The following is a 53,048-nucleotide window of genomic DNA, read 5'->3' as shown; positions in this document are numbered from 1 at the left end:
GCATAAGAAAGCATCTTTTTAAATAACAATTGTTTATGGTAATTGTATTCGTCTTCAACAACTTTCTTAAGATTAAAGTTAAGTTTACAATTTTAAGAAAGCCCTTAATTTTTTTTTTTTTTTTTTTGGTAAACAGACTTTCAATTAGCAGAAAGGCAAGAAAAGCCTAAGACATCTTGAGTACAAGCTTCAAGAAGCCAAGGAATGGAAACAAACCAGACAGTCCTACTTGCCAAGGACCGGGCCTTCCTAGCTAGGGAATCGGCTACAGAATTAGCCCACCTAGAAACAAACTGAACCGACCAAGAAGGTTCAGAAGAGAGCAATCTTCTCACATCCTCCACCACATGACAGGCATCCAACTCAATAGGAAGAAAAGGATCACCAACGCCTTTACACAAGGCAAAGGAATCACACTCAAATACAATGTTCTTCAAGTCTTCCTACGCAGACCAAATGAGAGCTTCACGAAGAGCAAGAGCTTCTCATGTGAAAATCGAAGAGATTGGACATGGGATGGAAACTGCAAAGAGGCAAGTACCGCCATCGTCTCTTGCAATGAAGCCCTGACCTGCAAAATTTTCAGCTGCGGATAAAAAGAAATTTGAATTGATTTTAATAGAAGCAGCCGGAGGAGGAGACCATCTCCTAGCCACAACCGGAGCATCCAAGTTTACAGGCAGCCGAGAGTTCCAAAATTCAGTAATAGCTTTCTTGGATTTCTTCACAATTAGCTCCGGAGACCAAGACTTCCCATTAAACACCAGATCATTTCTTGCTAACCAGGTGAACCAACTAGTGAAGAGGAAGATGTTGAGAGTCTCTTTGTTCACCAAATAATCAGGGAATTGCCAATTGCCCCAATTATTGATGATATATACTAGTGATTTATGTGGAAGCAACTCGATCATGCCCAACAGCCCCATACCAAACCAGATAGCACGAGAGAAATCACATTCAAAAAGAAGATGGTCGATGGACTCCAATTCAAAACCGCATCTTCTACATGTAAGGTCACCTCTGATCTGTCTGATTTGGAATTTATCCCCTGTAGCCAAAGCTTGATTCAGAGCTTTCCACACAAAAGACTAGATTTTAGGATAACATTGAGCTTTCCAAATTCTCTTCCATGACGCAATAGAAATTTCTTCCCATCTATGCCGGCGAGAGGATGAAGGGGCAAGCAAAGCTTGAGCATCTCTTTAGTTGCACTGCACATGATAAGCGGATTTTACAGAGAAAATACCATTAGAAGCACCACCACAGGCTAGAGAATCTTCAGATGGTAAAAGTCCAAGCTGAATTTTTTGAATAGCCTTCACTTCCTGATCTGTAAATAGTTGTTGTAAAATACCTCTGTTCCATGATCTTGTTGTGAGCTCAATAAGATCCGACACCCATTGAAGTGAACAACCTCTAGGCTTTACAGAGACCACCCTGAAATTTGGTACTCCTGGAATCCAATTTGAGTCCCAAATTTGTGTTTTTTCACCATTACCAATTAGATTTATGAGGCCCAGTTGGAGAATTTCTCTCCCTTTGATGATACTTTGCCATGTCCATGAACAACAAGATCCTTTCCGCGCCTCCAAAAAATCGCATTGGGGATAGTATACAACTTTGATAAACTTCGCCCAAGTGGAATTTGGATGAGCCCATAAGCACCAAGCTACTTTCGAAAGTAGGGCCCTTAACTTTTTTCAATGCTATCAAAAAGGAGTAAGTCATCTGATTACATGATTTGGCTCCCTTGACCCATCAATATGTGCTTACTTGCCAAGGGCTGAGGATTGCATTCAGAACCGTTTTATTTGGTTGCAAGGGGAATTAGAAAGAAGAGAAGTGAGATTTTTTTAGATAAAAAAAAGAAAGAAAACATTTATAATCATTTGCATAAACTACATAAATTTCATATCATATTTAGAAATCATATATTTTACTTTTTCTTAGTAACAAAAATTATATATTTCACTTGTAATCATTATTTATTTGTTAAAAAAAGAGGAAAATGGATGCAATATAAAGTGATTTTTGATGACCAAATATGAAATAATTTGAAGTTGATCATATAATCATATATAAAGTAATAATACACATAATTACGAACATTTCCATCCCTTCCCTTCCCTCCTTTCCTCTAAATTCTCCTTGCAACTAAATAAAGCACCAGAGCCCAGATGATCAGACATTTCTATAGCATAGCATAGCATAAACCAGATCCAAAGAAGAAGAAGCAGTTAGAGCTATAGCATCGGTCCCCCTTTCTGCCAAGGGAAGTCATAAAAATCCAGTAGCTCACTGAGGCATATTATCAAGCACATGCAACTTTTGGTTCAATGGTTAAGTTCTGACTCTTTTAGTCCAACCACTGACTTTGGACCTGAAGGGTGAAAAAAGAGCGGAGAAATTCTGTACAAAGAAAAGTTTAATTTATTTATTTATTATAATTTTTTTTTTCAGAACTAAAGTTCGTTCGAGTCAGTTCATGCACTCCTTTGTTACATCTTCAAGGGTATCTTTGTACAAAATTAAATATATAACCTTGCACCTGGGAGATTAGAACTATAAAGAAATGTTATTTCAATGGTGAGAAAAGACTAAAATTAGGGAAGTTATAAAAGGAAGTAGAACCTGAAGGACGGGAATGGCAGTTAAAATAGGAAGAATCATCAAACTAGGTTAAACTTCTTATGTGTGGTTGTAGGAAGTACTTGTCTTAGCCCCCAATTGCTCCATTCGTAGAGGTAGTGGGTTTTTGTAAGGATACCAGACAATTTCTCACCAGAGTGCTTATGTAAGATATCAGTACCTTTTCCATCAGCTCCTTTCTGCAAAAACAAAAAACAATTCCTCATTAGGTGTTCATGTAGCGGCTCAGCACCCATGTCCTCAGCTTGTGGTGATTATTGATCTGATAGCATTGAAGTGCATAACAACCAATGCTGAGTGATAATTTTTTTTTTTTTTTTTTTTTTTTTTTTGCAAAATTCAGGAGAGAAATGATGGTTTCTACCGGGACCATCACTCTAATTCAAGTTTGATACTATAGAGATTTCAGGGTCGAGTCAATCCTGAAACAGGAAAGCAGTTTCCAGGACCGCATCTATTTGCAGGCTAATCAGGTAATTACCAAATTAACACCTTCTTCACCATCCAAAATGTGTATCATTACCACTTCTTCTCCCACATAGGAGCTTCTGAGTCCCCCAACCTGGATGGTCCAAAATATGCATAACATTGCATACTTCCTGCCTCAGAGTCAAGGCTCAGATCCCCAACCTAACCCCAGCAACCCTAAATTGAAAAAACCCCATTGTCATTTGGAAAGCCAGGAACAAGCAACTGTTTTACATTACGGAGCTCAATGTCTCCTAGTGTCTTCCCCCCCCCCCCCTCTTCTTTTACCCTCCAGTTTCCATATGCAATACAACTCAATTGGTTGGGCTGGGGAGGCTTACATGCAGAATTCTCATGTACAGCTGCAGCCATGCTTGATCCTCCAATCTGGAAGGCAAGTGAGACAGCAAGAGATCTCCCATATTACCTTTAATCATTTGAATGTTCTTCTCTTCAACTGGGAGATTCCAACTTGAATTGATATTGTTTTCAATTTTCAAGGTTGCAAAATGGACTTTCAATACTACAGAACAAGTGAGCTCATTTGCAAAGTCATCTGTTTCTGTGTCTCTGATTTAGAAATTTATATTTATGTTATTTTTGTAATCCCACCCAAGCTCATAATACTACATGCCAAGTTGCAGTTAAGATATTTTCCAGGGAAAGTGGACATCTGTATTGAGAAACATGAGTGTAAATTTACTATGAACTTATTTTAACATGCTATAATGCACTTCATGATTAATTTGCTTGGTTTTCACCATGTATATAATAAAAGAACTTATGGAATGGAATGTTTGTTAAGGAAGCTTTTCTGTTCCTCTTCCATCCATGCATAGTCTCATTTATTCAAGGCTGTTTACTATGATAAAATCTCAGCACAAATGTGAAGAATCCATGAAAGAGGTTGTTTCTTTGGTCGAAAGAAGCTTGCCATCGAGTCCATCAACAAAAGATAAGATGCTACGACCTGCAAGTTTTTGCCTTGTTCCCTATTTCCAAACATGTCTTATCATACTGATTCAGATCAGTTAAGAGGCCATAATACTAGAACTATACCCATTCATGGTTATTTATCTGCTCTTTGCAATTGTTAATTATAGCAAACCGAAATCCCAAAACTAAGAACAGTAAAGGGAAACCTTTCTTCTTAAATTTCCAGTCTATTAAATACAAGTTGACATCTACTATCAATTCATGAAAGAAATAGAAAGGTGAATCAGCCATAACTATGAACAACACAACAAATTCCCACATGAACAAAAGTTTCCAAATTTATAAGGCCAAGATAGAAAGAGGACCTGAAATATTACAATTTCCTGTGAATGGCATTTTGACAGGAGATGCATCACCAAATAAATTAGGAGCGGCAGAAGATCAAGGGCCAGTTGAGGGTTTCGAGTTTCAATCTAGAAAACCTGTGTTCTGAAAAACGGCATTCCGGACACGGCGCAGATCCCTCCCTTTGAGTGTTCGCCCCACACCTTCGAACATAGAAGAAGTGGTGGCATGGGACCTTGCCACAATCTCGTGCGGTGGTAGCATCTCCTCCTTCGTGTCATCCTCGTCCTCATTGAAACTCTCCAAATTGGAGGATCCATTGACAAGCTTACTAGGCCAGACTGGCACCTTAACCGGAGCAGACTGGTGAAACTTGCTTCTGGCTGAAGATGCGTTTGAAAAGTCTTCAACGGTCGATCCACCGAAGCGTGGGAAGGGCACCGGTGGAATAGTTCTTGCTGCACTAGTGGCGGACAGAGAAGGATTCAAGGATGGTTTTCTTTGCACGAGCGGGCGGCGGTCGTCCGACAAAGCCGCTGAAAGACCAAATCTCTGCGGTCGATATTGGTGGTGAGGGTGATCGGAAGGGGAAATCGGAAATATGGTTGAAGAAGAGGAAGCGTAAATTGAACCGAGGGAATCTGATTCAGGGGAACCTGAAAGCTCAGATGACCAAACTACCTCGCTCTCGTCCAATTCGAAGGGCGCTGAATCGGAATCTGGCTGTTTTAGAAGACCTAGGAACCGTACCGTCGAAGACGATGAGCTGCCGCTGTGTTGGGCAGCCATTGGCATCTCCATCTCCATCTCCTTTTCCATATATAAATATAAATATACAAAAAGAAGAAGAAGATGAGATTTGGATTTCTTCTGACGATGTTACAATTTGTGATTCATTCACTGGACTTCGCTGCACAACTTCGAAAAGCACAGAAATGATGAGATTGGGAAGGAGAAGAGCGAGCTAGCCAGATGTCTCGTGTGAGGGATCGAGAGCGGAAGAGGTGTTTTTCGCTTGGTGGGTGTAGGTGTAGCCCGGGCCATGCGGATGACTCACACACACTCTCTCTCTCTCTCTCCATTTATTTGAGGAGTTTTGTTTATGCTGTGGGAAAAATATTAAAAAAAAATATGAGTATCCGCAGCACGAGCGGTGGTGGTTCGTCAGCTGGCAGATGACGCACAACAAAGTAAATCTGAAATATAGACTGTCAGTTACAAATATTTTCATACGTGGCATCCTTAATGACATCTGACGTATTCTTAAGAGAGATGACGTGTTTGCTTCGTTGTCTTTAGAGAAATCTAACCTGTCCTACGCTCCGGAGTAACGGACACCTGGCAGGTTTTTGGAAATCCGGCAAGTAGATGACTCAAGGGTGATGACGTGACGTAGCGAGTTCAGAATCTCCAGATCATCTCCCTGTAGGCAGGTCGATGGCTCAAAGAATTTTACCACGTCCGTTTCTCGTTGAGTTCAGAATCTCTAGATAATTTTCCATCAATCACGTCCAAAGGTTGAGATAAAATTTAATAAATAAATATTTTTTTATTTAGATTTAATCTAAATTTTTGGGTGTGACTGATGGACATGTGTCTTTCGTTTAGATAGAAATTAATGGTCAAATTCTTTAGTAGAAATGAACCTGATAAAAATTTAATTGTTCAAGGATATGTTTGGTGGGTGTTGAGATTGTCCAACATATTTTCACCTCGTTGAGATATCATTATTGCCTCTCCTAACTCATTAGGAATTTTATCAAGTTAATTTCTAACAAGGAAATAGATCATCAATTTTTCTCTGGATCAGTGACACATGTCTATGAACCACATCAAAATGTTAAAATTAAATTAAAACAAAAATTAAAGTTATAACTTTTAAATTTAATCTCAACTTTTTTATGTGAGTGATGAACATTTATCGTTTATCCAAAAAAATATGGACTTGATAAAACTCTTTGCACCTTAGTTACTTGATGGATTTGTTATCTGTGACAGAATTTTATCATGTCTATTTCTTTGTATTTTCTTCTAAATGAAGAACACATGTCTATTAGTCACATTCAAAGGTTTATATTAAATTAAAATAAAAAATATTTTTATCTTCTAAATCTTACTTTATCCTTTTAATGTGATTAATAAATTTGTGTGTTTCATTTAAAAGTAAATGAATGATCTATTTCTTTACCAGAAATTGATCTGGTAAAAATCCATCCGTGATGTGTTCGTTTTTTATTGAGAATCTGAGGCCAACATAGATCCACGTGGTGAGGTGATAGATTCTATTGGAAATGGCGCCGACTGATGCCTAAGATTCTCATGCCAGCTTCTTTTTACAAAAGAGAAACGGTGATAATTATACTTTGTTAAAATTAAACGAGGGTTATGATTAAAAACTTTTTTTTTTGGTAAAAGGATATTTAATTAAAAGAAGGGCAAGAATAACCCAAGACATCCTGATTAAAAGCTTCAAGAAGTCAAGGAGTGGAATTAGACCAGACAGTCCTACTTGCCACGGACTGGGCCTTCCTAGCTAGATTGTCAGCCACAGAATTGGCCCATCTAGAAATATAAGAAACCGACCAAGACGGTTCCGAGGAGAGCAAATAACAAATGTCCTCCACCACTCGAATTGCCTCAGTCTCACAAGGGATAGTGTGGTTTTGAGTACGAAGGACAAGAGATTCCGAATCGCATTCAAAAATCACATTAATCAAGCCTTCCTCTTTCACCCACCGAATCGCCTCTCTGAGCGCAAGAGCTTCCCCTGTGAAAATTCCAACTCCAACAGATGGAACAGATGACGCCCATAAGCATCTCCCATTAGAGTTTCTCATAATAAGACCAATACCTGCACATTTTCCGGCTTCTGAACAAGAAAAGTCTGAGTTCATCTTCAGAAATTGACCGCATGGAGCTTTCCAAACCCTAGAGACAGAGGTAGGAGGGAGCACTGATCTCTGCGACAGATCCCAAAACTCTCGGTATGTTCTCCATATTTTTTCCACAATAGAATCAGGGCTCCATTTCGTCCCTTTAAAACATATATCATTTCTTGCCAGCCACAGATTCCAGCAAGAGAAACCAAAAAGACTTAGAAATTTCTTTTTTGTCTCTTTATCAGGGAAGAACATATTATCCCAACTATTAAGGACGCCCATTAGAGATTTTTGCCTCAGAGAATCAATGCAACTGTTTAGCCCTAAACCGAACCAGATAGCTCTTGAATGATCACAATCGAATAAAATATGGTCCAAGGTTTCTACCTCATTGCCACATCTTCTACACATCGGGTCGATGTTAATTTTTCTGGTTAGAAGATTCTCCCCCGTAGCAATCGCTTGATTCAAAGCTTTCCATAAAAAAATTCTGATTTTTGGGTAACCTTGCATTTTCCACACCAGCTTCCAGACCTTTGGGGGCACTTCATACCAACTATGTCGCCGAGAGGAGGATGGATCCAAGCAAGCTCGAGAGTCCCTGCGATTACAGAGAAGATGGTATGCACTTTTAACAGAGAAGAGACCATTTGCTGAACCGCCCCAAACTGTTGAATCACAAGCTGGTATCTGCCTGATCTGTATTTTGAGAATTGCATTCACTTCCTCCTGTGTAAATAATTGTTGTAAAAGCTGCATGTTCCAAGAGTTGGAATTGGGCTCAAGAAGATCGGAGACCCACCGAATAGACACCGAACTGGGCTTAGGGGATAAGATCCTGAAGAAAGGTAAGCTTGGGATCCAATTATCATCCCAAATAGAGGTGCTTGCCCCATTTCCAATCACTGAGATAATGCCCATCTGAAGAACCTCCCTTCCTTTTAATATGCTCTGCCATGCCTAGGACGAGCTAGATCCCTTACGGGCCTCAAGAAAGCTACAATTTGGGTAGTAGATAGATTTGATAAATTTGGCCCATAAAGAATTTGGTTGGGCCCATAGACGCCAAGCCACCTTTGCCAATAGAGTCCAATTGTGAAGAGTAGGATCACGAAATCCCAACCCACCTTCTCTTTAGACCTACACAGTTTGGACCAAGACATCCAGTGAAGCTTATGTTCCTCTCCCGTCTGTCCCCAGTAGAAATTAGAGACCGCTTTCCTAGTCTCATTATGGACTGCACCAGGAAGAAGGAAGTGAGATCCCGAATAAGAGGATATAGCTGATGCAATTGATTTAATGAGGATCTCGCGCCCTACTTGAGAGAGCAACTTAACCTTCCAACCTTGGGTCATTTTCTTAATTTTTCCCCAATGTCTTTGAAGATATCTGATTTTTTAACTCCAAAATCCGAGGGTAAAGCAAGATACTTGGAAGGCCCTTCACCATATTTAATTTTGAGCACTCTAGAAAACCATCTTCGAAAACGACTTGGAGTATTGGGGCTAAAGGTGAAGGAGGATTTACCTTTATTTATAATCTGACCACTTGCTTGACAATAAGTATCCATGCATGCCTTCAAATGACAGATCTGTTGGAGGTTAACTTCGAAAACATTAAGCCAGTCATCAGCAAAGAGAAGATGCGAGATGCGGGGAGCTCTATTTTTCACACTGATTCCTTTGACTAGGCCTTGATCTTCAGCATAGCCTACCAAAGAACTAAGAACCTGAGCTCCCAAAATAAACAAAAATGGTGAAAGTGGGTCGCCTTGGCGAATACCAAGAGAGGGATTGAAAGATCCTTTCTCCACCCCATTGATCAACAATGTGTATGAGACTGAGGTAATGCACTCCATAACCATATCCACCCAGTTCTGACAGAAGCCCAGTCTGAGGAGAGTGGCCCTAATAAATGGCCATTCTAGACGGTCATATGCTTTTTGCATATCTAATTTCATAACTAAGAATTTTTTTCCCCCTTTTTTTTGATGTTTCACATAATGAAAAACTTCATGGGCCATGAACACATTGCCTGAAATCAGCCTGTCAGGAATAAAAGCGGACTGAGACGGAGAAATAATACCTGATAAGGAGACCTTAAGCCTGTCCGCAAAAATCTTTGAGATAATCTTGACCACCACTCCGCATAAGCTTATAGGTCTAAACTGGCCAGGACTATCCAGATTTTCACACTTAGGAAAAAGGCAAACAAAAGTTTTGTTCAATTCCTTAGGCATGATTCCCGATGTGAAGAAGTTCTTAACACAACTGCAAATCTCCTCTTTAGTGATGTGCCAAAATTTCTGATAGAAGAGGGGGGGGGGAAGCCGTCAGGCCCAGGGGCTTTGAGGGGACCCATAGATTTCAAACAAGAAAGAATCTCTTCATCGTTTGGAATTCTGCACAGCTGCCCATTTAATTCATTATTGACTACCTGCTGAGTCTTCTCTAGAGCATGGTCAAGAGCCGATTGATCATAACCTTCTGATGTCACAGCACCACAAAATTGGTCAAGAAGGAGGTCATCCAATTGCCCTTCACTAGAAATCCAGGTTCCATCCACCTTTTTTAGCTTCAAAATTCTATTTTCCCTTCTTCTTTGAACAGTAGATGCATGGAAAAAGGCTGAATTTTTATCACCATGATTGATCCATTCAATTCTAGACTTTTGATGCCACAATACCTCTTCCCTAGAAAGCTCCTCATCAAGAAGTTCCTGCAGCTTCTCTTCCTCATTGATAAAATTTTTATAATCTGATCGCCTCTGTAGAACCTCAATTTGCTGCTTGAGTTCTCTGATTTTTTCTTGGACTGCACCAAATTCCACCTTTTTAAAGACTTTTTTGCAATTCTCAGTTTTTTGAAAGATCGGGTGTTGATCGTTCCTATTTTCGGGGAGCCTCCATCCTTGATTAGCAATCTCTTCACATCTGGGATGCCTTAGCCACATTGCTTCAAAACGGAAAGGCCGGATGCCTGTTGCTTTTCCTCCAGCTGAATCCAACACCACCGGATTATGATCGGAACAAAAGGCTGATCTGATAAACACCGCCACATCTTCAAATAGCAGATTCCAGCTCGAGTTAGCTAGTGCACGATCCAGCTTGATCCAGATGTTAGCCATACCTCTTCGCCTATTATTCCAGGTAAAGCAGGGACCATTAGAGCCCAAATCCATTAAGTTGCAATGAGAAATCATGTCTTGGAAACGTTTAATATCTCTGCCACCTCTCCTGTTCCCACCTGATTTTTCTTGCCAACTTAAATAGCTATTGAAGTCCCCAGTACAAACCCAAGCTCCCACTTTATGATTGCTGATATTCATCAAATGATCCCATACCTTCTGCCTCTGATTTTTAACAGAATCTCCATAAACACATGATAGAAAAAATATTTTTCCTTCAGTCATTACTTCCATATCTAATACATGTTTATCAGCAGAAATAATTTTTATCTTCACCCCATTCCTCCATAATATTGCAAGCACACCTGAAGAGCCCAAAGCATTAACAGAAAAAACACCCTTCAAATTTTAGTTTCCTTTTGATCTCCATCAATCTACTATTCTGGCTTTTAGTCTCCATCAAAAACATTATATCCAGACATTCCGAATAGGAGAGGTTTTTAAGCGCTCGAACTGCCCTGGAACTCCCCAACCCTTGGCAATTCCAGCTTAGGAGCCTCATAATTTCCCGTGGGATTGAAAAACCCCAGTCACCACGGGTCCAGATTCTAAAAAATGATCAGCATTCTAAAGGAGTTGGGTATTCATCTCAGAGGGATTCAGGTTCTTCTTCCTGGGACGACCACGTCTGCCTTTAGAAACTGCTCGTGAAGGTTGAGCAATGTTAAGTGAATTTCTTTTCCTTGAGATGGGTTGGGCCACAAGATTTCTAATAATCTGGGGAATAAGGGAGTTAAGGCTTCCAGAATTGTTTTGAAAGGAATTTTGGATTTGTAAGCACGGTTGCCTACCCAACACATTAGAATCCATAGAATGTAAGCTTGGGCCAGATTGGGCTTGGACATCAAGAAGTCCATTCAAAACCTGAGACGACGACAACAAATGAGGGTTGATTTGGGAAGAGGTTAAGGCAAGCTGGGCAAGCAGAGGATTGATTTGATTGTCCAATCGGTGAAGGGGGGATGACTTTGAATTCTCCAGGTTTCCAGGTTGGGTTATGTTGATATTCGTCATATGGTTTAACAAGGAAAAAATGGCAGAAGAATGGTCTGGACATTTTCGAAGACAATCTTGAATAGGGAAAGGCAGCAGAAGAATGGTCTGGACATTTTCGAAGGAAGGGTTATGATTAATTGAGTGAGTCCTCTTTCTAGTCCTTTAATTTCCTAACGTCCAAACAAATGAGTAATTCTGTGCTATATAGTTGCAGTTGATACGATCAAGATGGATGTGGGACCCTAGGTTTTCACTAAGTGCTTAATATGAAAATTTCTTCACGATTAGCCAACTACATTGTTAGATCAAACGCTTCCATAGTTCCATTTTCTTTTGATGATAGAAATGGTAAACTCCAAAAAATGGATTTGACACATTGATTTGATCTCATAGGATACACCATATATATATATATCAACCTCAAAAAAGCACATTTGTGTGAGAACGAGAGGGGCTCCACAAAATTTGCAGAGGTTAGATGTGATGTTTAAGAAAATTATACATTTAACAAAGATAAACGTCCACCACCGTAATAAGCTAAGAGATTGGATAAACATCAACCCTCAATTCTCTTGAATTAGTACCACATAATTTCATTTCCTTGGAGGCGAATTGATGGATTAGGAGAAAAAAGGAGCCTTGTCTTGGGAACATAATCCCATTCTTTCCAAAAGTGAAAAATCCTTTCCGCTGATGTCGCTGTCTTTGCATTCATCAGCTCCATCATGGTTTAGTCCAAAAATAGAAATTTCAAGACACTTCTAAGTATTGCTACTAATATTGATGTCTCCATCATTTTTCGTTGGTATATATGTATATATATATTTTTTGGAGAAGTACCTTATTATTTATTATGGGGTGAGAATTATATATATATATATATATATATATATATATATATATATATATATATATATATATATATATATATATATGCCACCAAGTGGGTGTAAAACCGGGACCTCCCTGGGAGGACAGGTCTTTAACCGCCTGACTAACTCATCATTGGTATATATTGGTATTGACAAGATTAAGGGATTGATTTAGTTAATAATCATTTATATCTCATAATATGAAGTCAAATTGTTTTCGACATAAACTAATATCAAAAGACAATTTTTTTTTTCTAAAGTGTGTTCTATGTGTTTCAAGTATATATATATATATATATATATATATATATATTTTCTATCCACCATTAAAACCATTTAATACAACCAAATGTGTTTGAAGATAGACAGGAAGAATCTAAATATTCCACAAGAAAATGTTGAAAAAAGAAGATTGTTAGGTGTCTGTGAACAAACCGACATTTAAATGAGATAAATAAAACATGTATATTTAATGAGCCGTACTATTAATTGGAAGGAAAACAGGAAAGTAGCTTTTCGTGGATGCTAAGAGCCCATCAAAGATTTTCAAATAAATAGATAAATAAAATAAAATAAAATAAATTAAAGGAAGAATCATCAAAGATTTGTGCAAGTGAGCAAAAGTGGGTCTGTGGGTAGGGTTCTTCTAATGACTTATAGGATTTCATTATATAAAATATTCTAATCAAAGGTTCAAGGGTAAACCTAATGAAAGCAATTCGACTATATTATTATAGGTGTTGAGTCCTAAGGCACTCGTTGGGAGACCCTAAGAAGAATCAAATGCATGCCGAGTTGTCCTGGTCGTTTTCTAAGGAAGAATGTAACATCCAACTCTAAATATCCTATCATTAGTACTAATTAATCATGTTTTTATTAGCATCAGCAATGATTGATACAACCACTAATACCAATAATTATAGCCTCACTTAGTGCTTGGTACCTACTACAAATTAGAGTGGAGCCTACCTCTGTGATCCGGAGCACATATATATAAAGGTGGCTCCACTTCTGAGGCATACCCTCCCCCTCATGTATCAATTTTGGTGCAACAGATTTCTATTTATTTTTGAGAGAAACTAACACAATACTGAGTAGTCTATTACCGTGGCCCTGCCTGCCACCTAATTGACTGATGGGTTACATTGAAAATTGATTTGTCGGATATTGTTAGACTAGTTTGCCTGATGTGGTGGTGCTGCTCGGCCTTAGATAAACGTCACTTGAAATCCATTAAATCTCAGTTACACGATGAAGCTAGCATATCCAAATTATGGAACTTGCATTCTAAGAAGTAAACTATAGAAAGTTTACTGTGAATTTCTAGTCCCCAATTTATTAGCAAGATTATTCTTGTCTCTCCATCATTGGATTTGCTAAAGAAAACTGGAAGAATTGGATTTCGTCAAAGTAACAGACGACAATCTTATTTGAGAGGAACTTGCAAAAGACTTTCAGAAACAAGTTTCCATGGCAGGAGATAAATACATTATCTTGTCTTGTGCATAATTGAATCAAGAACATGATTAGTTAGGTTCTTGAGTTTCAATATTAGTTAAAGCTTGATTACTATGTAGAACTTACATTAAACCGATATTTTCTTGATCCGAATATTGCACCCATGCTAGCTACTCCAATAGTCTGATGCTTATTATGGTGGGGGCCGGGTGAAGTTCTGTTCTGCACATGTTATACCCTTAAGGCAGGAGATTCCCAGAGCAAGCAAGGGCCAACGGGATATATCATTTTAGTGTAACTGGCATTGTTGTCTATTCTAGTCTATGGATAAGGTCCAAAAGTATTGCATGTGCCATGAGACAATTAAGTACGAACTTTGAAGACTAAATAAACTGGGCTTCAATGGCTCTCTCTCTCTCTATCTCTTGCTTACAAACGTGGTTGTGATTTGCTGTGAATGCCATTTGCTTTTGGCCAACCCACTCTCATGCATATTACCAATTGTCGCTGTCGACCTTCAGAAAAGTGATTCAAGACTGAAACGATATTGAAGCAAGACGAGTAGGGTTCAGCTACCTCTAGCTTATAGTATCCGGACCACAAAGAACAGATCGAACAGAGACTTCATTATATCTCTTAATTTCTCCCACTTTGTAATGTTTCTTATCTGTTAGCTAGTTGGAGCAATCGTTTTCAGTTTGCATACTTTTGGGAGAATCGAAGTGTTCTGGGTATTACTGATAGCTTTTAAAACAACAACAGGTACAGCGAACCCAACACTCCATGCTCTTTGCTTTGTTGGTTTATGCCTTCAGCTACAACCCGACAGGAACTAATGGTCATTATCGATAACTGATGAACAGAGATACATTCACCACGGACGTACGTACATATATGATGGAAGAATTTTCACTATCTTTTTTTCTTTCCTGCAAGAGAATTTCACTATCTCATCAAGAAGGAAGAAATTAATTAACCACGCATGCCTCACCTTCGTCACTCTCATCGATCTTGATTCAAATATGAACCTGGGTAAAACCAGGTTGGATAAGGGGGACTTGATGTGATAGGACAATGCTCATTTGCAAATCCCTGTTAGCCATGAATTCATTCATAGGGTTCACTTACTTTCTTCTTAAAATCTCCAGTCTCTCTTCATCTTTTCTTGTTGGAATTTGGGAAAATTACTCCCTACTCCAGAATTTGAAGGATTGACGCACACATCATTACCATTACTTCGACAAAGAGATTGTTCCAATATTTGAATTCATGACAACTTTTTAAACATTATTGCACCATGCAAGAGGTAGAGTTCATTTTCAGAGGGACATCCCGCATGGTTATACACATCTTCATGTCTAGCCATGGAATAATGTACCCCTTAGACGCTCTAGGTTTTAAAAACGAGTTTATAAGTGCTTCCAACGTGACATGCTTACACTCTTTCAATAATTTTTTTAAAACCCTTAAGCATAGTATAGTATCTCTCATGGAGAATGATTCTTGAAAATAGCTGTCTATCCATCCTTAGTTCTGACCTGCAATTACCGCCTAGAATCGATTATCTTAAATCCAGCCCAAGCCTCGAACCCTAGCCTCTTCAAGTACCTTAACTGATACAATGTAAAATCAAATATTTGAATCAACGTAATTGCTCACCTAACAAATCAAGAAATGGAGAATTAAAAGAGAAGAGAACCATGGAGGGGGTCCCAAATTTTATCATTAACTTCTTTGAAAGTTGGGCAGAGGCAACGACATCATGTTTGTGCCACCACTACAGCGGCTGGACGATGTTGAATATGGAGGTGAAATAACCTTTCTAACTAAAGTCGGCAGAACGGAAAACAAAGAAAATCAATCGAATGGGTAATCTAACCCAATCTCCAAATTGATTCAAAGAGAATTTCTACTATGTTAGTGTTTTCATTGTGGAACTTATGAGAAAATAACAGGGGAACAGAGTGTAACAACCCCCATATTTCTAACCCGGAATCCATATTGTAGGTTCGACAACCCAAAGGTCAAGTCGGATTAAGTTGTGGAGTATCCGAATTGAAGTCCATGATTTATACCCTGAATCTATGGATCTGGATTTTTTTGTTGATAAACCTGTCTTGCTAGGAAAGTGGAGTTCCAGTCAGGGTCAAGAGGTGTTTGAAGGCGTTTGGATTGAAGGCAAGACCTCCCTCATATGTTGTTTAGGATTAGGTTGGAGTTGGGGATCAACCCCTTGAGCAAAGCACCTATGTACTGCAAAGTACTAGGGGTGGTTGCTTAAGGCGGTTGATTGGGCCAATCAACCGCCCCAAGCGACTGCCATGGTCTACTTGCGGGATTTTGCCCTAATTTGCCCCCTGTCTTCTATAAATAGCAAACCCCGTCCTTTTAACTCATTATTATATTCAGGATTGCTGTTGTGGACGGTTAGGAGGCAGAAGACACGTGTTGAAAACTGAGAGAAGCGTGGATTGTGATATGGATCCATTCCCCTGTTTGTTTTGCGAATCTGGTTGAGGCAAGTGAATCATCTTCACTCCACTCTCTTCCCTCAGCTTTGGAATGGTGTAGATCCATCTCCTTTATGCTGGGGGTGACCTAATTGTGATTGGTTTTATTCCCTAATCAATGATTTTGAGGGGATCCTATCCGAGAACGAATCCCTGCATTCAAATAAAGGATGGATCTAATCAAGGGAGATGAATTTGGGTATGAATCTTTATAATTTTGGGTTACTGATTTGCACCTTTGTTATAGACTATTAAGAATGAAATTCAAACTTGAATCATCCCAAAATTGGATTGGAATTGGATGATCAAAAGTCAGAATTTCGGACTTTGAAAACTGTCTGTAATAGGGGTAGTCGCTTGACCCAACCGACCAGCCCAAGAGACTAGCTGGGTCACAGTGACTATGTGAGTTTGGTTTTTTGCTTTGATTTGACTTATGTCCTTAATATATTCTTGTAACCCTATGTTTAGGTGTTCTCTGAGTTTGCTGGAAGTCTTGTAATTGTTGTGTGATTACATTCTAGTAAGCTTTTACATAATTACAGGTAAATACACACTTTCTTGTTTATATGCAATGATATGCTATATGATGAATTAGTTGTTTCTTACATTATTCATTAATCATGTAACTTGCTGTAGTTGTATAAGTCATTGTTATACTGTTGAATACCTGCTGCATGTGTTGTTTCAATATACTTTATCACTTTATGATATTGAACAAATGATTATGTTATGATGGTGAATGATGTGATGTAGTTGTGATGGAAGGGTATCCATTGCTTGGGATATCAGAGGGTTGTGGTACGGGACACATGCTCATTGATGCCCCAAATACTATTATGATTGCTGGATGACATACCTAGGGAGTCTAGATTGTATGGCTAGGTACCCTACATGTTATTACCCTTTCGGTAAAGGAATTGAAGCCGAATGACCCGTGACAATGGTGATGTGACTCTGTTTCATCCTACAATGGTAACTAATCTGTGCAGAGACTCAGTGGTCCACTGTTGATCATGCAATGGTAGATTAGTAGGGTTGCATATGTTAGAGTTGGGCTCATGGACATCCAAGGAGCGGTCAGGGAGTCGTGAGGGGTCATGAGATCATTCTGCCCTAATAATATGTGGATGACCCCTGGGTGAACGAGTGGAGTTCAACAGCGGTAGCCAATCCATGAGGGTTCTCATTCCTAGGTTGTGAAGGATACAGAACTGAGTTGGTTGGTGCCATAGGGGAAGTATCTGGACTTCATAAAGTGTGTTATCAATATGACCTTGCATTGGATTAGAAACCCTGACATGCGTCAGTACTCATGCCAATGGTCGTGGTAAGAGAGTGTTAACTTAAACCCCAACCATTGATGCCTGATGAGGACTTAACCCCTTTACCTGGGATCCCAAAAGAGGTAACCAGTCCGTGAGAGATCAGAGTGACTAGACCTACACAAAGGAGGGCTGGTGTTATATCTTAAAGCATGTCAACTATCTAGAGACTTGCATAGTTAGATCTCAATAGTCAATAGCATTCATATTATTGCATATCATTCATTTCCTATATGCATTACAATGAGTCTCTGATCGTGGCAAGAAAAAGAGGAAAGAGCAGTTGGAGTTGCAAAAGGAAAATGAAATAATCTTCAGTTGAAAAGACGAGGATAAGGGACAATGAGGATGGTCTCCGACCGGTGGTGGTCTCCGATCATCGGTGATGCAAGAGGATTAACAAGACAGATCATTGCCTGATGGGAGTGGAGGGTTAGTATTAGGGGTAGCATTGTTCAAAAGGAGGAAATGATACTCTTTTGGTTATTTTGTAAACCTAAACTTGATTTTATTCATTGAAACGTGGGTGGCTAGTATTGTAAGCGAGAACCTAAAAATGGCTAATCATGGAATTTTTCAAGAATATATTGATGTGTATTTATCTTCCAAGTTGAAGATATAAGAATTCGGGTCACAACATAACCATGTAGTTAGGCGTTGGTAAATCGTTTGCTAGCCTTACTCTCAAGCTAAAATCTCAAAATTTTATGATCTAATGGAACCGAGTGTTATGAATTGGTTTTTCCTTGATCTGATTCGAACTATTCTTTTGTGTGGATGAAATTTAATGGAGTTCACCTAATGTCCATTTTTTAAGCGTCGACAACATATGTGCCACAGAGAAGAACCGCCTCTCTGAAACAAATCGAAAACCCTAGTTTTCTCCCGCTTTGAGAACTACTACCACCGCCGTGCCTTGAGGTGGAGAGCCTCTGTCTCTCCACTTCCACTTCCACTTCTTCCTCACCTTCTCTTCTCTTCTTATTTTTTCTTTCGTTTCTCTCTTTCTCCGCCTCTATTCTCTTGGTTTCTTTCCCCTCTTCGTTTCCTCTCCACTTTACACATTTCTCTCCGTTCATCTGTTTCTCAGGCTCTTTTTCTCTCTACTTCTCTCTATTTTCTATTCTTCCTTAACTGGTGAAAGCTTCCGGTTATCAGAAAGGAAAAAAAATAGGTAGATGCGGGATCCAGTCGTGCATCCCGCAGATCTGAAGGTTTTACGTCGGAGCTGGAAGTGCCTCCCGTGGATCTAGAAGATTTGCTGTTGCGAATGTCTCCTGTTGCTGGTCTTTTCGCCTTTGTTGCGTGTTATCTTTCCGCCCTTGTGGCGTGTCCGTTTCCGCCTTTGTGGCTTGTTGCCTAAAGAGGCGTTTGTGATGGAGGATACGAATGTCGTATCCCAGTGCGTAATTGTGGTTGTGACTGATTCTGACCTTTATTCTAAGGGTTTATTGGGTTTGACCCATTCCTTAGGTTGGATGACATTGTCTATTGCATGTACGATATTTAGTCAATTTTCACTCTTTGGTTCGGATCGAACCTTGTGTTTTCATGCATCTATGTTTTGTATTTTTTTTTATGTATCTGTATTTCCTTTGGAGTTTATAAATAAAGTTTTTCCACTTCTTACCAAAACATTAAAAAAAAAAAAAAAAAAAAAACCAACATAGGCCGCGCCACCACATTAGAGGCACTGTAGCAAGATTATATAGAGAATTTTTGGCAAAGATACACATGGTTCCCAAAGGAAGGATAGTGGCGTCATTTACAAGATTTTGGCAAACATCGATGGTGCCGGTGCCAGCGGGACCTTACATCGTGGCTCGTCGAAGAACTGCTCGCCAATAGGAACCTGGCATTATTTGTAGGGCCCTCTGGGATTGACAAGTGTCCATCATATAGAGTTGCCACCAAGTTGGCGGTTAGTTAAGTCCCATCATCTCACTTCGCAGTCAGTTATTGCTTCATTCCTTTTTCTTCCCACTCTCCTGAGACGGTTTCTTATCCCTTTGATCCGTAAGCATAGTTGCAGATAGCAGCAGAAATGAAGGTAAGTAGAACTACATTTCATTCCTCCGTACTATATATCTTTTCATTTTCATTCCCCTTTCTATCTTCTAATTCGATCTTGCTTCTTTGTTTTCCTGATCTGTAGCAGATCTTCGAGTGGGTTCAGCGGAAATTTCATTTCAACACGGACATACATTCAACATTTTCTTACATTGAAGGTGTCTTTTTTTTAATCTTCTCTAACGATTAGGAACGTCATTCGCAATCTTCTGATCTTTGTTTCGAAATTCCTTCTTCTAATTTTATTTACAGAGGGAGCAGAACATAATATGAAGAAGTTCAAAACCATTACAAGCGAGACGGATACTGACGTGTTACTCGATCACATCGCCCTTACGGACGTGCAACAGGACTGGAAAGACAGGCTACTGTCGATAGGCACGTTGGGGTTGGATCCCTTAGAACTCTACAACCATTTTGACGGACATTTCGTCGAGCACATTGAAGAAGACGCCAACGACGACATAGTAGTAGATGAAGATGTAGGAGGAGGAGGAGTAAAAGAAGAGGTGAACCCTTTGGTGGTTGAAGTATTCAGGAAGGAATTGGGCAACGCATTATTGTGCTTGAGCTCCGCTCCAGTACTCTTGAAAAGTGATCTGCCATCGACAGTTGATGACGAGATAGACCGTCCTCTCCTTTGGTTTCTGGAGTCAGCAGAGCTTCAAATCGACCCTCGAAACTCAACTCGGGAAGAGAAGAAGAAGAACAAAGGAGAGCGAACAACACTCGCGGATCTGTTCTCGGCAGAAACAGATGCTACTGCTGCTGCAGCTACCGGGAAATCGGATTCGACGATTACTCATCGGCCAGGTCGCCTGGAGAAAACTAGCTGCAGAAAGAAACATGGGCTATCATTCGCCAAGAAGTTCCTGTCTCGAAAAGAAGACGATGATCCTCTTCCAATCACAAAAGTACATCGCGTAAGACACAAATTACCCTCTCTCTCTCTCTCTGATATTGGTCCCTCTCACTCTCTCTCTCTCTAAAACTCACACACTGACACATTGTCACACTGTCACACACAAACGGAAGGATTCAACCTTCACAACTCGTTCGCAAGATGCCGATCCAGTGGTCATCAAACTCACCATTGGATCAGCATATTCCTTCGGTGGGTGTGTACACAATCGTACGGTGTACAAAATCAGGAACAGAGGATATATCATAGGTTTTGCATGGTTTTTTTTTTTTGGTACGAAGGTTTTGCATGGTTTGAGTTTTGGTGATAAAGATAGTGGAACGAAACTCTATTAAAAATAAATAAAAATTGTAGAATGAAATTAAGAAGTTTTCTTCCATCTCACCATGGTTGGTGTAGATAGAGAAAATAATCAAAATAAAATAAAATTTTGTATTAAGGGGAAAAGATTATCACTATCTGTACATGAAATCAAATTGCATGCTCCAGCTGAAATCTTTTTATTATTTTTACTTTTATATATATATATATATATATATATATATATATATATATATATATATATATATATATAAAAAAAATATATATATATAATATTGATAGTTTTATATTAAGTGTAGAAACTATTACATATACCAAAGTGTTTCAGATTAAGTGTAGAAACTATTACATATACCAGAGTGTTTCGATGGTCCTCCACTTAAAACTCTTTTTTGTGATTTCGAAATACTCAATTCTTTTCATCAAGTTTTCTATTCTTCCCTTCTTCCAAAACTTCATATGGTATATCATATTTATGTTCATCCTTCCTTTGATTTTTTTTGTTTTAATTAAAGAAAGTTCCTTGATTTCTCCATGACCTGCAATTTGTGGGGGATAAATGTGAAAATTATTAAACAAAGGATAAATGTGAAAATTATTTTTTACCCTTTGCAAAAAGGAATGAATAGGCTTAACTTATCCAACCATGATTGTGGATGATAAAATTTACAAAAAAGCTTTCTTGAACCATGAGTTCTATAAATCTTGTACATGGTGTCAAAGTGATGTATTTCCTGTTGTCATGGGTAGTTGATAAAGAAGCTGTTGAAGAAGAAAATCCATCCAGAACTCCATGGAAAAGTTCATGGAACGAATGGCCCAAGCCCAATCAGTGCCCCTAAGTAAGTCTGAGAAAGATGAAGAAGCCCAATCATTGTCCTTGCTTCCAGGTAATTCTGCTTCTATTATAAAGTAACACCGATTTTAAAAGTCACGAAGGGTCCCATCCAAGAGATGACCACCCAACTAATACTTCTAATTTCTTCAGGTTGTGAGATGGAAACTTGATGTTTGGAACAGGGATTGAATAATAATTTGATTCAATGGAGTGTTTGGTCCGGTATGTTATGTTTCAGTTTATTAGTTGTTTGATCAAGTAAAATAGAAAGACTGTTAAGTGATTAATCAGTTGGCATTATCGAACAAGGACATAAAATCCATGTATCTTTCTTCTACTTGTTTTGTTGTTGCTCTTATCATTGATAATAAGTTACTGCCTCCCTTTGGTTGTATGCTTCTTTTATTCTTTTTCCTTTATCGACTCGCCAATTTGGGACCAAAAGAAGGTACATGGCTCATGTCACTTTCTGATCCCTGCTGTGTTCTTCCCACCAGCTAGAATTGACTACAGCATATCAATAACTGCCCATTAAGCTCTGGTCATCTTCTCTTAATCGAGCTTTGTTTACGCAGTTCTGTGGAAAACGAATGAGGAAAAACTAACATGATCTAGCAAGACCATGAATTAAAGATTTAGGGTTTACCAAACAAAAAAAAATCAAAGATTTAGGGATTTTATTGTAAGAAACAGCCCGCAGGAAGCATGAGAAAAAAATGAAGTATCAAACTTTAAGTTTGTCGCCAATGGAGGGTTGGTGGAATGATTAGAAATCTTACTTTTCAGTAGAGAGGTCATGGGTTCAACCTTTACCAGCGGCATATTAACCCTTGCTGCACGCTGCCGTAGTGGGCCTTCCCCTTAAAAAAATATCATGCGGATCGATTATGATCCACGTATCTGATATTAAACTAATAAGACAGATACTACACTTGATCTTTAGCTAAAAGATTGAGAAAGGTATGACTTGATAGGTATTTTAGTTTTCATTTTATTAGCTCTTTGTGGGGTCACTTGTTCCTTGCCCGATGTGGGATTTAGTTAGAATTCTCTTATATGAAGTAAGGGTGTCAATTGTGTATTGAAATCGTTCAACCGTACCGAACCGTGTAGTCTAAAATCGCATCATTCAAAATTCAGCATGGTACGTACCGAAACAGAATTATAAAATTTTGTTCGCTACAGTACTGGTTTTGATGGAACCACACTACATTATGTCTCAAAACTATATCGAATTTGCATAAAATGGTATGGTACTGTATAAAACCAAAGTATTTAATTGTTATTACAATCATCTTTAATTTATAATCAAAGTTAAAGTCAGAGTATAAGAGAACGAATGTATTCTACGGTGGAAATCTAAATGCTATTGAGGAAGAGTTAAAATGGCAACTAAGGCGACTACACTTCCTCCCATTATATCTCCAAGTGTCTCGAAAGGTTGGACTCCATAGACACAGTTCGAGCAAGGGCACGAATCTTTATGTGTCTTCGTGTCCTCTCCCGCCGGTTCTTCATAGGACTCTGCCAGCGGCGAATCCTCCATGTAAAAGAAGTCCTCATAACCTGCAGTAGAATCTAAAAGAAAATACATATAAAGATATAAGTTTTACAGAACTCAATGAGGTCAACATAATCACACATTGTACAACAATCACACGCATTTATATATAATAGAATTATATTGAAATAATGAATGATGATGGTGCAAATATGATTATAGACTTTAACAAATATAGTCTCTATGGTAGACAAGCTTTAAGTTACAACATCAACCTCCTCTGAGCAGTCTTATCACTCTCTCTCATGACACTCAAGCAGTCTTTTGGGTTCTCCGCGGCTCATACCATGACTGTGGATTAGGTCACCTTTTTCTCACCAACATCATTAGTCTAAGAACTAATGTGTGTCAAGGATAAGTCTAGCCCAAATACAAAGTCAACTATGTCTTGTGCTCCATGTGATCCAGATATCTTCTTTCATGCCTAGTGCCCTTTTAGTCCGCATATCCTTTTCACCTAAGAATATTATTCATCACGCCACTCAAACCATCTTTTAGACTATCATTCTTTAACTCTGTAGTCATTCACATATGTTGAGGCGAATGTTTCTCATGTCTCCTCTTGACACTCAAGTCGTCTTTTGGACACCCATGAGTCCAACCCTAATATATGCAACTTGACCACTACATAATAACAGTAAGCCTGCTTGATGCTTACAGGACCCAACCACTGTCGTTATGGGTCACTTGACTTCAATACCCTGCCAAAAAGATAATAGCATTCAATCGGGTTTACTAGCCAAACATATCTAGACACATACCAACAACGCATTTGATGAGTTTATGTGAATGCATAGGCACCAAAGGTAACAGGTGAACCACAACTTCAAGTTGGTATATATATAGTATTCTATCACCATCTTCCAGCACATAACCGTCATTTGATTGTAATGAATGGTAACATAAACATAAACATTAATGAATAGTAACATAAACGTAAAAGCCAATTTACCCTTGAACCGTGCAAAGTTTCATGCAATTTATAAAAGAACATTTGACATTTGTAATAACAAGACATAGAATCAAATTAAATACACAATATGTGAAAATGCATTCTTCACCTATCAATGACAAAAACAATCTCAAAATGCCCAAGACAATTAAAGAATGCAAATAACCCACACTTAACCTAGAAGACATAAGAGTTAAAATTATGTTTTAGTCGAGAATTAATTGGGCATTAAACGAGTCAATTTACACATCCAGACAAGGGGGGCTGGATAAGTTTGCTAGGGCCAGTCGACTGCCCCCTAGGGCTACGACCAAGATTCCAAAATTCGAGCTCTTTTGGAAACCAACAAAAAAGGGGTCTTTGGGACTTCAATGAGACAATAATATTGTCCAAAAAATATCTTTCAATCATCCCAAATTGGGTCTCAGAGAGTCATCCACAACCATCTTAAAGAGGATCAATAAGTCTCAAATGAGTGAAATGAAACCAACCAAATAAGACTAGGGGACATAAAAGAAAGCTTCAACTAACACCCAACATCAATCATTTACTCTCCTACCAATATTCTTGAACATAAATGGTAACCACCAACCTAAATAACTCATAGTAAATAAAGAGAAATGTTTCCTTACCTTCTTGCAAGATAAACTTCACAATCCGCGCTTCAGCACCGTCAAACAAGCAAAGATTCTTCAAAACTCCAAGTTCTTTTTCTCTTCCACGTTCTCCGCCTTCCTCTATCATAAATAATTCATTTATGAGGTGAGAAAATCAGAAAATAAGGCAAGAAGCTTGTAAGTTGGTCCAAGCAAACTCCAGTTCAAAAACTAAAAAAATACATATTTTTCGGATTTCTAACTTTTCAACATTTGAAAAATGAGCAATTAGATATATGCCTCTTAGATTTGCAAAGTATTACGTTACACCTCTTGGTATTTATTCAATTACTAATGTCCACTTTGCCAAACAAGACATAATAGTCCTTATGGAATATAAAATTAACCCACCCATGTTGGGATTCTCTACTCCTCTGAGTAGAGGAATGTGAAGGGAGCACAATCCTTCTATCACATGGATAGAGGATCTAGGGTCACAATGTCACATGATGATTAATCTGAGTGCAACTTTCCTTATTACAAGTGCCTAAGGTTAGGTTCATGTGTGAACTTTTTTGCCTTAAAATGTTAACATCGAAAAAAAAAAAAATGAAGCATTCCACATCATTAAAAAAAAAAAAAGAAAAAAAAAGAGAGAAGAAATAATAGTCTTTTTTTTTTTAGCGAGAATTAATAGCTTTATAGTAAGGAACAATTATATAAATCACAAGAAGCATCGCCATGACCTCTTTAATAAGAGCTTTAAGAGGTATTAATTATTGCCAACTGAACAACTTTTAACAATCGAAACTTGATTTGTTACCTGAAAAACATTTTCAATCAGGATTTAGGATGAACGATTCATGCAAAGTTAACTTCTAAGTTTGTAACCATTTTATTTATTAGAAGCAAAGAGGATGTGCCCAATTAATATTTTCTATGTAACATTTGATACTTTTCTCCTCTAAAATCATAGACGACCTAACCAAATTTGTTGGTGAAGGTCAATGTCAAGTTAGCTTGTAAATCCTATCATATATTTTTCTACCCTATCTTTTTCTTTTCTTTAGAAAACCCTAGGCACATTCATCATAAACTATCTTTATCTTGTTCTTTTTTCATAAAAAATTCTAATAACTTACTTAACCCTCCATCTAATTATATTATTGCCATCTTCTAATTGGTGGGGGATCTTCTTGATGTCTATGTCGAATTAGCTTCTAAAATTTATTATGAACTACAAAAGGAAACGAAAAAAAAGAGAAAGCAAGAAAAAGAAAACTAAAGACAAAACACACAATGGAGTCAAACCGAGCCGGTCAGTCACGGACGTCAACAACGGACCTTGCTTCAGTCCTTAACGTGCAAGACGGGTAAGCCAGACATTTCTGGCTGCCAGATCAAAATCTCGACTGAAATCCAAAATTTCGCATGATAGTAAATGTGCAGGACTGAAGCAATTTTCGTCACCAAGCCTAGGCTTGTCTACGACATGACGTAGATGCACCGTTTCACCCGTCGCCCATTGATTATGGATTGAACCAACCGGCGCCACAACTGACTTTTTTGGTCTCTCTATCCATCCATCCATCCAAGACCAAAAAGGAAGGTGGACAGACTTATTGGTGCTAGCTTTTTGTTGACTTTTGGACCGAGACTCGCTTTGGTTTTGACAGCGAAATTTAGTGGAAGGGTTGGTGAAATCGATAGGCAATTTCTGATTCACTTTGTGCATTATATTTTATACTGGGTGCGGGAGAGGAGGTATAGGTCGAGCGAGGAACTGAGTGGCGAGTGCCTGATTTCTTCTCTCTACTTGGTAATCTCTTTTAAATTCTTCTTTTTATCTTTGTTTTTGGAATTCGTTATTCAAGCGAAATTTGTTCTGGTCGTCTCCGTTGCTAACATCTGTCGACGATCCTTCTGTGATCGGATTATTTTCAGGCTTCTTTGTGTGAATCGACAGTAGGCATGGCTTCAGCTGGCAAAGTTTATTTGTTCGAGGATGTAGCGAAGCACAGCGAACACAAGGATTGCTGGCTTATTATCTCTGGGAAGGTCTGTATCAATTCGCTCGGATTTCTTTACTATTGCTTCTCTCTCGATATTTCATCCCAAAAACTTTATGGACAGTTCAATTTACATGTTATAGAAGCTGTAGACAGCTTCTCTTTTCATCATCAACAGTGTTGAACTCCTGTCAGCGAGTATTGATCTGAAACGTGGAATATTGCTTTTCTCCTTCCTGCTTACTTTGAACCTCTTAAGTAATAGTTTGCTCTTCCCTTTTTTTAATGAATTGGATGAGGATTTTTACCTCCAGCAGAGGAAAAAAGAAAGAAACTAAGAAATTGTGAGAGATAGTTGAAAGTATGAGGAATTAGATTACAGTAGGTTGTCGCTAATTCTGAACAAATATGCTTATTTGAAATAGACCTCTCTCTCATATACGCGCTCGAATGTAAGCAACTCTGTATTTCTATTCTCCCCCCCCCCCCCCCCCCTTCTTTGGACATGCTAGCTATCTGGTAGGTTGTTATAATTTTTTTGAAACCTAGGGATGTTTTGATTTCCGACGGATTGCTAATTAATGTCCTCGAGATTCCTGTACTGAAAATAACTTCTTCCCCTTTATCTGAAGCATGCTTTCTAACTACTTGATCGTTTGGAAATTACTAGTTTGTATTTGTATTCGTTAATTAATTGACATCTGTATCAACTTGAATGTTTTCAGCTCTTCAAAAGTTTCTCCATCTTATAGATGTTCTGCTACCTGGTGGGGATACTGAAGTACATCTTGATGAAGAATTAGGAAACTATTAAATACTATCATTAGGAAACTATTAAATACTATCATTTCTATTTTAGTGAAAAAGATAATTTATTTTTCATTTGCAAACCCCTATGGTCCTGTGGTATCATGCTTAATGGCTGGCTTGCAAATTTTTTCAGTGATTTCGCTGCTTCGGTTGTTGTCAGTAGCAAAGATCCAGGTGCAGAGATAATCAATTCAAGGATGATAAACTTGACTTGCTTGGTTTTAGCTTCATTTGTGTCTTTAACATGTAGACTTTTCTTTGCTTTTTGACATTTATCTCATAATAGCAACTTTTGAATACTAACTAGTTAGCTTATCAAGCATGACACCATTTCCCTACCTTTTCTCTTCCTGGTTCTGCAGAAAGTTTAGCAAAACTTCTTTATTGCTAAAGGAGTTGTGTACTGTTGGAGACATGTATACTGTGGAGTAATACTCTCAAAGCTCTTACTTTTTATAAACCATCATAGGAGAGTTAGAATGTTTCTTTCTTCTTTAACAGTTGTTTTATCCTAAAATGCCATTGTGCATGGCTGGACACCCTTGACATATTAAACATATATGATATACTGGTGGTATCTGTTTCTTTATAAGTATCAATCACTAGGTAAGGTTTCTGAAGACGAATTTAAATCCAACAGTATTTCTTTTCTTTCCGACATGATAGGTACATACCAAGGATAAAGATTTCAGTCCTGACCTTGGTTTCAACGACTCAGAAACTGAAGTTTGGTGGGAACTGATAGAAACCTGGTATTTTGGGGGTAAAGCTTGACATGTGATGAGCTGGTCAAAACTACTGAAACTGGCTTAGTTGAAGTTGGTTAAAATTGGTTGAAACTTGATATTTTCTGGTCAAAACTATTGATATTTTTGAAATATTGTCAACTGGTTGAAACTTGGTATTTTTTTTAACTGGCCAAAGCTTTCATCTCAATTACCTGTGAAAAGTTTTGTTTCCATGAGACAAATGGCTGGTTGAGTTGACCATATGGGTGATGTCGTATTGAACCCTAAGAGGCTGGCCTTGTGTAGGGCCAATAGATTCAGTCGTTTAGGCTGAGGATGAGCTGGTAGACCAGATATTGAATAATTTTCTTTTTATATTGATGATATAAGTACTTAAAGATGGTGTGGACCACATTTTAGTCAAAACTGGACCTGTGCCACTGCCTCATTCAAGACATCATCATCCATGGGGCTTGTCTATTTTACTAGGCAATCTGGGAGGTGTCCCTTGGTTTTTAGAACTTGTACTGGCTCCATATCTGCTTGTGGCCATTCCCCTTGCTACTTTAGTAAGTTTGACCAAGATATGAATCGCCATAAAATGGAATGATGGAAGAATGTTTCTGTACTCCCCATTGCAAGTGCTTTAGCATCACAATTAAGCAATAACACAACTAAGAAATATATGGACTAACTAAACAATGGAAGGGTAAAAGAAGGCTACCTGGTAGCATGGCTTCTCTCCCATTCACCGGAGCACGCAAAAGTACCTCCCTGACCTGAAATGATAAACCACATCTATTTTAATGCTCCTGCTTTGGTTTCTCATTGGTCCCTGCATTGGCACAGGTGCTTCAAAACCAAAGAGTTAACTAGTTTATTAGGTGTTATATTTTGATTCTAATTGTCAGTAAGTGTTTTAGTTAAACTGTATTAGGATTCTATAAGTCAATACCTCTTTTCAGTCAGTCTCCTACTCACCCTATGTTAGCTAACTGGGTAAGGATTGGGCTAGCCCTTCCTTTGGTATGTTTCAGTCCGTTTTGAATCTTCTATATAAGTTTGTAAGGGTGTCCAGCATTATACATGTATTTTGATTAATGAGAAGCCTAGTCTTTGTTGCTTGTCATCGTTTGCTCTTTCTTTTGTGAACCAAGGTGTGAATCCTTTCAACCTGCAGCAGGAAGCCTGGGCGCCATTCTTCTTTATCTATCGTCATATGCAATTTTGTCCATTAAAACTCCGTGCTACATCCCATCCTGTCTTCACCAGGACAACTGATTTTGAGGCAAAGCAGCACTTGTGATTACATATTTATTACTCTATTTTTAATTTTCTTGTCTGCTGGCTCTTTCATTTAGTCCAATTAAAGTACGATTATCCTGAAATCAACATAGGATTTTATCAGTTTGTTGGTTTTGAATCTAACTTTGAATATTTATTATTTTTGAAGGTCTATAATATTGCATAACCTGAAATCAATCTGAGTTCTAGTTTGGCAGTTTTCCTTTCTTTTGGATGAATAACTTATCATTACCAAAACCCCCAAGGGGAACAAGAGAATATACACATGGGGAAGAGAAAGAAAGAGGGGGGGGGGGGGGTTTGGAGCAGCCTTTATCTACCTTTAGTCATCAACCATGCCTGTGCAGCCTGAGCTTCAGCATGGGCCGGCTTGGTCCCGGGTTACATTTTTAAAAGCTGATGCTGTATTTGTGTAAGGTCTATACAGGCATAATCCAGTTATCTTAGTACATTGAGGCCTAGATAAGTTGCTGGATGTTGGCCTGTCTTGGAAATATGTGGCTTCTAGGTTAAGACAGTCATTACAGGTAGGTGAGTGTGTTGTGAATATAGAATTTCATTATGTGATATTACATATTATTATGTGGTGCATGTATCGCATTTTGTAGTGCATTATTTATGTAAAACTAATAACAAGATGTACATGTGAAGTTCAGGAACCTAAATGAGAGATTGGGGTTGCTTGTGTTTTGAATTTAAATTATAGAGAAGAAAACCAAATGACCAAGAGTTCAAACAAAGAATTTATGGATCATATTATGGGAACCCACTAGAATGAAGTCGTGAATTTGCTTTACTGAGCTTACTTATAAGACAATAATTGATTCAAGAACTCATTTTGTTTTTGTAAATGACGATTGCTCAAGGATCAGTAGCTCTTTTAATATTTCTTTAAGATTCTAACAGTTTTTTTCTGAATTAACTTGGATACACTCAGAAAAAACTCATTTCTGTAGTCATACAACTCTTCTTTTTCAAAGCTCCATTTCTCCTTGAGGTAACCAAAATTCACCATCAAATATTTATGGAGAAAAATGATAAATGATTCCCATTAATATATTAGGGTTGGTTTCAGGGGCATACCTTGCGCAATAGGCGGTGGAACTGTACCCCCGCAGTCAAGGCAACAAGACAGCCTCTCAGCAAAAATTGCTTCTTTTTTTTTTTTTTTTTTTTTTTTTTTTTTGGGGGGGGGGGGGGGAGCTCTGCTTGTGCAGAAGCCTTTGGCCCAGATTCGTCCTTTATATTAGGATTGGTTTAGGGTTAGTCAGCTACAAGAGTTTATTTATTATTTGTTGTTCTTCAGTTCCCTTTGTGTGGGCCTTCATTTTCCCTACTTTGTTGTTTATTATTTTACTTTGTTTTTCTTGGTATGTAGGACAGCTAGGGTACTGACAGTATAGAAATCATCATATTATAAATATGAGTGCCCACAATCTAGTATTCAGTTTTCCTAGATCGCAGTCCAGATTTCTAGATTTGGCTTGTATTTCTTGTGCTATTCCTTCTCCTCGTTGAAGCTGGTTTCAGGATTCTGGCTTTCTAGCAATTCTTTTTCCAGTCATGAGTAACCATAAAATAGCAATGCCTTTACTCCTTGAAGCTTTAAACATAAGAAGTAACGATGATGACTTTTAATCAAAACAAGAATTCACATATCATTTCAAGAGAGTTTCTATTTCTGAAATCGTGAAAGTAACCAAGAATGTGTTCAGATTTTCTTCCTGTGATCAGTTGTTCCCTTTGATTGCCTTTTATGCATTTCCCCACTTGCGTTGTTTCTATCATGCATGTGGTTGCGCTGTGGGATACTGGCTTTCTGCTTCACTTCTTTGCGCGATCTCAAGGAACCTTTTGAGCAATAAATTTGGTGATGGATTACATATTGCTTATTAGGCTGTTGGGTTGCTCCATCTTGAGCCAGTGACATGGGTTTGATATAGGAAATAGCCTCTCTGTGAGACCAGGATTAAGGCCGGATACATTTTTAAGCTACCCAAACCCCACAGTGGTGGAAGTCTTGTGCAGTGGGTAAAACGTCCTTTCTTATTGCATATTGCTGACACAAAATGCTGCATTTCATGTAATATGTGTGAGTTGTTGGAATCGCTATTTTTATTCTTTGTCCCCCTCCCCCTCCCTCCTCTTTTTTTGATATATGTCTTTTATCTTAAGGATGAAGTCTTATTTCCAGTGTTTAATATGCTGTAAGTTTTGTCTGGTTTATACCAAGCATGCTTTTCGCTGGCCCACTTTTATAGATGAATTCTGTAGGCTGCATTCCTATCGTTATAGGATCTTCAATCCAACCCTTGTTTGGATTCTGATGTCTGAATTCACTGCCTTGCACTTTATAATGTTTGTGAGACAACCTAATAGAATTCATAGAATTCAAAAGTATAATAATTTAATACCTCCTTTATGTATATTTATATTTATGGCTTCAAAGGGGGCATGTGCGAATAGGAAGCCACTTCTTGCCACCTGGCTGTAACTCTCCAGCGTCTTCGCCTGCCTCTGTTGTTTTTCCCCTGCAATCTGACTGTACAGTTCATTAATTTGGTATCAAACTACCACTGCAGGTGTATGATGTGACTTCATTTATGGATGATCATCCTGGAGGCAGTGAGGTCTTGTTATCATCCACTGGTAAAGATCAAAATATAAGCCTACCTCTGAATTAATTCTTAATTTATAAGAAAATCTGTCATCGAGCATGTGTTGAGATCCTTCTAATATTACAGGGAAAGATGCAACCAATGACTTTGAGGATACTGGCCACAGTGATGATGCCAGAGAACAAATGAAAAAATACTGCATTGGTGACATCGACTCTTCGACTATTCCCAGCAAACGTGCTTATGTTCCTCCTAAACAAGCAGCATACAATCCTGATAAAACACCAGAGTTTATGATCAAGATATTACAGTTCGTGGTACCTCTACTGATCTTGGGCTTGGCATTTGCTGTCAGACACTTCACCAAGAAAGAATAGCCAATTGGCTGTTCCCCTTCCAGTCTCTCGTAGAACCAGCCAGTTTGTTTCTTTTGCCTCTAGACTGAACAACTTTGAAGCGAATTCGTGAGTTTTAGTTTTGGCTACTGCTATTTCATTGTCAGTGAATGGGGATTCTTGTTGACAATTATGTGGTGATAGTAGCGTCGATATGTCAATTGAAATCAGGTGTAGTTTGATGATTTAAGTTCTCCACATTATGGAACTTGAGCAACTACGTAATAAAGTTCTGATATGTTAAGTTCCATTAAGGTTGGAATCTCGAACGTACATTGATACTTTCAGGTGATTACAAACAGAATTGAGCCGAAAAAGGAAAAAAAAACACAAAAGAATGTACCATACCATAGGCCTCGGGTTAGGGTCACATTGGTAGAGAGTGAACAATGGTGGTCCACTGACATTTCCGAAGTTCGCAACATCTACGTGCCCACAAGCTTGTGTTATCAGGAACAGCTTGGAATAAAAATCTATGATGTTTATCAACCGAACTGAAAACTTTGTCAAAGAAGAGTTTAATGGGATCTATGATGCGGCTTTCTTATTTGATATATCACGTTTCGAACGGTTGCTAGACATGAGTTATCACCGACACAGCCGGCGTCTAGTTTACCTACGGTGAGCGAGCTTCACTAATCGAAGTCTTACCCCCCCGCTGTGCAATACCAAGTGTAGCTCTTTCGGTAATGAATTTGATTGTTTTGCATGACTAGAAAAGGTTTTCCCCTGCTCCCCTTTTCCTGCCACCAAAGCTCACTAAGCCCAACAAGCGAGCAACAAATAAGGGGTACATTGAAAGAGGAAATGGTGATTCGATGTTCTTGATATGCAGTTCGAAGAAACTGGGAAAGGCTCTCTTTCTTTCCAAAGCTTCAAAACTCTAGGGTGAAAGGAATCATTCATATGATTCTACTCTACTGCCCCCACTCCTAAGAGGTGCATCTTGGAGGATTTCATACTTTATCATGGAGCGTTACCACCAAATCATGTGCATCATCTAGAAGCTTCCATACATCCAATTGTCCAGCCATGTTATTGCACTCCCTTAAGATCTCATCCATACTGCTGTACTTCTGTACGATCAGCTTCCTCCTCTGCAATACACAGGCTGCAATGGCATATAGTAGCAGGTCATCAGTTGGTGGTGCACGCTGCCTAATCCTCCCCCATGCAGACTTGCTAATCCTAGCTCTTATTGCTGCCTGATCTGCCCACATCGCCTCCCACAGGCATAAGGTCTGCTCAAAGGTTAGCTCCCTTCTAAAGAGAACCACCACCATCCTGTAAACAAAGAAGCAGTCCTCAGCCTGAAGCTTCTGAAGGTGCCTGTAGAGATGGGAGTCTTTGCACTTGATAATCTTTGACACAATCTTCAGCTGCCTCCTGATCCCTACCTCATCAAGCCTAAAGTTATGCCGAGCTTTCTTCATGAAACCCACAAAGCACCAAAAGGCCTCAGAGTCGTCCTCTATGACTGCAATTATGGGCGAAAGTAGATCACTCATTCCCTGGCAGTACCCAGTCTCTGAATCATATAGTGCATACGCTTCCAGTATGGCAACCAAGCGGGCCGCATGGAAAACTCTGCAGGGCTCTAGTTGGTCATAGTCCTTCAGTCCAACAGCCTCGGCTAATTTCTGTGACCTGCATTCCAGAACTGCAGCCTGGCTTGGGCAGTATACAACCCATTCTGTATTTGCCCGCAGTGCATCCAGGCGGATGATCCTTTGCCACGTTGTAAAATCTTCAGAAGTACAGGGTTTGGAGGAACTTGTCCTCAAAGGAGAAGGGTACTCCTTGGAGGGATTGTCAGGGTCAATCTCATCAAAATTCTCCAAGCTTTCAGGGTCCTCAACAGAGGAGTCTGAATCAGATGACTCTGCATTCACAAAAGAAGTATCTGCTTGAGTGACTTCACTGTTACAGCCATTTCCTTCAACCAATGAGCTGGAGACTTGGAGCACCCCATCATGAACAAGGCGGCTAGAGTCCAGGTCCTCTGGGTTCCCCTCTTCAGTGGAAAGGGAATCCCTGGCACTGACAATGTCTTCTGAGCCAGGAGAGTCCGGGTCTTGGACCATACTTCCACTCTCCCTCATGCTACCAGTTCCCCATGTTTCTTTTGGCCTTAAGGTGTCACCATCACAGATCAATAGCCGCCTACATTGTTTCCGCAGTTTCTCATACTCCTTTCTGTGTCACCAATTTAAAAAAAAAATGATATATTGGCCAAGTGTACAAAAATATAATAGCCATGAAAAAATTCCAAGATCCACATAAACGTACATTGTTTGATAAAGCTTCAAGGTTGATAAAATTAAATTGAAATGCTACCTTTTCTGAGCTCTGATGGAATCCCTTTCTTCCTTGGAACTGTTCAAGTTATAGCTGTTAACAGAAACACCAAAGGATAAGAACATAGGTAAATTCAGGTAAAACTTCACCCATGCAATTAACTGTTCCTATCTAAGCAGTGTTACAGAAGGAATTGTCACCAATAGTAGAAAAAGGACGTTCAGAAGAAGAGAATATACTACAGGAAATTAGTTTAATTGTATGAGAGTCTATTTTCTCACAGGTCAAGTTTCAGCTCAGGAGGAGTTAACAATATGGAAACTACAGACTACCAAAAGAGTACTCAAGAATGCTTCGATGACTGGGAGATGAATGTATTTGCATGGGAGGCAGGACAGAATTTGGGGATGGAATTTTACGTCTGCCCAATCCAGAACATTCCATACATATCACTGCAAGAGATTACCATGTGACCATACACAAGGCTAGTTCTTTGAGAGCTATAATAAAGATGGGGCTCTCTACAGCCCCTACAATTTGAGCTTCAAAAGGAAATAATTGGAAGCAGCTCAAAACATGAAGAGAAGACCACAACACTTTTCAGGTGAACAATGTCACAGCTCCATATTTACCTTGATTGGAATATTACTAGGGAGATCTTTTGGGGCCCAAGACCAGATTGTATGGATGCTTTATTAGAAGAGTTAGTTGTCTAAAAATGCATGGAAGACTCAAGAGTCCAGTTTGTTTCTATTTTAGATTTATTCTCTCACTGTGTGGTGGTCTACTAAGCAACCTTAGCTCGATTTAGTTTCTAATTTCAGATTTGGAAAATATGATTAATTTTCTATATTTAGTTTGCTTCCTTTTCTTGTAAGTTTCTAATTCTTTTCATACTAGTAAGGCAAGCACTAGCTGCCCATAAATATGCATCAGCTCTTAGGAGTCCTTTTATATAAGGTTGTAATAGGTGCAAGTATTGAAAAACAGATTTTTTTCAATAAAATTGCTTTGCAAGCTGCTGCTGCCTTCTTCATCCCTTGTGAGAGCTAAAACTGAGGTTGTGATCTAAATTTCGGTGGGATTGTGTTTGGTCCAATTGACTCGATGGTGTGAAGACCAGAAGGTCATGGTAGGAATGGAATCTGATCCAATCAAAACATGGCGGTCTAAAGCCCAGGAACTTCCAATTGAAACTTTCTTTCAAGTTCTTCAAGATCTCATTCTTGATCTCATTCCAAGTTCAAGATTCAATCTTTATTCACAATCCTCTAACAAACTGAGCAGTCGCCGAGAAAACCTATACTATAGTGAGTTTGATTGATTCGATCAATAATGCTCCTTCTCCTAATCATGGTGGGAGATCTCGCTCTTGAGCGAGATCTTGCCACTCCAAAATAGAGAGATCTCGACCGAGATGGCGAGATCTCGGTCGAGATCTACCAAAATTTTGGCGTAATCTCGGTGACCCATCTCGGTGGGTTTTAGGGCCCTGGCTGGGCTGAAATTTGGTATTTAATCTATTTATGGCCTTTTGAACACATTGGTGGCCTTAGAATTGTGAGAAAATAACCCTAACTACGTCTTCTAAGTCAACCCTATGTGTAAAACCGAAATGTAGAGATATCAAGTAATTCATGTTATCAACTATAAAGTATTAAAGATTACCCAAAAAAAAAAAAACTATAAAGTATTAAATACATTACACATCAAACTATCAAAGAACTTAAATGGCTTCAAAATTTTACAACCATAAGAAGTTTTAGACTTTTAGTAAGTCATAAATCATAATCCATTAGTTCACAATCACAATCACAAGAGTATGTGAGTAATAAGATTACAAGACTACAAGACCGCAAGAGTATCACTCAGCATTCTGCATCAACTAATTCTGAACGGTGGCCACATATGACTCCCAAGTCAACTCATCACTATAGTATGTCACATATAGGTTTAAATGTCACATTAAATTGGTTTCCATGAAAGTTAGATCAAAGCTTGTGGATCAACATATATTTACACTAAACTCACACACCCATTGTAGAATATTCTATTTGAAAAAAAATTCAAATTTGGGGGAAAATCTTACCTTTGTTGTAGATCTAGTTGAAATAGGCTTGAATGATGATAATTTGATGTTTTAGATGTCTTAAAGATGTTTAGAAGTGGAATCCCCAACAAATTCCGACAAAAAATCAAGTTTCTGGCAATTTTTTTATGGTTGCAGCGAGAGAGAGGCGAGATCTCGGCGAGATATGGCAAGATGTGGCGAGATCTCCCATCTCGCAGATCTCGCCTCTCATCTCGTCTCGCTATGTCAAAATGGCGAGATCTCGCAAGATCTCCCACCATGCTCCTAATAACCAAACCTAAGATCCAACCCCTCTCAAAACCATTCCATCCGCCAAATTTCTTGACAAACTAACCTGTATGCAACATCCCAACCATCTCCTACAAACGCTTCCAAATAAACTCCACCCGGAAGAACCCAATCAAGAAGTTGGCAAAAACATTTACAGTCCTGTCCAACTATCCGACCCTTATCCCATGCAGGGGGACAGGAAGAAGGGGGGGGGGGGATCCAATTTTGATGCATTTAAACTTGCCTGTTCATTAAAAATCCTTGTGTAATTAGCCCCTGTTTGATCCTTGTCAATCTAGGGCTACAAGGCTGAGAGACCTGAAACTCTATCCCCAAATGTCTATTCTTCTATTTTCTTCCTCCTTACAATCGACCCCCTGCTGTTACAATTGTTGTGCAAGTGCAACACTAATGTTTCTACATGTGTGAAGACCTGATTGCAACCTTGATCAATAACCTCTGTCAATTACACCATCAACAGAGGGCCTAAAGCTACTGTGGTTTGAGATTCAAGAACTCAGCGACCTGTGGACCTTTTATGATCATATTTAGGGCATCTCAGTTTGGCCATTCCGTTCACTCCACAGTACTACGCGGCTCTGCTCATCCAAGTATTTGGTAGCCAACACTACGTTCCCTTTCCTATCACCTTTAATCCCTTTTGAATTTTTGAACTTCCCAATACAACCCAATGTTCAAGGTTAGATCTACACCACTGTAACAATTAGCTTTGTCCCAAACATGGAGGATCATATCCCATTTAAGTACCTACACTCCCTTCAAGTTGCAGGCTTGCAGCCTAATTCCTCATCTCCAAAATACTCACCCGATACCTCTAAGATCCACTCATTGGCAAATTATCCCTAGTAGTTTGCATTGACCAGACATTATTTACAAATACTTTTAACCTCCACATGGCCATGCATTTGGATTCTCATGGAGTTTCCCGATCTTCACCTTAGGGATACCATAACCAAAATTGCCAGAAGTCCTTTCTTGGATTCTAAAAGGTTGGTTGACAAATTCTTCGGAGAACTGGCCCCACATCATCCTCTCAAACCCTGGAGTAGTGGGAGCCTCATGCATTGGGACACCTTTATACACATAAAAAAGTGTGTTGTCATTGATATTAACTAGAACTACTGAAGTTTGACTTAGATTGCAATAGTTGGCCTATCAAGTACAACTACCTAAATTAAAAATCAAAAACTCATCCAATCAGATCAAACACTATGCAACTATTCTGGAAGAACTTTATCAAATCTAAGATAGTTAAAAAACAAAAGAACACTAATCAACTAGCCCTCTCTTACATTAAAAACACTGCTTCAATGCATACACCAACTTTTCACTTCTCACTCCTTTCCACACTGGCCTTTTTATAATGATGATGAATTCATCTGTATCAGTTCATCATGACAATCCTACAGAATCCCCCACAATGAATTGAAGTAGCACTTAACTGGTGGAACCATCATGATGATTTTGAAAACCTAAAACCCAGACAAAACTGGTTCAACCTGGGTTTTTAGTCCACCATTGATTGGAATAGATTTGTTATTCTTTGTCTTCTATTCATGTTTTACATTGGATACATAGGAATAGACTGGTTTGGTCTAAAGAGTAGGACAGGAGATGGATTGCAAGAAACTATTTCAATCTGAGAGTCTTGCATTGTGCCTCCTTATACAAATGCATGTATCTAAAATTGAAAATGGAGAATTGTAAGGAATTTGGTTGGGTTTACTCTCCATGAGTAGTTCATTTGAGATCCCCTCTGTCCCCTGCAACTCTGAGACTCTATCTTGGATTGCTCCTCTTCTCTAACTTAGTTCCAACAGGAATACACAACTTCAAGCTTAAGTAATGACACAGATGATGTTCTTTTGTCAACAGGACAAACTTGCAGATTTCAACACGGACTGCAAGGTAACCTTAGGTATGCAAAGACATAGAACCGAAGGAAAGACGAAACCAGTTGACACATGGAACTTGCATAGAATGATAATGCTTTTGTTGATTGACCCAGCCAGTTTAATTACGTCAATATCCATTAAGTTATTTTGAAAATCTAGAGCAATAGACTAATTTGAAAAGAATTGATGGTGGCATGATAAGTTGACATAGCTACTAAAATTAAGACTCCTATTTAAAGCATGTCAAAGACCAGAAATCTTCAGAAATGAAGACATAAAATAATACTTCTTTTTCCAAGATGGGGTGAACTCTTTTCTACAACTTTCTTCAGTCCAGATATATATGTCCTTATCTACTTTCACTCCACAACCTCTTCCGAAAAAAGAAAAAAGAAAAAAATCCCAAAAAAAAAAAAGAAATTCTTCAAAAAGCGTCGCAAGAAATAACAGGCAGGTTTAATCCCATGACATGCTCAGAAAGCAGACCCATGGAGTAGAGCTGACAGAGGGGAACATGTAAGTGCAAAAGCTACTGATGGAAGCTGGAAGCTAGCAACAATCCAACATTTGACTTCTTCTAACAAAGACCTTAGATACTTATTTGGAAGCACCACACCTGACGACCTCTCACACCCTATTATAATCATGTACCTGGCATTATATCTGTTACATGATACATGACGCAGAGAGAGAGAGAGAGAGATAAAGAGAGCTCCGAACAAATCAAATGCTTACACTCCTAGGAGAAATGGCCAAACCTCTCCCCTGATGCTCGGATCAACACCCTACATTAAAGATACAAGCAATGAGTTCTCCAACAAGAGTAAGAAAGATATCATGCAACGGCAAAATACAACAATGACAACAACAGGTCAGGGTCAGCTACATGGATCCTCGCGAAGATATTCAAAGTAAAAGGAAGGAATAGAACAACTACAAATGCAAGGAAGACAAAGTAGTAAGACATTTGCAATGAAATCATATAATGGAAAAAAGAGAAAGAATAACTCACTCCACTGCGAACTTTCTTTAAGAACTTCAGACCACCATCACGGAGTTTCCCATCTGGTGTAAATAGGCTTTTCCAAAATTGAGGTGAAAGGGCATGTTTTCTTCTCCTACGAGACCACGGTGATTTTAGACTACCCCTGTCAATGAGAAGGGGGAAAATAAAAGAAGTTAGCTCTTGCAATCACAACTAGGTGCTGCTAAATTAATCAACAGAGAAAACAGTTTATGATGGTACATCAAATATAAAAACATATATAATATGGCTCAAAAATGTATCTTCAAGAAAAATTAGAATTGGTAACACATCCAAAATAAAACCACAAGGATGGATACACCCACAATAGCCCAAGCATCACGGTGGAAAAAAGAAAATGAAAAGCAGAATCTTGCAACTGCTTCAGAAATTATGACAAAGAATTATTCCAATAACATATATGAGTGTCTAGAATGGGGAAGAGTTGTGGATTTTTGAAAGCACCAAAGGAGACAACATGACGATAGATGGACATCTAATTCAAGAGCAATGCATAGGCTCAAGCTAGTTAAGGGTCCAATCACTTGGCCCTTCTTTTTACCAGTAGAACTCATACCACTTTCATGTTATTTCTCCTCCTAACTGAACAAAGATACCGAAAGGAAAGAATTCAATCTGCAAGCATCAAAAAGACGGAAGCATGGACTCCACCATAAATACTAAATGCCCTCTAGCACTGTCATGTAGAAATTTAACTAATGAAAGCAAGTAAGCACCCTAGGATGGCAAACAATAGATAAATAAGGACAGGGTGACACAAATTCAGTACCAAAGTCTTTATATACTAAGTTGATCAGATGACATGCATGCTGAATCCTGCAAATCATTAAAGCTTCACATTTTTCCTATGAGTTACTCCCAATATGATTCTTCATACGTCCAACATCAAAGTGTTAAAAACTATGGCTAGAAAATTAAGTATATTACTGCATGCAATCACTCTTGTAGGCCCAAGGGAATCCTCAAGTGAAAAGCTTATTTCCAATATTTCCTTCATCCAAGCTCTATCAATTTAAGCTTAAGAGCTAAGATGAATACTTTATTGACAGTAAAAGTTCAAGAATCAAGAGCAAATTGAGTAGAAGACAAGATTCAAAAGCACTCAATTAACTACAAAGGAAGACTTCCATGATTAAGAGGCAAATACTTCCAGAAGAAAGGCACTCAAACAAGAAACTATTACCACATGCAAATTCTTTCTTCATTCCTCCAACATAAAGCAACTATTGCCCCCCCCCCCCCAAGAAAAAAAAAAGAAAAAGAAAAAGGAAATTTACTGTGAAGCTTTAATGATACTGCATCACTCAGTATACGACGAATCCTAGAGTTTGTAAGTAACAGAGCTCCAAGAGCTGAACACATGCTCTTACTGTAGCCATTTGCTTCAATAACCATGAATTCAACAATTGGATATGAGAGATTATGTAAATAAAATGAGAAAAATAAAGGAAGAATTCCTCGTCACAATAAACCTAATCCATAACATCCAGACAGAACACCCATTTTCTCTGACATATTCCACTCTGGCTTACATCAAAGCCTTTCGAGGATACAGTAATCAACTCAAGCTCCCAAAGCACTTATAGATATGAGGTGTGACAGAAGGGGCAACAGATGAAACATAAAAGAAAAAGAAAAGGACCCGGGGGAGGTTACTTGAGCATCGTATGAAGCAAAACTTGCCAAAATGCAGAGACAACTCTATACAAGGATGGGGAAGAGAGGCTGAGGAGAACATAAAACTTTAAAATAAAATCCAGTCTTACTCACTATCGATCTGTCTATATATAACCTGAAAGAAAGAAAAAAAGCGCACCCCACTGTTGAAACCTACCCCAAAACAAACAATTCCAAGACAATGAAGGACAAATTAAGCACAACAAGGCAAGACGAACATCAAACTCTTGGAAAAAATATTCGAGATAATCAAAGAGGAAGAAATGTTATCCAAGAAATGGATGATAAAGGAGAAGTGAATCGAGAACGTACGGGAATATCCCGAGATCTGATCGGTAACGGAAACAATGAACACAGGAAAAAAAAGAAAAGAAAGACAGGAAGTAGAATAACGGGTGGAAACAAAAGGCGAAAAGTGCACTCACCGATCAGATGGAATTGGTGAGGAAGAAGCAACGACGAAAAGAACCGAGCGTAAATGAACCCACGATGAAGATGAAGATGAAGACGGAGACGGAGACGGCGATGCGGTGGAGGGGTTCGAATTAGACGGCGACGTCGAAGTATGCGTGCGGCGGAGGGCTTTCATTTAGGTTATCCCTTTGTGTCCTTTTTCTAATTCCTACTACTTTGTCTAGGGTTATTCTGGTGGTTGTTGCTATTGTGGTATCAAATTACCTATGGGAGTAGACAATGGTGGCTGCCAAGGCGATGCCTGCCATGGCCGTCACTGCGATCGCAATTCCGACATTAGAAGGCGCCGATGGACGCCAGAAGCCTCCTCCACCAATACTTCCGATGAAGCTTCCAGCTTTGTTTCCTCCGCTGCTGCTGAAACTTCCACCTTCGACGACTGAAGCGAACCCTCCCTGACCATAACTACCTGAGTTCCACAATATCATCGATAGCAACCTTGCTATTACTCCCACTCTCTTCCCCCCGCGCGATCGCGATGATACCAACGCCACCATCACCCGACTGCTTTATATCCCTGAAACTCAAAGCTACATTCCACCACCACCACCACCATTAACGTCACCTATCGGACTCCTCCGTCATCATTATAATATTGATCATAACTCACTCTCACTCTCTCTCTCTCTCTCCCCCACCTCGCTCGCTCTCGACTCGGTGAATCCTCTCTGCTTCTTCCGTTCTCTTTACCTCTCTTTCTAAAGTTGACCTACAGAGATTGAGAGAGAGGATTATAGAGACAGATATAAAGATTAGTCGTTCAGACTGGCGAGATGACGGACGTTTGCAAATACCTAGCCGCTTCACACCGTCTTTTGTGGGCCCGTGGTGAACCAGCTAGTGCCAGAGCTGTCTCTCCTTCATTGCGCGAAATGACATTTTTGTCCTCTTATTTTGCGCTCATTGACGAGATTTGAAAAATCGCTCCATATCGCCCTGTCGGTGGCCCGCCACATCACCGACACGACGACATATCACTATATGTCGGGTGACATTTGAAAGGATGTCGATGAAAAATTGACTCCTAATTTTGAGTGTTATTTAAAATCATTTTAGTCTGAATTTATTGTGGAGCCTAACTTGAGGTCAATAAATACACTGAGAGCATTATTTTAACCTAAAATATCATCTAAACTAATATTCCCGATCAACATATGTCCGGTTATCTACGAGCAAAACTGAAAGTTTGGAAAACTGACAAATTTATATGAAATCCCATCAATACAAATAATATAAAAGTCGACGATAATGAAGCAAAATGTACTTGTAAACATTGAAGATCAGAGCAAAATATGGTTAAAATACAAGAAACATAAGAGATAAGTGACATTGACAACATATTAGCGACATTAGCGACATATCAGTTACATTGCGATATATCAGCGACTTCTTGTTGACCTAGTGTTGGAGGGGGGTGTCATGTTGTCCCACTCCGACATATGGCAATATATCGCGGACACTTCGCTCCATGCTCATTGATGTATGGGCAATCTTTTGGTCAGGTTGTTTTCGACCCCTGTTGTAAATTTCTTTACAGTCGGAAATCTTACAAAAAGTCCCCTTAGCCACCGGTAAGGACCGATTATCGTTAATGATTAGAATTTCTAACTGTTAAGATTAAAAATTGGGATGTGCCCCTTGTTAGAATAAATTGGCTTAAACTATTTTTTATTTTTTTTATTTATTTATTTTTTGGCGTTTGCTACCTTTATTGCCTTTACGTGGTATATTTGAAAGGAGAACTGAATTTATGTTTAACAAGTGGGTGGTCCCCTGAAGATGTTATGAATTTAGTAAATAACACATATATAAGGAGTTTGCTGCAATGGCTATTTTTTGAGGCAATATCCCTTCTCAGCTGAGGATCAAAAGGAATTAGATAGCAGCACTATTACATGGTCCCTCCAAAAACAGGATTTTATCAAGTTGAATTGTGATGGAGCTTGGTTGGATGATGATAGTAAATGCGGTATTGGACTGGGATTAGAGATGAAAAAGGAAGAGTTTTAGCTGCATTTTCAAGTAGAGTTTATTGAATATCTTCTCTGATGGCCGAGGCATTAGCTCTTAGATCTGATCTAGAATTGGCGAGCCAAAAAGATTTTCGTAATGTTGAAGCAAAAATGATTGTCTGGATTTGTTGAAAATAGTTCTCAAAGAGTCCCCTCCTTCTAGAGAAGTGCTTGTTATTTCAAAGGATATCATGGGTCTAAAGCAATCTTTCGATCATTGTCATTTCTCCTTTGTTCCAATATCTACTAATCCAATGGCATATTCGATTTCAATGCTAGCCTTGTCAATGAGGCTCCCCAGTGAGTGGTTGTCAAATCCATGGCTTTTGCATATTTGTAGTGCAGAAGTTAATGTGTGTTTGAGCTCTTCTTTGCAATAAAATTTTATTTACTAAAAAAATAGATTTTAAAAAAAATATATGAACAAAATGCCTTAACTTGTTAAAATACTAAAAATACCCCCGATTTATATCCTATTTTTGACTTTAAACCACACTCATATAGGTGGTGAAGGGTAAATCCCCCACACACCACGTCATCTTTCATGTGGCTTTCTTCGGTACTCTTCCCATAGAAGCGATCATTCACTAAAGGCTTGTTGGTTGAAATCCTTGGATTCATGAACAGGGTTTTTGACCCTGTTTGATTGGAAAACATGGGGCGGTTCTTGAATCCAATGATTTCAATTTTTAGGGTAAAAATGTGAACAAGGCCATTTTTGGGGATTGAGTGAAATGAGTGGATTCTACCCTAAGTATAAAATGGTGAGGCATTGGCGGATTCATGCCATTCAACTTGACGGAATGAGAACCTCGAACGACTATTGCATTCTCTCGACAGAAAGTCAAAGGTGCAGTTGAAAGTGTTCGTTCTCTGAAGCTTGAAGGTGAGTTGAAAGCTCTTGTTCTTCATCATCTGTTTGTTTTTTTTTTCTACTTTCTCTGATGTTTTTTTCTTCTCACGGTAGGGTTTTGGAGCGACAAAAAGAGTTTTTTCTTGATACAAAGGTGTTGGTCAAAAGGGCATTTGAAAGTGTTCGTTCTCTGAAGCTTGAAGGTGAGCTGAAATCTCTTGTTCTTCATATTCTATTTGTTTTTTCTTCTACTTTCTCTGATGTTTTTTCTCACAGTAGGGTTTTAGAGCGACAAGAGTTTTTTCAAAGATCGAAGGTACAAAACAAGTTTTTTCTTGGAGCAAATCAAGGGTACAAACTATGCTTCTTCTTCTTCTTTCCGCTTTTCGTAGCCTTGCTCGCTGTCGTCTTCTTCTTCTTGCTAATGTAGGTACTAATTTTTGCTACACTCTGCCACTACAACATTTGTTGTCTTACGAAGATTTTAGATATGAAAAAAAAAATGAATTGGTTTCATATTTTTGAGACCCAATACTATAGTGTTTATTTCCTAGTATTAGTTTACTTCTTAGTAATATGGAGTATAAACCTGATAGGAGACATGAAACATTCACCAATCATAATGTTTGTTGCACTCCACCACTACAACATTTTTTCTTTTACAAAGATTTAGACCTGAGAAAAAAATGAGCTAGTTTCATATTTTTGAGTCCCAATACTGTGTTTTGTCTGTATCAGCTAGTACTTATTTCCTAGTGTCAATCTATTACTTAGTAATATGGAGTATAAATCTGATAGAAGACATGAAACTTCACCAAGTAATTAATAATCCTTCATCAAGGGAAGCAATAATCGGTCAAGGAAATACTTGTACTTTTAATTACCACAATTTTAAGGTCAAGTTATATGGTTTGTGTAGAAGAGAGCTTGGCCAAGGCAATGTCTAGGTTACCAAGGTGATAGCCAAGTTAGAAAAACAATAGAGAGTTGGCAATTGCAAGCTTTGCATGACATTGGCAACTATGGGACCAACTGACTTGAACATGGGAGATTCATTGTATTGTTTTACTCTATGGTTTTGTCATGTATGTGCATTCTATTTGTAGACTGAAATGAGATGTAATATTAGGCATTCCACCTTGGTGTTTTCCATTTTAACATGTGAAATTATAAAATAGGGTGATAAATTGATAATCATGTTTATATTTTAAATTCTCCAAATATCAACTCTTCTTATAAAGCTGAGACACATATATCTTAATGCTAATATTCCTTGTACATAGTTGCCTGAAAGCAGGTTGACTACTCTAGGTTAGCAGTGTTGTATGTGTTATTTTAGGCAACTATGTTATGTTATAATTTTTATTGCATTGCACCAGTATAACATTTGTTCTTTTACAAAAATTGTAAATTTGGAAGAAAGAAAAAATGAGCTAGTTTTATATTTTTGAGAAGAATTTGTGGCAACTAGTGATGACCAATGGTAATTAATAGCACCAAATATCCAGGGGCGGAGCCAGGATTGAAAATGGAGGGGGGCCGAATGTATGTGGGCCAATGTGGGACCCACTGTTCTCATAATATATTATTATGTTTTAATGTATAGTCTACATTAAAAATTAGGTAAATTAATAGAAAATTCGTTAGTGTGAGAGAGAGAAAGGAATAATTTGAGAAAGAGAGTGAATACCTGATGTGGATAAGATTTAGGTAAATTCCAAAGTTTGCTAACTACTTCAATATTTTGTGAGACGTGTGAGAAAAAAAAGAGAAAAAATAGGAATAAAAGAGGAGATTCATGAGAGAATAAATAGAAATGAAAATAAGAGATAATATATAAGGAGAAATTCAAGGATCGTGAGTTAGTTTTTAATTAGAACTTAACCTTTTATTCCTTAAAACTAGGGATTTAATGATAACCATTAGATAGAAATTATGAATGACATTTGTACCCATCATCTTTATCTTCAATTGTAATTTTTAATTTTTGGAGGGGAGCCAAATAGTGGTATTTCACATTTAAAGATTGAGAAATAAGGAAAAAAAAACGGGGGGGGGGCCATGGCCCCCTCCGGTCCCAACGTGGCTCTGCAAATATCCATGACGGTGATGACAAAGAACCTTTGGAACCATGGATTTTGATTATAGATAAAAAAAAAATCAGACTAAAAAAAAATTATCATGCAATCTTGAATGTTGCGAAGTATCGTAATTGTCTTATTATTAGGATGATGTTTTAGTACAGTTTGGTTATTGGATTATTACATAGTATCTAATGCAGACGTTTGAAATTAGGTTCAAGTTAAGGATGTAACTGGTGTTTGATGATATAGTTCAGCCAGTAGGATAACGTCAAAGCATAGAAGCCCCATCATCAGAAGAAAAAAAAAAAGTGTTTTTAGCAGCAGTCAATAATATAAAGTCAAAGCAAAGAAGCCTAATCACCAAAAAAAAAAAAGAGCATTTTTAATAGTTCTTACATCTATTTAATTAGGGAAGTTGCAAGTGGGGTTATGATTGCTCAATGTATAGATTTAATATATGGTTTTTTTCTGATGTATATGTGAGCACTAGCATGGTAAGTTTATCTTACCTGCTTGTTTGTGCATTTACAGGATGTCAACTTCTAGTATTAATGATCCTTCAAGATTGTATTTGAAGTATACCAATACAAAATGCAAATGTGAGAAGCGAGCCCTAGTCAGGATTGCTGAGTTGTACCAAAATACCGACAAACTATATCAATGTTGTGTGTAGCCTTTCCTAACAAATGTGGCTTCTTTAAGTGGTTTGAACCACTAGAACAAGTTAGCACATCCAATCCTGCTATTGTTATTGTTGATCAGTTCTTCTGATATGAAAGTTATAGCAACTCACAGATGATTCTTCTTGGAAGTAAGATTATATGAAAGAATGACTCTCCTTTGAACTGAAATCAATTAATAATAACAAGTTGCACTCCACAATTTAAAAATAGGGATTCTAAAGACACAAAATCTAAAAATTTATTAAAAAACATTCCGAAGCTCGAGAGGTGCACGCTAAAAAACAACTAACATTTATCTTGCTATGGGAGATGAATGAAAGCTACATTAAAAAAATCAATTTTTATTGACTTTCTTCTAGGTTATTCATTTGAACATTCCCCTTGCTTTGAGTTTCTTGATTAATAGTTGTAGTAAAAAGTCAATTCATTTGGGATTTTTTTTTCAAATTCCGAGAGGTCTACATAAGCAAATAAATTTGCAATTCACTTTTGTCCTTAATTTTTTTTTGTTAGCCATGTATATACCTTAATAAACTTAGGTTTTGGATTTGTATCTTCCAACCAAATAGAACTAATTTAGTTTTGATAATGTAGAGTCTGTAATGTATAGGTACAACCTAAGCAGTATGAAGAAGCAATTTATGATAGTTGATGATGGAATATCTTAGATGGAGACAAATTTAAAAAAAAAAAATGTATTGGTGCCATATCACATAGTGGCAGCCATGGAAGGGGAACTGTTAAACTTGGTATTTTCAAAAATAGCATAATGCTTCTTTTATGGGATAACAATAACAAATTTCAAAGAGAAGACCAGGAGTAAAACCTTTGGTTCGATAAAAAACTGGATCCATGAGAAGGGGAAGAAAACACTGATCAATAAAGCAATTGAGTCAAGGCCAAGCTAGCTGGTTGGAAAGCCCACTCTCTTTCATTTTCAGGGAGAACTATATTGATTCAATCTGTGTTACAAGCTGTGCCTCTTTATCACATGCAATATGTTTTGTTTCCCAAACAAATCTGCAAAACTTTGGATTCGACATGTCAGAAGTTCTGGCTAGGAAAATCAGGCCAAGGTAAGTCTCTCACTCTCATTTCCTGGGATAGATGTTGTACACCTAAATATATGGGAGGTTTAGGGCTGAAAAATATGGAGTCTATGAATAAAGCCCTTTTTCTTAAACAATGTTGGAGGCTCCTTACTGAAACAAATTCGATATGGGTCAAATGTTTCAAAGCCAAGTACTTCAACAATACCACCCTTTTTGATCCCAAGATACAAGCAAAAGCTGGTTCCACTACCTGGAATAGCCTGAGATCTGTTTTACCTTTTCTAAAGAAATTGGTCTTTAGGGAGGTGAGAAGTGGGAATGAGACTTCCTTCTGGTTTGACCCATGGATCAAGGAACCACATGAGAATTCGGTTGGGGAGTTCAATATACATTTTGCTCCGAGAGGGGTAACTGTTGCTGAGATTATTAGGACTAGAAGGCAATTGGCTTCTGAAATTTCTCTAACTTTTTGTCCTAGAATTTCTACAGCTATTCATAATTTACATCTTTCATTGGATATGGATACTTGGAAATCAAATTTCTCTGATGCCCCAAAACTGACAACTAAGTTGGCTTATTAGCAGCTTACAGTTGCCAATAGAGAATCATTATTCCCTGATAAATGCTGGTGGTTATTTCTTTGGAAATTAAATATCCATCCTAAATTTAAACTCTTTTTTTGGCGCCTTCTAAATGCAGGAATTCCAGTCAATGAGATTCTCACCAAATGGAGCACAAATTTGAATAATTGTGGGCTTTGTGGTACAAGTAGTGAATCGAGTTGGCACCTCTTCTTCAATTGTGAATGGACAAGGCAGGTCTGGGCAGCAGGACCGTTAGGCTTAAAAACAGAAAGGCTACCCTTCACTAATATTCCTGACTTCTGTTTGGATTTATTTTATAATTCACACATTGAAAAACCTGTGCTAAGATGGATGTTTGCTATCATAGCTATCACTTGTTTCAGTATATGGTATGTTCGAAATGAAATGAAATTCAGGAATGAACTACCACAGCCCATGAAAGTGTTAAAATTTATTAGTAACTGGTGTTGTGACCTCCATCTAGCACCACCGGGACCACTTGATAGGTTAAATCCCGACAATACACCAGTCTATGATCAAATTGATCATACACCGGACTTTACAACAATTCCTCTCCCTACTCTTACAATGCTTTTTTGTGCAGGTGATGTAAACCACATGACAAAAAAAAAAAAAAAACAGGATGCTGTTGGGGAATCACTATCAACAACCAAGTTGTACATTGCTGGAGTGGTGTTTTTGATGGGGACAATTTCAATTTGGCTATTATTAAGGGGCTGAGAGAAGGAATGGAGAAAGCAAGACAATACAACATACAAGTTGAATCTATTTGAACTAATTGGGACCAAATCAATGACTTCATACCACGTCCTCAAAAGCCATGGCCACTGGAGTTAGTTCAAGATCTATTGATACTAGGATCATCCCTAAAAGGGATATCGATCATCAAAATAAAGCCAATCTATTTGCTAGAGATGGCACAAGAACTTGCCCATGAAGCCATAGATAGACAAAGTGATAGGATCTGGATTGAAAGACCTATGAATAACCTTACTGCATTGTAATCTTTGTTTTCTTTGTATCAACAAAAAAAAAAAAAAAAAACAAAGCAATTGAGTCTTCTACCACCACAGTTGAAGCCCAATCCAACTTAGAAGTAGACAAAACATAATACTGAAGGTGGGAGTGGGAGTGGGACCCATGCATATGCATTACCCTCCCATTTTCTGCCTTTTGGGCTTGCATGCAACGACATAACTACCCATGCATCATGCATGCATGTTCGTCGACATCAGCATTCAGCAATCATGACATGGTAAAAAAGGGACGCGAAAACGAAGGTTCTCTACTTCGAATCCCATGGTGATCTCCTCGGCTCGGCTCGGCTCGGCTCGGTGCCGACGTCGTGGTGCTGGTGCATGGCATCTCCAAATATATCGGTGGCGGGGCCGATACATATAGAATTGCAGGTGAGTTTTAGTGGCTTGCCTGCAGCCTTGCACTAGAATGGGCTTTTCTGATTTGATCCACCACTAGTTTGGAATAAAGGTCTGGGCTTTTTGATTTTTCTTCCCATTTTCATTTAATATATATATGGGCCTCAAAACATACGCTATCTATCCATCCATGGGCCTCACGGTTTTTTATCCTGTCAATCCGCTTCCCAGGCCCCTACTGAAAGAACACCCTCAACATGACATTTATATGCATGACATTTTGGTCTATTTTCATTCCATGGTTAATGCACTAACATATAAAAATTTACTTTCATTTGATCCATACATTAAATATAATTTTCAAAAATCACTCTCTGATAATCTTGAAAGAATTCAAATTTATTGAACATTTTCACATCATCACCTACCATGTATTTATTAGCTAGGGACAAAGTGATTTCCTTGTTCCCCGAGGCCGGCAACATAAACAAATCTAAAAGCAATATTTGCAAACTATTTTTTATTTTATTTGTTAATATGGGTTTTTCATCATTTACATTTCTTATTCACAAACCTTGCAATATAAGTTGCTTGTATTAAAAAAATAGTTTTAACCTTTTCTTGATAACGCCTTAATTGGGACACTTATAGAGAGGTAGGGGTTCCTATAACCATGTTCATTGCTTACATAAGAAATTCCAGGCAACCAACTAAATAAACTAATCACAAGTCATAATAGTTGAAGTTCCATACAATGTATTCTGACAAGGAAGCAAACACACTCTTTGCATCTCAACTAACATTAATCAACAATTAATTAGTTGATTAATCTAATCAGTCAAGTACTACTCACTAGTAAGTCTTAATCTCTATAAGTAATGGCATGAAAAATCATTAATTTGGTGTTCAACAACATTAATATTGTGAACATGCATGAAGCATATTATTCTATATTATCTTATTATAGAAAATGAATATCTAATCACAAATAAACTCCGTCAGAATTTCTTCTATTGATTGGACATGATATAGAATATAGTCATACAATAATATAATTTTCCCCTAATGTTATTAAATAGATATTAAACTTTTAATAGTTGATTGATTAATATTTTGAAGTTACTTGAAAAGGAAAAAAAATTAAAAAAAAAACAGTAAAACAAATAATATATTTTGGTTTTGAAAGATTGGAAGAAAAAAATTTTGAAACCTCAGAAGTGCCATAACATGAGACTAAGAACATTGTATACTCAATCAAATATATTTTTTCAATATAAAGATCAACTATATAATTAATGAATCTTTCCCTTAACTTATTCTCCAAGACTTCAAAATAAGAACTAAAAACAATTCAAAAGATTTGTTAAACTGTTTGTCTTTTCAAATGATTGGTATACGTAGTAATATTATTTTCAATGTCAAGTGAATAAATCAACGTATATCAAGGAGTACCTCACAACTTATATGTGTAAGAGGTTATATGGTCAAAGACGAAAGAGAATGCACAAGAACTTTTAGTACAAATTAATAACTTCTACATAATTTTTCCAACTAATAAATAGTAAAATAGGTTTTGAAAAAAAAAAAAATTCTAGATCTCATCATATATGACATACCATGGAATAAAAATTTATTTATCCTTAACAAAAATCAGATTTTTGGTTAAAAAAAATCAATGAAACTTCTTGTAAGTTGCTTCTCAAGACTAATAAATAACAACTTCAAAAATAAATAATTCAAAGACTGTTTTTGAAATGTGTGGCTTGGCTTCATTTTCTGAAGTCTCTATTGATTCCAATTAAGTTTAGCATTAGAATTAAAATCCGTACAGACTGATGTATCTAATTCTAAGTTCATAGAAC

At 38.1% G+C, this 53,048-nt stretch overlaps 4 protein-coding genes and 1 pseudogene across 5 annotated transcripts; 2 read left to right on the top strand and 3 right to left on the bottom strand.

Moving 5' to 3' along the window:
* Nucleotides 1-8,628: 8,628 nt before the first annotated feature.
* LOC149030333 (uncharacterized) lies at nt 8,629-10,688 on the bottom strand. The gene is made up of 2 exons (XM_089145038.1): nt 9,714-10,688; nt 8,629-9,471 (listed from the first exon to the last, which is right to left on the bottom strand). The coding sequence occupies exons 1-2, from the start codon at nt 10,686-10,688 to the stop codon at nt 8,629-8,631; spliced, it is 1,818 nt and encodes a 605-aa protein (XP_089001164.1).
* Nucleotides 10,689-19,569: 8,881 nt separating this feature from the next.
* LOC149030332 (NAD-dependent protein deacetylase HST1-like protein) lies at nt 19,570-22,159 on the top strand. Its single transcript, XM_089142616.1, has 5 exons — nt 19,570-19,674; nt 19,780-19,852; nt 19,947-20,617; nt 21,688-21,827; nt 21,926-22,159. Exons 1-4 carry the CDS (start codon nt 19,669-19,671, stop codon nt 21,781-21,783), a joined length of 846 nt encoding a protein of 281 aa, XP_088998742.1. The 5' UTR covers nt 19,570-19,668; the 3' UTR covers nt 21,784-21,827; nt 21,926-22,159.
* Nucleotides 22,160-22,563: 404 nt separating this feature from the next.
* LOC149030331 (U2 spliceosomal RNA) lies at nt 22,564-22,739 on the bottom strand (annotated as a pseudogene).
* Nucleotides 22,740-26,547: 3,808 nt separating this feature from the next.
* LOC149030330 (cytochrome b5) lies at nt 26,548-32,961 on the top strand. The gene is made up of 4 exons (XM_089142617.1): nt 26,548-26,703; nt 26,829-26,942; nt 32,319-32,385; nt 32,481-32,961. The coding sequence occupies exons 2-4, from the start codon at nt 26,856-26,858 to the stop codon at nt 32,729-32,731; spliced, it is 405 nt and encodes a 134-aa protein (XP_088998743.1). The 5' UTR covers nt 26,548-26,703; nt 26,829-26,855; the 3' UTR covers nt 32,732-32,961.
* A 119-nt stretch (nt 32,962-33,080) lies between these two features.
* Nucleotides 33,081-43,266, bottom strand: LOC149030329 (rab GTPase-activating protein 22-like). Of its 2 annotated transcripts, none has more exons than XM_089142614.1 (5): nt 42,726-43,266; nt 40,338-40,473; nt 40,061-40,110; nt 35,087-35,140; nt 33,081-34,945 (listed from the first exon to the last, which is right to left on the bottom strand). In XM_089142614.1, the coding sequence occupies exons 1-5, from the start codon at nt 43,016-43,018 to the stop codon at nt 33,706-33,708; spliced, it is 1,773 nt and encodes a 590-aa protein (XP_088998740.1). In that variant the 5' UTR covers nt 43,019-43,266; the 3' UTR covers nt 33,081-33,705. The 2 variants fall into 2 exon arrangements, with proteins under 2 accessions (XP_088998740.1, XP_088998741.1); XM_089142615.1 differs by lacking the exon at nt 42,726-43,266 and adding an exon at nt 42,473-42,721.
* Nucleotides 43,267-53,048: the final 9,782 nt, after the last annotated feature.

The sequence above is a fragment of the Hakea prostrata genome, chromosome 1, assembly GCF_041222555.1.
Source record: "Hakea prostrata isolate BN-2017 chromosome 1, UWA_Hpros_2, whole genome shotgun sequence".
Classification (NCBI taxonomy): Eukaryota; Viridiplantae; Streptophyta; class Magnoliopsida; order Proteales; family Proteaceae; genus Hakea; species Hakea prostrata.
Note: the sequence above shows the minus strand (reverse complement) of the source record. Positions and strands in the feature narration are given on the sequence as shown.

Bases quoted from the DNA above. Each gene is read 5' to 3' on its own strand.
- LOC149030333 (XM_089145038.1), bottom strand. From the start codon at position 10,688: ATGACTGAAGGAAAAATATTTTTTCTATCATGTGTTTATGGAGATTCT. The intron at 9,472-9,713 runs GTAGTCAATAAT...CTTTTTCCTAAG, and splicing joins CTCTAGAGAAGACTCAGCAG to TGTGAAAATCTGGATAGTCC.
- LOC149030332 (XM_089142616.1), top strand. The intron at 19,853-19,946 runs GTGTCTTTTTTT...TTTTATTTACAG, and splicing joins AACATTTTCTTACATTGAAG to AGGGAGCAGAACATAATATG. The intron at 20,618-21,687 runs GTAAGACACAAA...TGTCATGGGTAG, and splicing joins CAATCACAAAAGTACATCGC to TTGATAAAGAAGCTGTTGAA.
- LOC149030330 (XM_089142617.1), top strand. From the start codon at position 26,856: ATGGCTTCAGCTGGCAAAGTTTATTTGTTCGAGGATGTAGCGAAGCAC. The intron at 26,943-32,318 runs GTCTGTATCAAT...CTACCACTGCAG, and splicing joins GGCTTATTATCTCTGGGAAG to GTGTATGATGTGACTTCATT. The intron at 32,386-32,480 runs GTAAAGATCAAA...CTAATATTACAG, and splicing joins GGTCTTGTTATCATCCACTG to GGAAAGATGCAACCAATGAC.
- LOC149030329 (XM_089142614.1), bottom strand. From the start codon at position 43,018: ATGGTGGCGTTGGTATCATCGCGATCGCGCGGGGGGAAGAGAGTGGGA. The intron at 40,111-40,337 runs GTGAGTTATTCT...TCTTTAATGTAG, and splicing joins TAAAGAAAGTTCGCAGTGGA to GGTGTTGATCCGAGCATCAG. The intron at 34,946-35,086 runs GTAGCATTTCAA...TTGGTGACACAG, and splicing joins TCCATCAGAGCTCAGAAAAG to AAAGGAGTATGAGAAACTGC.